Source organism: Lathamus discolor, chromosome 9 (genome assembly GCF_037157495.1).
Source record: "Lathamus discolor isolate bLatDis1 chromosome 9, bLatDis1.hap1, whole genome shotgun sequence".
In the NCBI taxonomy this organism is placed as follows: domain Eukaryota; kingdom Metazoa; phylum Chordata; class Aves; order Psittaciformes; family Psittacidae; genus Lathamus; species Lathamus discolor.
The window spans coordinates 12541818-12613298 of NC_088892.1; the positions used below are offsets into that span (position 1 = coordinate 12541818).

General features: G+C 43.0%; 1 protein-coding gene and 1 long non-coding RNA gene across 4 annotated transcripts; both read left to right on the forward strand.

Moving 5' to 3' along the window:
* The first annotated feature begins 1816 nt into the window (after nucleotides 1–1816).
* On the forward strand, nucleotides 1817–30508 carry LOC136019455 (uncharacterized). The gene is made up of 5 exons (XR_010614890.1): nucleotides 1817–1921; nucleotides 25700–25754; nucleotides 27047–27086; nucleotides 27721–27861; nucleotides 29395–30508. It is a non-coding gene; the product is annotated as an uncharacterized LOC136019455 (long non-coding RNA).
* An 8655-nt stretch (nucleotides 30509–39163) lies between these two features.
* On the forward strand, nucleotides 39164–52067 carry VMA21 (vacuolar ATPase assembly factor VMA21). Of its 3 annotated transcripts, XM_065689531.1 has the most exons (5): nucleotides 39164–39243; nucleotides 41069–41233; nucleotides 41832–42276; nucleotides 44242–44301; nucleotides 45680–52067. In XM_065689531.1, exons 3-5 carry the CDS (start codon nucleotides 41958–41960, stop codon nucleotides 45820–45822), a joined length of 522 nt encoding a protein of 173 aa, XP_065545603.1. In that variant the 5' UTR covers nucleotides 39164–39243; nucleotides 41069–41233; nucleotides 41832–41957; the 3' UTR covers nucleotides 45823–52067. The 3 variants fall into 3 exon arrangements, with proteins under 3 accessions (XP_065545603.1, XP_065545604.1, XP_065545605.1); XM_065689532.1 differs by lacking the exon at nucleotides 44242–44301; XM_065689533.1 differs by lacking the exons at nucleotides 39164–39243; nucleotides 41069–41233 and having other exon boundaries at nucleotides 42051–42276; nucleotides 44192–44301.
* Nucleotides 52068–71481: the final 19414 nt, after the last annotated feature.

The window sequence follows — 71481 nt, forward strand, 5'->3', positions numbered from 1 at the left end:
ATAAAAGATAAGAGGTGCGACAATCCAACACCAGGATAAAATCTCACCCATGGTAACTATTTAGAAACCGGTATTTATCCTAATGTATTTACTTCCAAGCTTGTAATTTATAACATCAATCCAGTCAGTAAAGAGCCGCTGCATATGTATTTAGAATTTTATTGGAAAAAAGTAAATTACTGGCCCTAATGCAGTATTTCCTACCATAAAAGCCCTGAGATAAGAAATGCAGAACAGGTTCGTGCAAGAACTCTGTGATGGGATTGGTGATAAGAACCATAGAATTTGTATTGCAAAGATAGAATTTACAGTATGGGGTGCAGAATTTCCAGAGCAAACAAGGTGGGTCTGAACCATTAACTGAAATATGCTTCTCTGTTTTCTCCCAGGCATGGTCTCCTGATAAGGTTTTCAACTCAAATAGTAGTTTCTAGGAAGTGAGGGCAACTTTAACGTCTTTTAGATTAGTGGATAATGGCTGTGCAGTCACGGCTTGCTTAGATTACTATATAAACAGACTGACCCGTCGAACAGTTTCATAAATCTCTCCAGTTGAAGTGCATAATTTATTTTGTATGTAGAATATCTTATGGGTAACACATTAAATAAATTGTGATGTCTTTCCCTCTACGTTTGCTCCTTCTGTGAGCAAAACTTCTGAATTTCCCTGGAAGCAGGGAAATTCACCTCAACTGTAAGAAGGTTGCTTTGCTTCGAGGTGGGTTTTGATAGGTGTGTAAGATAGAGTATTGATGTGGCATCAAAATACAACCATCTCCTGGGTCAAAAGTGACAGATGTTTTGCTATGGAAGAAAACAACCATGGAAAAAAGTGAAAACCATTTGCAGGAAACAGACTGCAAACTACATTTGTGGTTGAAATAGAAGAGGAATGTTTGGAGGGATTGCTCTTACTCAAACTGGAACTCGGCCAGGACAATGAAGTTAATGAACCTATTAATACAAAAAAGTGACTCAGGGATTCTCATGGTGCTGGGGCACAGAGCCAGTGGTAAGGCAGGTGTCTGGCTGAGGGAGTCCCTGCCACAAAGCAGAGACAGAGGCAATACAGTAGGTAAAGCTGGAGAAACCTACAGAAAAACCAGAGTATACTTCTGAAAATGCTACATGCACAAACGTACTGGTAGTTAGAAGTTGAGTGAGATTTTGCTTTTGCGGGGTTTTTGTGGTTTTTTTTTGTTTGTGGTTGGTTTGTTTTGTTTTAATGAAAACCAAACACTTCCCTTCCTAACACTTCTGAAATAGAACACAATAGTCAGTCAATCTGAATGCTGTTTTCAGAGGTATTTTGTCCTGTCACCACTGCAGCACCGCGGCTCCTTGTGACATCAGCCTGGCATGACTGGGGACAAATAATTTCCTCCAAGCTTCTCCTGCAAGACGAAATGGGTCACAAAAAGCATTTCAGGAGGCCAGGGCATGCACAGCACCACATCACTTGTGCTGGAGGTTAGGTGCATACCATGGTTGTGCTGGTCTTCACACAGCAGGTGAGGCAGCTACCATCACAAGAGCTCCTTAGCAGCATCACCTGAGGAACCCATGCCTTGAGGGGATGGGGACTCTGCCAGTAATTCACAGCTAGAGCTTGAAGCAAGTATTTTCCCTCTTTCCCTCAGCTGTGATTTAGTTGTAAATAAAACAAATTCATTATGCTGTTGAAGGACTGGACTGGTTTGGTTGGCTGGTGGCTTTGGAGGGACCCAAGCTGCAGGGTTTGGAGCCTGGGCACAGCTAGGATGTGGTTGATGAGCTGCCCCTGAGCAGGGCCATGTCACACCCAACTCCACCAGCTTAAATTGCATTGGGTACAGGTTCTTTTTCTCTGCTGGGAAAGAGTGGCTAGAAGAGGCAGAAGGTGCTGTGCTTTGGTTGCCCATATCACCTGATGTGCTGAGAGGTGAGGTTTGCTTTCTTGATATGATGCTTTTTTTGCTGGGAAGTCAAAACACCTTTGGGAAAGCAAATATCTCCTGTAGAGAAACAGAGCTGCTGTGTTCTGGTAGTTTATAGCTTTCCCTGCCCTGCTGGTGGTCATGCACGAATTAAGACAAGTGGGGAATTTTCCACTAGCAAAACTTGTCTCTGCTGCTGCCCTGTGCTGGCAGTGCCCACTTTACAGCCTCCAACCTATAGGTGTTTGGCTCTGCAACACTGAGGACTCATCCAAAGGAGCCCTGGTCAACAGGTCCTTGTCTGCAGGCCAATGCTGTAACAAAGGGTCAGACGGGTGAAGGAAAAAGAGCTGTGCTTTGGCCTGAAGTTTTCTGGACTAGATCTTACTTATTGTTTTTCTCATTATAGAGAAAGAAACATATATATATATATATATATATGTTTCCATATATATATATATGTTTCCACAGAGCCTGGGTTTTCCTAAAGGAATCAATACCAACCATAAGTTACAAAGTATTGACTATATCAAAGTTCTGATTTTTCTCCTGGGTACTTCAAAGCAGATGGAAAATGCAGCAGGTGCTGATGATGTTTTTCTGCCCTTGGGAAAACTTGTCACAGTAACCTGTTTATCTTGCTTATTTTGACATTTTACTGCCTGAAACTGCTCTGTAGCATGTAGGGTGGTTAGAGGTGAAGTCTTACAGATTAATTTATACTGGAACAGCTGAAAATCAATAAGCTACAAGCAACAAAGAAAAATGTCTGGTTTGTGTATGTGGAGGAAGGCTTGTGTTTTTATTTTTACTGAGGCGATACCAGGAAATGCAGGGGTTTGCACTTTGTATGTTAGTGATTGGAGAGTGTAAAATGAGCTTTCCTTTAGCTGCCATGTATACGCTTTTCCTTTACTTTTTCAATAGGTGATGAAACCCGTTTATTTTTGGCATGTTCTTAGGACTGCATAGAAAAGTAATTTGAAAGTTGGTCATATGGATGCCGAAGGATTCCTATGCTCAGCAGTTTTAAAAAGTGAGGTTTGTAGAAGATGAAAGGCAAGGCAAATCCTGCTGGCTGGTCTGAATGAGTCCAACAGGAATAGGTACTGCTCTGTGCTGTTGTTTGCCTGGCTCTCTAAGAGCCCAATAATAGGGATGCTTCTCCCCTGCTGAGCCTATCTAGGACCCTAGACTGGAGAGATTTGGGCAGGCTCTATTCTAAGAAGGAAATAAAAAGTTTGATTGTAACTGTGGGTCCCTGGGCTGACAGATTGTGTTGTTCCAGTTGCCAGACATTTCCCTCTCTGTGTTCTCTGATGCTAAAATTTTGGAAAGCGAAGAACTCCTGCCCTAAGAGGCAGCATCTTGTAAGTGTTTGTAGCTGGTTGCTTGACTTGGAGCTTGCTCATGGGTATTGCTGATTGAGGAACTACTGTTACATACAAGTGAGCTGGGTTGGAGCAGCATAGTCTGGGATGGTAATTGCACAATGTCTAAATCTTCAGGCTTTTGTGGTAACCAGGCTTTTGGATTAGGAATGAATTGCACCTCTCAAATTGCGCTGTCATCTAGGGCTGCAGCATAGAGAACTTGCAGACTGGGATGGACATGGGATGGCCTTCTTGCAGCGATTTCTATAGCTCTTTTCAGTTCCGAATGCTTGTCCCTTGTTTTGGTTATAACTCTGACTTCACTGCACAGTTGCATCTGAAATTCACCTTTTAAGTAAAATGAATCCCCAACAGCTGTCTGAATTCAGAGCTTTCAGCTGAGAGGGGTATGGCTCACTGTTTAACAGAAAGTAATACTGGCCATTAAACCTCTCAGCTGCTAATTAAATGGACTATGTTGTGTGTAAATAAATCCATATTTTCATTTTGCAGCCAGACAGAATTTCATTAAGACACTTTAGTAGCTGTAAAGAGCAGAAGCTAGCATTTTGGGGTATTCTGGGTTTAGTGCTTGTATGTTATCTTATACTGATTACTAAGTACTTTAATGATATGTCTAGTAGAATTTATTTTTGCTTTGGCAGGGGTATTAGGATGATAAATAGCTCAGCAGAGTAAAATTCAGCTGAGCTCAGAGGTGGTGCTTGGATCTTTAAGTCTGCAATCACTGCAGTTATTAGAAGAATATGTAAAAAGAGAAGATAACTTTGTACACAGCTCTATTTGTCAAACATTGCATATCAAATACTGATTTAAACTGCAGTTTCTTTATACAGTCAATTCAGAAAGGCTCCTTTTTACCATAGCTTCTCTGTCTGTAGCTTTTCGATTAGTAGCTGGTATTGACTTTTTCTGTTTTGTGTCAACTTGAAGAGTGGAGGCTGTGTAGTGGCTGAAGCAGGGGACTGACGAGAGGTGACAATTTAGGGTATCTTGCCTTTGTTCTTGCCTCTTTCTCACTTGTTTTGTGACCTTGAAATGAAGCATGCTATATTTTTTTGCCTTTGCTACATAGGTGTAGTTAATTACACTGCAAAGCACTGAGGAATTGACAAGTAACATTTATCTAAGGGAATTTCACAATGCTTTAATTTGCCATGTGATTTCTTTCTTTCTCATTAACCCTGCTGAATAAGGACCTTTGAAATGAAAATCAGAGTTGGACATCATTCTTAGAAGTGTAGAGGCCTGAATAAGCCAGTTGCAACAATGTTTTGCAGACCCCTTTGTTATATATTGGCCTGGGACAAAATCCAGGACTTGGGTACTGGGTAACAGTTCTTACACTGTTGCTGTCTCCTGTTTTGTGGTTTTGGTTGTGGAGGTTTTGGTTGTTTGGTGTCGTAGCTTGTTGTTTTGGTTTTCTTTTGTTACTGATGTGCTTCCCTGTGTATAGGGATGGGGGGGAAACCCCAAACACCATGTGGCAGAAAATCGCTGATAACAGAAAAGCGTGAAGAAACAAAGCTTGCTGAGTTTTGATCTGGTGTTCTAGCTCATGATTTCCCCCTGAACACTGTGTATGAAAAGCAGGAATATGTGCGCTTTGCTATTGATGCTTCGTGTCTAGGTTGGGTAAGGGTTTGCTTGGGAGGATAATAACTTCTCAACAGCAGGTGTGGCAAAAGGAAGATGTTACCTTAGCAAGACACTTGGATGTCAAACACTGTGCCCAGAAACATCCCCAGGTACCCCAATGTGGTCGTGATCTGTTCAGCCTTGAAAAGAGTAGGATCCTTTTGTCTGTAACACAGAAGTGTTGTGAGAATGGTCAAAAGCAGTGGGAAAAAGACAAACAGGACTTGCCTGCCATATTTGATTTGCTTAAATGTGCAATTATCAGTAACACTGACCATAACCAGGCAAGCTAATTCATAATTTCCCTTGTGATATTTGCTGAGTTGTTTTAATGCAGACATAAGACTGACTTTGTTCATTTGGTGTACATACTAATGTGTAGTGTCTATCTGTGGTGTATTGTAGCCATTGTGGTATCTCAAATGAGCCAGTTTTCTTTGCGAAAATTGTTAGCAGTAATGAAACATTATCTGATTTTATGCAATACTATTTGATCATACTGAGTAACTCTCTCTCCAGAGCCTGGGTTATGCATACCTATTTGTGGATTAAACTCCGACTGTAAGTGTAACAGGGAGAAAACAGTAGGTCTGACTGTTTTTGTTTGTTTCCCAGTACAGTGAGCAAGACTAATTTCACAGAGATCTCTGGTTACATTAATGTGACACTAGTATCGGAAGAGAACTGGGCGCAATGCAGTAGGATATGGTTGGGATTTTTTAAATCAATTAGAAATTAAACCTCTTGGGGTTTTTCTAAGATATTAATGTTCAGCTGGGATGGGGGCTAAGGATTTAGCTGGAGTTGGCATGCAGAAGCGGCAGCCCTTTTAAGAAAGCTGCAGTCTCCATGAGGCTGGAGGTCAGTCTTTCCCACTATACTGATTCCTTCCGGTATAAAAATTCAGTTCTGTATTCTACAAAACTATGTTGAGTCTGAATTGAATAGTCTTAAAACTAATGACTGGAGAGAGAAATCCGAGACACTGCATTAATATATATATATAAAAACACAGGTATATTGTTACTGCTGGAGTCTTTCAGTTAGAAGAAATGTAGCAGGCTGTTGCGTGAACAACTGAGTGATGCATTTAGGTGGGAAATGTTTCATCACTTTAGAATAGAATCATCTAGGTTGGGGAAAAATGTTTAAGATAAATGACTCCAACTGTTAACCAAGTCCACCACTAAACATGGCCCTAAGGGCCACATCTACACAGCTTTTAAATACCTCCAGAGATGACTCCACCACTTCCCTGAGCAGCCTGTTCCAGTGCTTGATAACCCTTTCGGGGAAGAATACTGCTGTTGTGCTGGTAAAGAATAATTAACATGATGATATTCCTTTCTGCAAAGGGAAATGCAATCACTTCTTCATTTGACTTACTTTTGATAACAATCAGGTGAGATGAAGGTATGCTATTTTATGCCCTCTATTCTGTTAACAGTGGAGGATATAATTCAAAGGGGAATTAACACAAAGTCTGCAAAGCTGAACAGTGATTGCTCTGAGAGCTCCCTGGTTATGGGATCTATGTCCTTGGTCAGTCCAGAGCTCTGCAGTCACATATACCACGAGCACCATCTCCCTGGCTTGGGACTGATGGCGTGGCCTGGGGGATGACTTCTACCACGGAGTCCTTCACAGCTGTGGGTTAAGCCCAGACTCAGTGGCAAAGTATGAGACTGAAAAGTCCTTGATTGCAGTAAGCATTACTGGGGAACAACTAAAACCAGCATTTTTCTCAGAATAAGTCAAAAGCACAGCACAACACCAGCTACCAAGTAGGAGAAAAATAACTGTTACAGCTGAACTTGGGACAACAGTGCATAGTACTGCTTGGGAAAATCTGTGGAACAGGCTTTGATAGCCAGCCAAACCCTGGTCAGTGGTCATGTTTATTTTTAGGTTTTTTTCTTGTCAGGCAAGAATGGGCTTGGGAGTCTAGTGATAGGAAATGGGGATTAAGGAATCTGGAGGAAGACTGAAAAGTACCAGGGTTACTTCTCCCGTCTTGTCTCCACTTCTGTCCCACTAGCTGCATCTGGCCAGCTCCAGATTGAAGGGGTGCCTGAGCATGAGTGACCTGGTGGCTCACTGTCATAGGACTCTAGCAAAGCTGAGTGTGAGCAAAATTATGACATACCAAGCAGGTATTTGTAGTGGAAAAATTGCATTTATTGATTACTTTTCAGGGTGAATCAATCTTAAAAAGAAGAGCAAAATAAGGCTCTTCTTATTATACTATCACTGAGACTTGAGCAAACTGCCGTTGTAGCAATTACCATACTTTGGAGTTCTTTAGGCTGCCTATTAGGCAAGGTTAAGAGATGAAACCATTTGTTATTTCTTTTACTATCTAAATAATAGAAATTCTATGTCCTGTAACACTCAGTAGAGCTAGGCTCCTCAAAAAGATCAGAAGCCCAATTGTTCCTGCTCTGTATTATATTTCATGATAAAGAAGCAGCATTTCATGAAAGCCTGGTGGGATTTTTAGGTCTCATTAGTTTTGTGTTGATTTAGAGAAAGCCTGGAAACAGGCCTACAGACTGATAGCATGGACTTGATTTATGTGGAGTTGTTCTGCACATTTAGAGCTTTAAAGCAAAATGATGAGCCCATGCTGTGCTTGATCCTTATCACGGTGTGGATTCCTCTTATAAATATGACATGTGACATGGAGCTCTTGAGACATGATGAGAAGTCTTGTGGTTAACATAGCAGGAAGCTGGAGCAGATCCCATCATGGATGATGTTTAACTCAGCACCTCAGTTTTGATGTATTTGTACACAGGTACAAATAATGTAGGTGCCCAGAGTTGAAGCCTCATTGAAATACAGGTCACAGAGCCCAGCAGTGTTATTTAGAGGCATTACCTTCTGAATCTTTGGCGTCTGATCTTGGAGGGTCCTATGATCTCTTCTGACAAATGAGATGGAGGTGGTTGTTTTGTGCAAAAGATGCTCAATGATCCCAATCTTGGCTCTACTGTGCCCAAATTTATAAACCCCTATTTGTATTTGAGTAGACTATTCTAGCTCTGGTGAGGAGACATGTAAATTCCTGGAGTAGCCTGAAGTCCTCTGTTAATGAGCACCATAAACTAAAGGGAAAGAACATTTTAGAGAAGGCAGGAGGCACAAAACCTGGTGATTTCTACAAGTGCAAGGTCTGTTGGGGTAGGCAGAAAGTGTTCTCTGAAGCAGTTGTGGTGTTTTAGCCCTGCAAAGCCACTGATTATGGCTTCCCTCTGGCATGCCCTGGTCTTAGTGGGATGTTGAGGGGAAAGGATGGATGTAGCAGAATAAGAAGAAGCCCCAAGTAACCAAAAGCTTGGTTTGGTTAAAAAGTACCAAAGTACCAAAAAGGTTGGTACTTCAATACAAACCTTGATTCCCAAGAATCTTGTAACTTGCCTGTAAAACAAGTAAATAGCTGTTGTCTTGTTACACTGAGGAATTATCTTGAAAATATTCATACCTTCACCTCCCTCTTTCTTGTCCTTTCCTGCCAAGCCCTCCGTTAACACTCCTTCAACAGCTTATGCATACTGCAAGCAAGCAGAGTTCATCTTGGCAGGAGGAACCTACAAGAGGCCACCCTCATCCTGTCTGTGTCCCCACCACTCATAATGGCAGGTAGCTATGTCACACAAAACATCATAAGCAGAAAACCTCTATCTTAAAGCCAGAAAGGAAGTAGTTCCCTTTCTAGGTCCTAGAAGGTTGTTTTAGGGCCTTTCTTAGTTTCCGATCAAAATGGAAAGTTGCCTGTGTACCTGGCTGCATACCTTGTCCGTATGTTCGGACAAGTTAGGTGCTTTAGAAAAGGAGAAAAAACTGATGTCAGTCAATAGAGATGTCTAAGAAATGTAATACTTAAAAAAATATATATACAAAATATAAATATATATATAAAATTCTATATATATATAAAAAATACAAATATATATATAAACTTATGCTTGTATTTGTACTGTGGAGATATCTGTATGTAATACTGACAGTGTTATTGAGACAAACCAAATATTCTCTAGAGAATCTATACTTTTGTATAAGTTTCCTTTCATTAGCTGCTAATAACACTTTCTTTGCATAATTATGTTGAGTTGCTACATTCTGTTACCTGAAAGAAGGATCGATTCTTGCTGTGTTCTTGCAACAATATCCAGTATTATTAGGCTTGAACTTAGCCGAGCCTTGGGTTCTGTTCCATTGCTGGTATTAAGTGATGTCAGCTTTCACTTTGTGAATCTCTGACTATTTGGATGTGTTTATATATATACAAAAGTACTGAATGCCTGTCTAAAGCATCATGTCACTGGGGTCTGTGGGAAGCACCAGGATCTCTTGTGAAATACCTCAATTAGTTTTGTCTTTCATGTTGACATCCTAAATGCTAGACTTGAGGTATGTACTGGAAGTTTTTCCCCTTTTTTGTCAAAACAAAACAATTTCTACGGAGCAGAAGAAAAGCAAATGCTAATTAAAACTAACAAGTCTAATTGATGTCACCTATTTCATACAGAACTAAAAAAAACAACTAAGAAAAATACATTCTGCCCTGGTTGAAGTTGACTGAAACTTGATCATTGAAATCTATGGCACAGAGTGAAGACCCCTGTTCTGCTTTTTCAGTTTCTGGAGGTAGTCTTTCCATCATTTCAGAGAGCAGATCTGCTGCCTATAGAGAAAAGACAGCAATCCCACTCTCCAAGCATGCTTGCAAAGCTGTTGTGCTGTACTTGGCTTGGAAGTGTGTGGTGGCAGACCATCTTTGACCAGGTTTGATCCCACAGGGTAATCTCTACAGATTGCACACGTAAGTATTGAAAGTCGTAGTCATCAGCTGTGTGTCACCACAGTGCCCTAGGCACGCAGGAGGAGCCACTTGTTTAAGCCTCACAGTCTGTAGTCTGCATTTCCCATGCCAGTGCAGGCAGAGAAGTGAATCCAGCTTCCTTCAGTTGCCGTTTGGCTGGTGGATAAAACAGGCACTACCCACGGAGTACTAGCTGCTGGCACAGCTGACAGAAGTGTTCAAGCTTTCCCGGTGTAGCTGGGGTTTGGATGGATGATAATCACTTCTTTCCCTTTCTGAGAGGCAGAAGGTGGAGCAAGCACCTAAGCATTATAAAAACCTAAAGAATTTTTCAGTTTGGATCTGGTTTTCTTCCATCAGAGCACTGAACTGTTTCCAGTGCATCCTGGTATTATGCTGTTGGTGTTCTGTTGAATGGCCCAATAAGAAGTAAACACTTAGTTGATAAGGTGCTTGCATTATGGTGGGACGTGTAGATGCTAAGAATATTATTTCCTGTGTGGACAGACATCTTGCATTCAGTGCAACCCTAGCATGCATCTACCTTTATAAATATGAGGTTATATTAGATATACTCTGATCATGTCTTAAAGGACCATGGCTTTTTACTTTCTCCAGATCAAGTCTGGTTGTCTGATTGGCATGAACAAACACATTGCTTTCCTTTGGGCTTTTATTTTATTTAATTTTTTATTATGGGTTTAAATAGAAATAAAATCCTTCCTTTAAACAGAAATAAAATCCCTGAACTCTTGCAGCTTATTTTGGTGGCTGAAGCAGGTTGGCTGTCTGTGCCTTGTGAATGAACTTCAGACTAATAGCTGAGCAATTTTGGTAATAGAATTTGTACTTGTTGGCTAAAAATACACTTGTAAACAAGCCATTCAGAGCATGAAACTTGTAAGAGAAGCTCCATGACACACTGTAGGGAAGCAGGCTGGTATAGTCTGTTTTGATGGATGAGACTTTTAAGAGTATTTCGGCAGCAATGTGCCCCACATCTGGCCTTCATTCCTCATTTATAAAACACAGTCTGCTCACACCACAGAAGCCCAGGCACAAAAATCTAGCAGGGCTAGTGCCAGTTCCAGTTCCACACAAGTGAAATCTCACTTTGCTACATTAGACTGAGAAAGCTTCTTTAGCAACCTGTGTTAGCAGCTACTGAGGCCCCAGTACTACAGCAGAAGTCTAAGAAACAGTACTTCTCTCCTGAGCTGTTTGGTTGTGCCTTCCGCACCCCTAACAGCTTGACTTCAGGCTGGTTTTTTTAAAGACCTCTATATCAAGATCAAGGGAGGGTTTTTGTTTTGCCCTTCAAATGCCAGAATTACATCAATGGCTTGGATTTAGTTGAAAACTTAGGAAGGAAATGGGAGAGGTTGGACAGAAAGCAAAGACTTGTTTTTCTCTACCAGTTTTCAAGTTGGAGCTAATAGTCTCCTGATAGAAGGTTTAAAAGATAAGCGTAGGGTCGGACTTTTTTGCATGGGGTGAGAGAACTTCCTAGGGTCTGTGGCTTTTACATTCTGAATACTTTTTGGCCTGACCCCACCATACTTAAGACTACTTGAAGCTCAAAGTGCAGATGGCTGTGACAGCATTGTGCTTGTGGCACAGGAAAGTGTCCTGAAGGAGAAGTTGATTAGAAAAAGAGGAACTGAAGTGCAGAAAGGACGTAAACACAGACAGCAATGTCCTTGTTTTGCAATTTGTGTTACCCAGCTGGCACAGGAGCAGAGAGGACAGGCAGGGAGGATGTGATGTTCGTGGCACAGGGTGGCTTGCAGCATGCACACTTCTTTAAGAAGAAATGACCATTCAAGGCCGAAGGATATGATGTGTGGGAACACCCCATGTGCACAGCACAGGGTGTCTCTCTGTCTCTAAGGGGAGGGTTTTTTTTCCTTTGTTTCTACATAAGATCAAGTCTCTGCAGATTATATTGCAATGCTAGTAGGTGAGTTTATTGTTCAATACTCATGTTCTCTCATAAACATAGGATTAATGTGTCTGATGATCAGGGTGCTAAGGAGTTCTATGCCTCACTGATTGGGAGTTAAACACAAAACTAAAATGCGAAAGAAGGCTGTACAGGTGAGGAAATGCTGATGTGTACTACTAGTAAGGGTGGATATATAAAGATATTTCCTGTTTTTCTTTCCTCTTTACTTTCTGTATTTCCAGGCCAGTCACTCAGAAATGAGGTTTTGAAAGGATGTTTCATTTAAATATTTCCTTTTTCTTCACCAGCCTTTCATTTGCAAGTCCCTGGAATTGGTTCACAGCACTGCAGGTGATAGATGAAGTCTCCAGAATGTATAAATTACACTTATAAAAAAAACTGTATTCCCTAAGGAAATGAGACTAATTCAGATTCTTTGAGTTTTAAGAGTCAACTGAATGCACAAGCCCAGGTGTATTCATTATGTTTTATAGACCCTTTTAATCTTCAGCATGTTCAGCAATTGCTGTTTGATGCAAAAATATTCCCTCTTCTCCCTCATTAGAGCTTACCTTTCTGATTTGCAATTTCCCAGCGATGTAAACCCAGCTCTCACTGGAGTGTGTTATTTGTGGAATAAATAAAAGGGCAGAGAGAGAGATGAGTGGCCTGGGGCAGCCCCTTGCCTTAGTGGGCACACACAGGTGTGAGGTGCCTGGGGAGCTGTGATGGCATCAGAAGGGTGCGGGTGAGTTCAGGGAATGGCAAAAATGAGGAAAGCAACAAAATGACTGCAGTCAGAGGAAATTGGTCAAGACAGCATGAAACTGCCTGGGGCCCTCCTCTGCATGCACGGTGGTTTGGGCTAGGAGTCCTCTCCCCTTATAGATGGTAACTCAGAGGCTGGGGGCGAGCTCATGGAGCACTCCACCAAGCTCTAGAGCCAGCTGTTGGTGAAGCCTTACAGAACTTGTTCTTTGTGTCTTTCCAAAACCCATGTGAGGATGTTCCCATTCTTTAGCAAGCCCCTGTCAATGTTCTGGATGAGACACTTACAAAGGTGTTGAAATAGCATAGGGCTTGCACACCTTTTCCTTGTGTGCCTGTTCACGTACCTTACCCTATGATATGTCTCACAGTTTTCCCCTGCAACATTTTTACTCTTCTATTTCATGCTGGATTTTGTGGACTCACTCCTGATGCCAGTGTTGGTAAAGAGAAGTAACAACAGCCAAATATTTTCTTTTCCTGCAGCACATTGCAGCAAGGAGGCACAGGAGGTTTGACTCCTAATCGCCCTGCAGCTGACCCCACTCTCTTGGGAATATTGCTTTGACACCAAAAAGGGGATGTGTTTGGCACATGGACAATCCTCTAGAAACAATACAGTTCTTTCAAGATCTGTCTCTGGGTCCTCAGCCTCTGTGAGTCCTTTCAAGATGTCAGTGTGGGGAAAAAACTGACTTCATGCAGAAAACCCTCTGGATTCATGCAGAAGCAAAGGGGAAGCAGAGCTGTGGGTAGAAGAGGTCCGTCTGTTAAAGCCTCCAGTGAGAGCAGTGTGCTGCTATGGTCCTTGAGATAACATTTGGGTGAAATCTGCCTTGGCATCGTTCTGCAGAAACTGTGGCATTGAATCAGAGCTGATACAAACCAGAGCAAAGCATGGTTGAGTATGTGTCGACTGCTTTTCAAGCCACAAAGCTGCTCAGCTGAATGTAGCCAAGAGAAATGGCATGCCTCAACATAGCATATAAATAATTGTATAGGAAGCTTAGTTCTCCCAAGCCATATTATTCCATTAATCTGTCATTATATGCAAGTGCTTCATCTTTCAGACTTTAGTCCTGCCAAAAGTCCTCACACATGGAAACACTCTCACTGAAGGCAACCAGATGATTGACATGACTGAAGGGCTGTGGGAGCTCTAGTAACAGCCTGATTTACGGCAGTATTACTTTTGTAATCTCTGCACACTGGGAAACATCCAAATCCAAATTGCCTCAGCTGTTTTTGAGGGACTTTCCTACTGTTCCTACTAGGAATGAATGAAACTACAAATCTTTTCTGAGGCTGCTAATTATCTGTGCCCACTTACTCCTATCAGCGTTATTAGGGAGGTAATTGTCGGGGGCTGAAAAAGTTCCAGTCTCCTGAGTTGCTGCTTTCCAGAGTGTCAGCCCAGGTATGCATCATAACACATAATAATAGAGTCATTCCCATAAGCGATTGCAGCTATTAGTGCACTAACACTGTTAGTGCAGGACAAGGTAGCTGAAAAGGTGATAGGAGAGCACAGCATGCTTCAAACAATATATCCCTGGCTCATTTAGATGTTCAAGGATACTAAAGCTTTTCTAACTGAAATTGTAGCATGCTTGTATGGGACCTAAACAGTCTCTTACAGTTAGGGAAATTATCCTGATATTAGGAATTAGCAGGAAATATTACCTGTGAGGAAAATTGATATTTTTAGGAGAAGAAATATTTCTTCTTTATCAGTGCTGCCTACTTGCCCCATGTCAGCCAGTGTGTCCTGTATTGTTGGTGCCTATGGACTACAGCAGCCATGCATCTCTGGCTCACTAGAGTACCTGCCTTCACGGTGCTGGGCTCCTGCTGTGTTTTGTTCAGTGTTGACCCATCTGGGTCCATCCAGAGATCTGCATACTGTAGTGGGAGCAGCCTTTGTGTGGCATCAATATCGCAGTAAAGCTGCAGAATTAGATTCCAATCTTACTAAATTGGTTAACAAGATTAATGTTACAGGGGTATGCAGAGCCTCCCATGCTGCGTTGAGAAGGGAAGCCTCAGGAGCTGCTATATAGTGATGTTTGGGACCACCAGCTTGATTCCTGCCTTGTCTCCCTAATGTAAGCCTATAGGGAGGGCTGCTGTTCTGCCATATTCTGAATTATAGCACCAGAATATGACTGTGTTACTGCCCACTGCCTGAGATGTAGTAGCTGACCACCTGAGTGCTCTTAGCTGACTGCAAATACTGTCTTTGAGTTTATATAAGCCTTGAGTTACAAGCAGACACTGTAATAAATACAGGGTTATATCAGAGTGAGAAGGGATCAGCACTTTCCCATATGGCTTTCACAGTCATGCCTCATCTGTACTCTTTCTACGTCTTCTTGCATTCAGATGCTGGTGTTGAGGTAGAAGAGTATGAACATGAATGCTGGTTCCAATTGAAAATCCTATTGGAGAAAAAGGGTGTTAGACTTTTTCCCCAAAGTAGCCTTCTCTCTGTTTTCATGGTTGTGTAAGGCTGCTAACTTCCTTATGATGTTCCATTTAAAGTGTTAATTGGAGGTAAGAAGGGGATTTCATGCCCTAAATCTAACCTTATGCCAACCCATATGAAGCAACCACAGGAGCTGGTTGGTGAGTTAGTAAATACAACCCAGAGCTGGTCCCAGGTCATCCTCACTGATGCGGTTTTCAGAGAGGGAAAATGGGAGTTCTAGAGCAGGAAAAGTTGGAATGTGTAGGTTGGGACCACAAGACCTGAGATGACAACATGATGAAATGAATCACAACTGCATATGAAGGTGTGCTGAAAAAGAGAGTAGTAACTACAGGAAGAAATGGGCAGAGTGCTGATTCCCATCCACTTTTATGAAGCAGATGTGTCAGGGCTGATCTTTTCTTGGAGGGACTGCTGGTTCAGCTCTGCTGACCCACTAGGATGTTCCAAATGGGTTTATGGCTAACTTTATGTTGTGTGAGGAAGACTAAGGGCTTTTGAAACTCATCACAACATCTCATTCAGAGTGCAGAAGAAATCTCCCAACACCTGCATGAAAGTAATAACAGCCCTTTCACGCTCCCAAACCAATGGTAAATTTTTCACTCTCAGGGAGCTATAGGAATGTTCCAGGAGGATCTGGAGTTTGATATGATATGTGGACAGCCTGAGACCAGGTTTCCAAAGGAAAGCCCTGAATCTGAAGATGATGCCAGCAGAGCTGAACCTGCAATCTCTCCAAGGACCAGATCAGCCCTGCCACATCTGCTTCACAAAAGCAGATAGGAAGCAGCACTCTGCCTATTTCTTCCTGTAGTCACTACTGCGGAGGGCCTTGGTGATCTGCAGAGTCACAATGAGTGTCTTCAGCCCTTCCTGCAGAACACAGCTCTAGCTTTCTGAAATCACCAAAGTGCAGTGCATGCGCACTGGATGAGAAAAGGAAATGCTGGCAATTTCTTTATATCTCACTAGGAGGTATTCAACAACTGTTTTTGTGATAGCTGAAGTCTTTGCAGGGTGTCCAGCCTTTGCTTTGTGGTTTCCTTCTCTGCCCTGAAGACAGGGCCATCAGCGATCTTATGGTGTTTTCCTGAGTGACCCGTGCTTGGATGGAGGGGACAGGCGGGTGCAGATTATCCTCTGTGTTTAAGGGATCAGTAGTGCTTGCTTTTTCCTGGTCTACAACAACAGTCTGACTGTTGAAATCACGTCTCTGAATTTGTAATACTTCTCACAGCAAATAGAGCATGAAGAGACCTCAGTTGCTCTTTCGTCTTTGTAACCTCTCTAAAATTTTCTGAAAGAGGCACAGACCATAACTTAGAAGCAAACTGCACTCAAGGCTATGTTTGTCTTTCAGTGAAGCCTTTGAAGCTGTTGCAACTTTGTCTATAGCTAGTCTCGGTTCTTCTGGCTAGAGAGGGGAAGGGCTGTGTCTGAGAAGCGTAAGTCAAAGCGGGAAGGGATTACGCTCTTTCCTGAAAGCCATCTTTCCCTTCAGAATCTGGGATATGGGCATCCAGCCTCATGGAAGACTCTTACAGAGATCTGCTGGTCCATGCCATTTCACCTGTATTCATTTTATCCAATCCATAAACCCAAACATCCCCCTCCAGTACCAAAGTATCTGCTTCACAAATTCCCTGGTGTTAAAACATGACCAAACTGAGCAACAAGAACAAAATGTCTAAAACTTGTTTGATGGCATCACTCTGTGCTGCTGCCCTTGCAGGAACACTGTTCTTGTGAGCTTTTCTGCCTGCCTCAATACACAATCACTCCATTTCCAGTTTGACCTTTTTATTAAAATTAGCAGAAATCCCTGAGGCTTCGGTTAGGATTTAGCCCTCATGTGCATATAAACAGTTTAAGAAAAATGAAATGCAAAGGTTAGCAAGAAGCTTGCGGTGGCCATGTCAAGGTTTCTTATTTAATAAACAGATCTGGTCTGGGAATCATCCAAGAGAGAGGTGTTGACATTCTCATTTTCATTGCTGCATTTAAAGTTTCAACTATTTCTTAGATCCATAAAATAAGATTGTGAACACCGTAAAATAGGACCATGAGACAGTACAGTGTTATTAAGCAGGCTTTTTCCCAGCACCTCTCCATGGTGAGGGTTCCTGCAGGACTGTGACTTCCACATGGGAAACAGCTGAGGAAAGATACCCACCATCAGGTAGTAATTCAAGAAAAAGGATGAAAGCTCGAGGTCCTGAAGATGTCTGTCAAAGAAAGCAAAGGAGCTCAAACCAGTTATATAGGAAGAGGTATGAAAGGAATCTTGCTTGTACATTCAACATATAGACCCAGAGTGGACACTCTGCCTCTGACAACTGCTTCACTACTAGAGAGGGGAGAGACATCTGTTTGTTGCAGCCCATTCCAAAATAAAATTAAAATGGGGAGAAATAGAATCTTAATCAATTTATTTCCATAATTCCTATCATGCTTGTGATTTCCTTTGTCTTAGCCAAAGCTATCCTAGCAAAACTGGTATGGGGTGGCTGATAGAAAATATTTCTATATAGCTTTAGTTTCAGCAAAAAAAAAAAAAATTATCAGAAAAATTTTGTATAAGGTGTCCTGGGTTCAGCAGTAGCAGTCATTTTTCTCCTTCTTGGTAGCTGGTGCAGCACTGTGTTTTGACTTTTGGCCTGGGAACAGAGCTGGTAACACAAATGTTTTAGTGTGACCAAGGACTTTCTGAGCCTCATGCTCTGCTAGGGAGGAGGCAAAGCTGGGAGGAAGCAGAGACAGGACACCTGACCCAAACTGACCAAAGAGGTATTCCATACCACAGCACGTCATGCCCAGGATGTAACGTAGAGTTACCCAGAAGGGCTAAGGCACTACGGGGTTGGACTAGGTATCAGTCAGTGTTCGGCCGGGTGGGGTGAGGGAAGTTATCAGTCAGCAGGTGCTGAGGTGTTGTATTCTCTTCCCTTGTTATTTCCTTTATCATTATTATTACTGGTGGTAGCAGTAGTGATTTGTGTTATACCTTAGTTACTAAACTGTTCTTATCTCAACCCGTGGGAGTTGCATTCTTTTTGATTCTCCTCTCCATCCCTCTGGGAGTAAGGGGAGGGCAAGAAGGGGGGGGACGGGGACGGGGGTGAGAGAGCGACTGCGTGATTTATGGCTGACTTTGTTTAAACCACAACAATAAGGACAAAAAAAAAAAAACATGCAGAAGTTTAGTCCTAGCATGTGAAAAGGAAATGCAGTTCTCATGGCCCTTGCCATCACACAGGAAGATGCAGACATGCTCCAAACCCAAGAACATATTGCAGAGCCAAAGTGGAAAGCAAAGACCACACTCATCAATAGTTTCCAGCAGCAGAAAAGTCTTTTTTTTTTTTTCCCCTAAACAGAATGACAGCAATAGAAATCCCATCCTGTCACCTACTCACTATATTTGACATCAATAATTCAGTTTTCCCAAAATGTTTCAATAGCTCAGCACATCTTCTCCTTTACAGAAAACTGCTGTAATTTACCTGGACCAAAACAAGTAGGTTGACAAGAACCAGAGGTAAACGCTACTCTGTTGTACAGCACATTTTTAACAACTCAGATGACATTTTCTGAATTAAAAATAACTAGTAATGTAAATGATCAAAGTGGTTTGTGAAAGGGCAAACATCTGTGCTGACTGAAAAGCTTTGAAGGCACCAGTCCATTAACACTCATTAAATTGGTGATATATAGGCTTGTGCTAGGGAGCAGGCTTGTGGATGCTCTCCAGACAACTGGAGGTATGTTAATTTTCTCCCTGAAGTGCTAATAATCAGTTTAAAAGCCCTTTGGTGTATCATCATCATCTGTTCCCACCTTCTAGAAGCACAGCACCTTGGCTGGAAGATCCTACCTGCACTGGTATCATGTCCAAAGAGAGGGTGAGAGTGCATAAAGGGTGTCTGACCACCTTCTATGTGGTGTAACTTAAGACTCATGGGGTCTCATACGCAATATCTGATTTTTCAAGCACCACTCCAGTTGCCTTCCCAATTGCTTGTCGGAAAGACGAGGAGATTGGTTTGAGAGAGAAGCAGTCAGTGACAAAGGGATAAGTTTAGCAGAAAATTTCAGGCAGACCTTTTGGTCTTTGCCCAATAGGATGAAAACGTTTGGGTTTGGGGTTGTTTTTATTTATTCAAGGAGTGGAAATGTCACATTTGCAACGCATCTCAGCATGGCCCCCTTAATGCTTGGGGGTGGGAAGGCAGAAATCAGCTATGCAAGGAGGACCAAGAGGAAACTGCTGCTGTTGGGCACGCAGGGCTGGCTCACTGCAGCTCATGGATGCTTAGAGTTTTCTAGTATCTTTGTTAGTTGCATGTATAGTGCAGTTCCTATTTCACAGTTTTGTGGCACTGGATTGAAATTTAACTTGAGTTTGTATGCAGATTTTAAAGGGAGAGAAGAAGTGGCTCCTTTGACACAGATAGGAGAAAACTAGGTCTTAGGAATTTTCACAAAAGCTTTTGTGTAGATCCCTAATCTGTGAAATATAAACAGAGCGATCAAGCTGATGAAGATAAAGTCTGCTGAAGGTAGCAGAAAATGAATCTGAACATTGCCCCATGACAATGTTTCTATAAAAAAATAATTTACATATGAAAGTAAGACTTTTTCATCACTTTCTTCAATCATTCTAGCTGATTTTTTCCCATTTTGGGAAGTGCTTGCCCTTGCAATGACCCCTGAACTGGGATATTGTATTTCTATAACCCTGTTTTACTGTGGGGGAAATGGGCTGCAGGGAGCATATAGGACTCATCTGTGAGCATGTTCAGCTACAGAGAAGAGATGTGACCCTTGCAGTTGAAAACCAAAGGCTAGTCCCTTAACCCTGAGCCTGTCTCCTTTGCTTTAAGTTTATATATACATATATATAGAACTTCACTTCATCGTAGTGTATGCCTTAAGTAATGCAGACTCATTCTGCATTAACATGTGCAGGATTCACTACTGCTTACAGCCCAGGTTTAAGTGCACATTTCCACAAAACAAGGTGCATGGAGGCAAACAATTCTTTTCACTTTATAACAGGCTGTTTACTATACATCTCTAATTTAACTTAGCTCTCATGCTAGAGAGAAAGACCATATCCATCCTCTTCTGGAAAGCTGAACTTTGTAGCCTGTGGGGATAAACGATCAAGTTATAGAAGCAGAGTCCTTGTAGTTAAGCTGGGAAATCTACTGGTGAATCAAGCAAGGATGCTTTCTTTTAAAAGTTCAATCTGCTGCTGAAGCCCTGTTGTGTGCTACTGTCCCCAGAACTCAGTCCTGCTCACTCAAATGACAAAGTTAATTACTCTTGATATACAAGAGATATACTCTTGATACACAAGAGTATATCTAGAGCTTTAGCCTGAAAGCTGTAGGTGTGTAATGCATTAAGACATTTTTATTCCATCGCCTCAGGTCTTTCTCCACTCTGCACAAAAGTTCCTACTAGCATTTAAATTTAGGCAAATTAAGGGCCCACATAGAACTATTTCTTCAGTATTTCAGCACTATTTTCTAATTCCCAATTCATGCCTGAAATGGATCAAAAGTGCTAATCCTTGACAAGGCCGCCAAATGTGATGCTAGTTTATTGATGTGCTCTTTTAACAAACTTTGGTTTTTTGCCTATAAATTAAATTTAAACAGATCTTTCAAGGTCCTTCCCAATTTAGTAAGTAAAGAACAGAGATCCTTGTGCTGAAACATCTCATGTCCTTGAGTTTTCTGTACAGTATGGCTGAGGAGGGGGTGACTTGTTTTCCAAAAAGAATGTGTTTTGTGCCTTGACATGTGCCTCTTAAGGCCGTGCTGAAGCCTTCTCCATCTCACACCACCTGAGTTGTCTTGGTTCACCAGGAAGAGCACTCCAACTTCTTCCCTTCCATGACCTTTCTGCTCCTGTCTCAAGCTCTGGCACTGTTTGGTACTGTAGGTGGTTTCAAATGAGCTATCCCAGATGTGGTGTATCCATGTTAAATGTGGGAGAGGCTCTGTTGTTCTGCAGGGAATTGTTCTTGAGAACTTGTACATTTTTTGTTATTTAGAGCATTATTTTAATTTTAGTCCTATAAGTTTATGTTAGGAACATGCTTATCAAAGGAAATGTATTATTTTCAGAATATTGTAATAACGAAGCAGCAGTTTTAATCTCTGTTCTTCACTCAAGCATTTGCATACATTCACTTTCAAAAGCGTCAGGATATTATATTCAGAGCTTTCAACTCAGTAGAAACAACCACGACTTCAAGAATATAGAGACCTGTAAATCTGTAAGGAGCATTTACAATGTTACTAACTGCTACATAAACCTCAGGCTGCCCTCAGGTTAACTGAAAGCATCCTAAACCCTGAAGATATGGGGCCTTTCCAGCCCTCACCCTGAGCAGCTTCTCCTGGCAAGGGGAAAGCAAAGCAATGGGGATGTGAGCCCTCAGCCTCACATTCCCTGCAGACCACCATGGAGGCTGTGCTCAATGTCCCTTATACCTGGATGAGAGGGCTCTCCAGGAATGGCTCTGGCCTTGTGCCGTGCTGCTGCCTATGGTTGTGCCCATGCAGGACTTCCGCTGTGTCAGGGTGATCCTGGACCAAAACCAGTGCAGCTCCCAAAGGCGTATACCAGTTTATGGTACCTCCTGCTGAGGTGGAAGCTCATTTTCAGAGGTTATTTGTGGCATTTAAGTGCTCATTACAATATAGCATGGATGTGCGTCTCTTCTGCTAACACACTGCAGCTATGGTATAACCAGTGTTTCTAAACTGCTTATAAAAATGCTCTATCAGTCACAAACCTACAGACCAGCATGCATTATGGGATAAGAGGGTACTGTGACAGAGGAATGACAGGCTACTTGTATTTTGCAGGATTCATTTTCAGTTCTGGCAAGTATTGGGCACCAAACTGAGGTAGCTCCAGCGCAGCAGCCATGCTGGGACAGACTGCCCAGCTACATATGTGGATTTCCAGTATATACAAAAATGTGCCCCTATATATTAAGGTATTTTCCAACCCTAACTATTCTATGACTCTATGATAAGATTCTATATGGGTAACTTGCTACTTGCAGTATTTAATTCTGTTATGAAAACACGCAGTCACTGGTGCCAGGGCTGCCAGCTCAGCAAAACACCATAGCTCTCCCACAGCGAAAGAGACTCTCGGGGGGGCAGTTTGCAGCCTCAGACTCACCATCTGCCGGCAAAGCTCACTGTGCCAGTGCACAGATGTGCTAGCGCCGTTCTAAGATAAATAAAAATAAAATCCCATTTGTTTTCTAACTACCAAACTAACTCATTTTCAGAATTGGCTCCTGGTTTTCCATAAAACCCAAGCTATATAGGGGCCAATGATGGAAAAAATTCAGCCAAAACCATCTTCAAGGATATTACCAGGCTGAGAAGTCACTGCCCTCAGCTAAAGCACCATGCAGCTGTTATAACAGCCCCACAATTCTGCCAAAGACAGTCAGTTAAAGCACCAGGGCTGAGTGAGAAAAAGCTTTTCTAGTCAAATTGCATTTGAGACTTTGAAGACTTTCCATATTCTGGGAGAGAAAACAGTAAAACACTTCTGTGGACTGAACACAGCCTGGGGCTGACTCATTCAAACTGGACCCCTGAAAAAACTATTGAACATTCTGATTTTGACCTTGAAGTTATTCTACTACACAGAAATATGGCAGGGAAACAATTTTCTTACTTTAAAAGTCAGAATTTGATTATTTCCATTATTTCAAAACAATTCTTTATAATTTAAAAAGCTGTCATTTTTCCCAGCACAGAGTCTTGGCATTTCCTAAATTTCTTTATAATTCAAATGCTAATAATCCCAACAACTCACAAGCTTTATTTTTAGCTTGCAGAGATCCTTCACATTAATGTATCTTCTAATGTTTTACTTCAGATCGTTCATTTTCCTCCCTCAGTGAATAGCAGACTACTTCGAAATCAACACAGCTTGTTAGAAAAAAGACAAAATGCCTATTAAATTATCAAGTGCATTTCTCATCAGACTGCAGCTATCATTCTCTGGAAAGAAAAAATATAGTTTAATTGACTTCCTAGCAAAAGCAATGTTTAGACAGATGGTGCTGAGAATCATCCGACTGTTATTCTTCAAATTCTCATGTTTAAGTGACAGATACGTTTGGGAAGCATGAATAGGCAAGAGTGGGTGCTGTCTATGCTTGAGGCAGGCTGCAGAAGGACACTTGTCCCTCTGGCTACTGCCTGCTGTGAGAAACGATAGGCAGCACATCACACCCTCCCGACCCCATCAAACCCCCTTTAAAAGCAGCTTGCTTTTACTGGGCTGTATGAAAAAATACTTGTAAGGTTGTGAGGTGGTACAGAGCTGGCAGGCTGTAACTGAGCCAGCTGAGCATTGCTGAGCACCCGCATGTCCAGTTCAGAGCGCGGCACCCAGCAGTTTTGGGACCACAATGCATTCCCTCAAGGAGTCTGCATCCCCCTCTGCCACCACACAAAATAGCCTGAAGAATTTCCTAGCCAGGGGTGACTGCTTTACTGCTTGTTCATCTGAAAAGTAAGGATGCTGCAGAGGTAAAATAAGCTTTAAGGCAGGAGAGTTGAAAAAGAAGAGAAATTCAATTTCCCAAATTAAAGAGTCCATTCATAAAGTGAATAACAATACTCTGCTCATTAACAGGCATTTGTGGAAACAAAGTCCATTTGCTTCAATTCTTCTTAATTTCATTCTCATTGTTTGGGGTTTTATATATAAAAATCATGAATAATTTTAGGCTTGTGACCTTTAGAAAAGTGCTGATATTGATGTTCATCTCCAGATTTTTTTTTTCTATGATAAAAAAATATGTTTAAGACTTTCCTTCAAGATTCAGAAGCTTCTCAAAGCAGGAAAGATCCCTGCTTATAAATTATTTAGGCTTAGTATTGCTGAGAAAGTGAGTGGCAGAATCAATGGCAAGCGCAAAGGAGTAAGACCATTTTAGGATCACAGGCCATCCTGCCCTTTTCCTGCCACATTTCACTTGCCAGAAGAGAAAAATATCCTGTAAATGGGATTTTAAGAGCAATTGGAGTCAGACCGTGCTGCTGGAAGACTTACTTGGGAACATGACCGCTTCAGTGAGGATCAGGAGATGCTCCCAGCCAGCAAAGCTACTTAAGATAGGATGGTAATGGGAGGCAGGGTTATTAGGACTAGTTACTCATCTGGTTGCCAAACCACCCAAGGGCTCTAATTATGTGCCAAGACAAAGCTTTAAGAGTAGCCCGAGGAGCAAGACAGAGAGGGCCCTAAAAGTAATCAAAAAATCTTCCTGTTCCTGACACTTCACAGCAGCTTTGGCTACACTAATAATAGTCTGCTCTGATAAAAGCCACAAGCAGCTTTGCAGTACAAAAGCTTAGCTTACCTGGGTTTGCAAGACAAGGGCCCAGGAGCATACTCTTTTTCAGGGTGGATGTGCCCTAAGTGTTAACATCAGGGCAAAAAAAGGTGCTGCAGCCAGGTCTCATGGGAGGATTCTGAACACCACTGGATGCAGGTTGAGGAGCAGCAAGAGCAGAGCGATGCTGCCTTTACTGGAGTGCCCATCGGAGCCACGTAATCTGCCCCATGAGGAGGAGGCAACATAGAAGCTGCTGCTCTTTAAGAAGCCTCCCTCTCTCTGTAATTCTGCCCGGGCTGTAGTGGCTTCAGAGGTCATCAGAGAAGGCTAGATTTGCACAGAAGGCTTGTGATGTCTTTCTCTCTTCCTAGCTTTGCTCTGTCTAGTGGTGACGCTTCCAGTCAATAACAGTTCCATGTCAGTAATGTGGCTCTTGGACAGAGATGTAGAGACCTGACATCAAGGCTGCTTTCCTTATTCCAAGCCCCAGCAGGTAAAAACTTGCCAAACAGAGCTTTCTTTAACCAGGAGCTCAATCCATCTGTGACAGCAGTAACAAAACATAGGAGAAACACCATCTGTTCATCTAGAAAGGTACCAGTGGTACCAATCCTCACCCACAGCAGTTGTAGCCTTTAACAAATACATATTATTCAGGTTTTTTTAAATATTAGGAATCAGCCTAACCACAGGATTGCTGTTCCAGGAGGATTTATTGTTATTTATGTTGCACTGACAGCCTGTCTTTGGTAACGAGCATCATATTGATGATGCTGATCGCAGCTTGTATGACAGCATTGAGTCCTGTAGTAAATCCTTAGTGCTCAGCTTCCCACACCTTGCTCTGCACTCAGGGCAAGTGGAACCATGAGATGTGATGGAGCTACTGCTGCCAGGAGTATCAGCAGTAGCAGCCTGGAGAGGAGAAAGTCCGCTCCAGAAGCTTTCCTCTATGGCTTTACAGGCACAGGCTCTCTCACAGGCACATCACGTATCTTCAGCCCTGCATTGTGCATCCTTCTCCAGCACCAGGTTCTGTGTTTGACCCCAGCTCCCACTGCAATAAAGTTATATTGTTTTCTGTTTTTTTCAGATGTCAGTAAATGCTGTATGCACTGTAGCTATTTTGGAGCAGAAAAAAAGTAAAGGCCCGTTCTAAACTAGCCTGGATCCTCTCTGCATTCAGCCTTACTGGCCAGCCAGCAAGCAGTGCTTGGCCTGTCATGGGGTCTTGTTGCACCCTGGGCTTTCTACTCATTGATTCTGGACTCCTGGAGATGGATGTGGAATTTACAGCCTTGCTAAAATCTTGCCTTTTTTTCCCCCAGATTTTGTCTAGAAACCACACATTACACCTGGGCTTTGGTGACACAAGGACATCAGGTAAGTTGAGGGGGTCACCCCCAATCACTCTGTAGCTTGGGCATTGCTGAAAGGGAATTTGGATCCTAGCATCCAAAGCCAGGAGCCATGAGGCCAGCTGTGCCCTCAGACACTGCTATTTGCCTTGCCTTGCTAACAGGCTCTTGAATTAAATAACGTTTTGTTGCCTAAGGTGAGAATGCTGGTGTGAGCTCTTCAGATAAGAAGAAAATACCTACATATGGGGCTGTGTTTGAGTATGTTTTTAAAGATGCTGCAGATTATCAGGGAAAGGGAGGGCTGTAAATGGAACTATGTAATTGATGGTAGCAGGGATTCCTGAATGGGGCTCCTCTTGTCTGACAGATGCTGAGCAAGGATGGTTATAGGAGCACACGGTGGCTGGCAGGGGAGTATCCACCCAGCCTGTTTGCTAATGACAGACCCATCAGATCAGCCTGTGGGCAGTGCCTCATTGCTGTTTTAGTCAATAAACCCCACTGGGTGAAACTAACTGGGATGTTTATTACAAATAATACTTGACAGGATGAAATTAGTACATGCACACTTATGGTGGTTAATGAGGTCTGAAATATAATCCTATAAATCATCAACAACAGCCATCTGGTGACAGACACATGAGAAGAAGAGCAGGTGATTATAACACATCCTCATCATTGTGGTGGCAAGGGTTTAAAATAGCAGCATACCTTCACACAGGACACCACTGGCGTAGATTAAGAAATGATCAGTTACGTACCCTGCTTGCATAGTTTCCCTTGCAAGCAGACATCATTCTAGGAAGCAAGACTGCAGCTCAGGGCTGCTGAAGCAATAAAGCCTTTCACCATATCCAGGTGCAGTGTGATGGGCCCTTGAATCACCCTGTTGGATAAGAAAGATCTGGATATGTTGTCCCTTCCTCCACGAAAGGAGAAGAAAGTTGTATCTGCTGTGTTATAATGATGTAGATCTGGGTTTAGAGTCAAATAAAAAGTAATGTCTCTGGGTGTTTTCCAGCCCTGACAGGGTAAGTGCCAAGGTTATCATTCTGTAGATGTGCCATACTTTGGTACCAGTGAAAACAAAGGAAAAAGGTGACCAATCTGAAACTGTTGAATAATCACAAGAAATGCTACATTCATCAGCACAATATATCATCCAATAAAACTAGTTGTTCTCCCAATTTAGAAGGCAGTCAAAGCTTTCCTTATGTACATCTATTTTTATCCAAGGTCTGTAGTAAAACACAGCAGGAGTCAATGACTTCATTGCAGCAAGTTATATTTACTGTCCAATACTTTTTCATTTAGGCAGTAAATCTACTTGGAAGACAACCACAGGTAGCAGGAGGTAAGAGTGTGGGGGAGGCTTCACAAAATCTCTGCGCAGCTGGATCACAGCTGCAAAAACATCTCTGCAAACAGTGCTCTTAGTAGCTGGGCTTGCTTCACAGGCACACAGATCTTCTGCATTTTTACCCAATTCACAACATATTCAGTGTTGGCAACAAGTGCCGGAACTCTGCTTATTTATTGATTATATTTATTTATACCCCCAGTCATACCTGGGGTCATACCTGACTGCTCTACACAGTTCCTTCTCACCTGATCCTCCTAGCAAGCATTGCAAACTTTTGATGGAGAGTAATTAAGTATCTGCTGACTTATTTTCTCACATGGTGCTCATTTGATTTTCCCACCTATGTGAGTGCGGTGGTAACACTTCACCTCGCCTCTATCATTCTAATAATTAAGATCATCCTACGACAGTGTAGAATTTGCTGTGGTGACATTTTTCACACTAATAACAGTTGTATTTATATTAGCTGCCTCTTTACCTTGGTTACTGCGCCTGGGATGCTACCACTGCAGCAGGCATTGTGTCTGCCAGCAGTCCCCTATCTGCTGACAAGTGTTGAGAAGTGCTCGGACATCCCTGGTTCTTACAGAAGTCTATGATTCAATTCTTTCTCTGGCCTTTGCAGGACTTTCTACGGTCTCCATCCCCCAGAACTGATTACCACTGTTTTGCAAACCCCACATCTCGAAGTATTTTATCAACTAACACTAAAATGGCTTCAAGAGCACAGCAATTCTCAAAGCAACATTGACTGCATCTGCTAGAGGTAAAAAAAACAATTACACAAAGCACACTAATGCAGAATATTTGAGCAGAATATCTGAGTTTTAGAAGCTTATCAGGGATCTCAATTTTGTGACTTGTTTTCAAATTTCCTCCATAAGCCATGTGTCATGAAAAGAACACAAATAAACACTGCAAAAGGCACTGAAAATATTATTTCAGTCCGCAGTAGAATGAAACCATACAATGGAAGATTAATTTCACCTCAGAGCATGCTGAGTGATGACACAAATACTCATTTTAAAAGATGCAAAAGGCATTGTGCCCAAAAAGATGAGTGTGATGATGAGCTTAATGGGTTGTTTAATGTGATAAAGTGCCAGTTTCTAAATAGAAACTATGCTTTAAATATTTAATCATACTTTGAACAATCTTGCCCTTTTTCCTTAGCTAAAAACAGATGCCAAAAAAAGGCATTTTTCTTCAAGTATCCAAAGCGTTTTTTACAGAAATTAAGCAGGAGGAGGATGATTTAGTTAATTTTGAACCTGTTTGGGTGCCTTCTAGTCAAGGCAGTGAGGTTTCAATGCAGACCCCAGCACCCTGTAAAACCAACTATGAGATTAGTCCGTGCCTTTTGACCTTCTGAAGGGTTATGCACCTACGAGTGTACATGGGAGTGTCTTTCCCATGAATCCACACAGCTCCAATGCCTCGCACCAAGTGTCAGGTTGGCACCATGGCCACAGCCTGGTATTCCCTCACCAGCTCTTACCCAAAGAAAGGGTGTCAGCCTTAGTGTGAGGCTAGCAACAGGACACACCACAAGTGCTGCATCCCACCATCTGTGCACCAGCCCCACCAAGCAGGGACCTCACCTTCTGTGTCGCTGCCCTCTCCCATCTGCTTTAGACTCAGCGTTTCTCTCCCTTCTCATCTCCAGCCTCTGGGCATCCCTTGCTTTTCCTGGGGTCCAGGAGCTTTGCAGTTTGCACTGCCATGAACAGCAGCCACACAGAGAGGTGGCTTCCCTTCTGCCCACATGCACACAGAATAACCTATATATTGCCATCAGAAGACATTGCAAACACTTAAAAGAATTAGAAGTGAGATGACAAACAATCCTGTTTGAAGCTTGGCCAAGGCCATCAGCTGCTATTTTGCCACATTTAAAAGGACAAGGTAAAACTCAGAGGTGGCAGGAAGGTCAGAAGGCACCATCATAGGGTCCTGGTACAACGGGGTCACTCCTACCCAGAGGGCTCCCCTGAGGCAGAGGGATCCCCACCCTGGTTCTGAAGGACCCTGTGCCCAGGCACTGTGGGAGCAGAGATCTGACAGCACAGCGAAGTTTCTGATGGCTTTAGCTTGGATCCCACAAGAGATCAGCCACATTGACCTGCCCACACTGACAGTGCCACTCTGCTGTTTCTGGCAAGTGCTGTCAAGGACCAGGGTGCTTTGCTGTAGCCCAGGTCAAAAAAAAACAAGGGGCTTTTTTCCTTTCTAAATATCTGCTGTGTCCTGTCCACCTGGAAAAGCCACTGTCCTTTTTTTTTTTTTTTCTCCTGCCAAGGCCACAGCACTGCATTTTGAAAGAAGGAAACACCTTTGTGGCTGGATGCTCGATACCCCAGTGGCAGATTGTTCCCTGACTGCAGCAAGCCAGCATCTCTGTTGGAGCAGGAATTGGGAGCAACCCTCCGTCAGGCATGGGGCTGGGCTTGTTTTGGCTTTTTGAAGAGTTGGGTCATTGGCAGCCAGGAATAAATTAACATTCAAGTGAGTCTGTTTGGATAACAGAAAATGCAAAAGCTCCTCATGGCAAGTGATCCCCTTTAAAGCAGCATTACAAGCTTGGCAGGCACCCAACTGGCACGGGAGCTCTGAGCAGCAAACACACACCACTTAGCTGGTGATGTGTAAAGGGCACTTCTTAACAATTTCCGCCTTGAAAACTGTCTTGTGAAATCTTCCAACTTGGGTTGTGTTCATACATCACCCAAATCAGCTGTATATCATTCACTGTAGCTATTAGTCCCAGGCTTTAAATAAATCTAGCATCTGTGTCACCCACCAGCAGTAACGGTGTGACACCTTTTTTTAGCTTTGCTTTTTCCCCTTCTGTTTGGCACAGATGCTGGGTTGATCAAAAAGTCACGGATACTTCCTAGAATGACTGGGTTTACACCCATCTTGTTTTAGCCAGAAGCTCCCTGTGTTTGGAGATAAAAATCACAATGTGTTCCCATCTATAGATTAGATTTCCATAAAATCTTCCTTTTCCAGTCCCATTTTCAGCAATGCCCTCACTGATCAGACTCCACAGTCAACTGTGAACATGCTGCTCTTTTATCACAGAGTATTTGAGCTAAGTGATAGGTATCTCAGTCCAGTCTGACTTTTCCTGAAGGGACGTGATGGGACCGTGTCTCTCCTCCATCAATCTTCATGGGCACAAAGGGAAGAATCCAGACAGCAATTCCTTCCCAAAGCAGCTACGTCAGAACCCATATCTGCTTTATCAGGTGCCATGGCACTAGCCATACTTCCTTATGGAGAGAGTAAACAAAACACCCTTGAGTCCTGTGCAGATTTGACTTGCCCCTTGCTAAAGGTTACCACTTTTAATAGGCAGGCTTAGTCCTCCTGACAGTTCCACAGAGAGGGATACACATATACACAGAATGGCAAATGAGGGCTTTTTTCTGCAGCAAGATGCAATGGGAAAGCATCAAGCACAACATGGCTCCTTCTCTGCCTCCCTATGGCAACCCCAGCCTCAGCTGTACCTCCAATACCCTTCAAAACAGAGAGGCTACAGCCTGCCCCGAAGGGCAACATATTTGTTTTGTTGCTGCTGTTGCAAGAACAAAGGCAGCGGGAGATGGGTTGCATGGGACACACAACACCACAGCATCAGGACACAACAGCCATGAGCTGCAGCAGGGACAGTGCAACAGGGTGCAGCAACCTGCCTTGAGGAGCATCCCTGGCTGGAAAAGAGACATGCAGCTCCATGCTGATGTTGTGCAGCCCATCTCCTTTGTTACCAGCTGCAAGCAGGTTATGTTTTGCTTTGCCCTGTCGCTGCTTTTTAGGCTTCTTGGGAATTACACAGATCAGACAGAATAGAAAACCAAGCAACCACCCTCCAGCAATAACTTACTTTCACTGCAAAGAAGTGGTGAAAGGGATTTGGACAAATCCAAAATTCATTGCTGTCCAAGGGGTGTGGAAATCCACAAGTGCTCTCTGCCATTTACAGAGGATTGAGAAAAGATCTAATGTGCATGGGCAGAGATGTCACTCACCTGCACAGGCATGAGTACATCTAGCCTTCAACAACTCTGTGGTTCCTCCTGTGAGGTTTCCTTCACTTAGCTCTGTTCGTCCTTCACTTCCCTGCAGGTATTTGACAGAGATGGAGCAGACTGCATCTTGTGCACACGTGAGGCAGGGACACCAGCCACTGGCCCTGGGACTTCTGTGTAGGAAGGGTAAGAAAACGGCATCTCCAAACAGTGGGTTTCAGGCCAGTGGCTGACACATATCAGCAGTAAATTTAATCTCCAGATATATTGTCTTGAATGTTCCTGCACATCCATAAATGATGTTCCACATTGGCATTGTAGAAACACTAAATACTCACTGTTTCTACATTTTCTTTAATTAAAATGTATTTAAAGCCTGAGTACATATCAAGATTGAGTTCTAGTGATTTGTTGCTCACAGTGGTGAGCACTCATTACCTTTCAGCTCTTGTACATTCTTCCTGGCTGTAACATGAGAATTATTTTATCTTCCTGGGTTTGAATCTGATGGCTGAAATGTGGTGGGGTTTTTGGGTTGGTTTTTTTTTTAATAAAAAATTACTCTTTTTCCAAGTAAACCTCGACTTCAAAGCTGCTTTTCTCTGCCTTTCAGATCTTCCCTTTAGGATGGAGTACCCTCCCATCGACTCTGTGATAGACTGCTCATTAGAAAGATATCCTCATAGTAATGGATGGACACAGACCTGTTTCTGCTCCTGCACTCTCTGCCCAGGCTGCTCCAAAGGCTGATGGATCTGGGAGAAGCTTAGGTCCAATTTAATTTCTGCAGTGTGAACCAAAGTCTGCTGGGAAGGTAACGTTTGCTCCCCTCTGTCAGTCACAGAACAGACAAAAGTTGGCTGATGATGTGGTTAAGCAGGTGTAGGAGAGCTGTTCCCTGCAGAAACCTTGGGGATGAAAAGGGGCTGCAGGAGTAAGAATAACGAAGTAACTGATGGCATTGTCACCTCCATAGGCAAGCCCTGAGGAGCAGCGTCAGATGCTAATGGTCACCTGGGTTACCTGGCTCTCTCAAGCAAGTCTTAAAAGCCCTGGAGAGTTTGAGTTTCTGGGATCTGGCTATGGCTGCTTCTTTCAGCAAGTTCCCTGTCACCTGGGCAATGCCAGCATGCTGCTGTGGAGGTGAGCTATTTTAGAAATCCGGTCTAGGGGCCCTGCTGGAGATACAGCTCGTTGAATTCAAGCTGAGTATGTGATTGTTGCTGCCAGTATAGCTGTGCTCTGCATTGGAACTATGCTGAAGTCATACAACAGAGAAATACACATGGGCTCCAGCGTCTCCTCTTGGGTACAAGACCATGAAAAAAGCAGCCATGTGTGTACTTTCTGTTACATCATACGGGTTTTGTGAACAAACACCTGCAGAACTGGAGGTGCTGACTGTGCATGGCTCAGGCTGTAAGGGACATGCAGATTGGCCATGCCAGCAGGCTTCCACTGGCTGCTTTGGCCCTCTGATCCCTTCCTCCCTGCTGCTTCAGGATCCACTATGGTGGGTGGTGAAACCACTGGTATGTTTCCATGGGTGCCTCTTTGTAATGCTGCTTTTCGGAATAACATGATTTCAGGGTTCATCTCTTCCAAGCTCTAATGCTTGATGGTAGCAGTGAAGAGGTTGTGCTAGAACTTGCTCACACCGGGGCAGACAAGGTCTGGGATCTCGTTTTTCTCTGTTCTTTCAGAGAAACATTGACATGGCATGACAGGGTGCTACTGGGAGAAATGTGAGCTTCTTCAAACTGCTGTCTGAGCTCTGCAGCAGTTCATACCCCTTTCAGAGGCTATTTTAAGCCAGGAGGAGCACTGAACTTCAACTTACACTGCTTCTGCCATCTCAACTAGTTCACTGAGAAATAGTACTCACACTCCTGCTGTGGAGTGGTAACTCTTCCACGGTCACAATGATGACTGAATCTCAACATCTCAAAGTACAAAAAGCGGATCTGTCTTCAGGGGAAAGAAGTTGCTATCTGTGGTCCAGACAGGGTTCAGCTCCTCGGAGAAAGAGGAATGAAAGTTAGAGACCTTTATGCTAGTGCTCACGGCCAGCCTGGGGCTCCCTGGAGCACATGGCCAGGCCTCTTGGCTCCACCAGCCTTCTGTTACTCTGCAAGAGCTATGGCTGAGCTGTAGTTGGAGGGGTCAGAGCACTGCACATCAGCCAGGGCAGGCACTGGCCCAGGTATAGGGCATTTTACAGACTCCCAAGGGGACAATGCCAGAGAGGAAACTGCACAGAGCAGCTGGCTGAGGCTCCTGCAACACTGCCTCCATCTCCCTGCAGTCAGGTTGCTCACAGTTGTGCCATCCCCACCACTGCAGTGACTTTTTCTGTACACACCAGAATGAGCAGTGTGCCCTTTCAGCAGATCCACACCCAGGCCATTGGGTCTCCATATCCACTCTTCAGTGTCCTCCATTTCAGTACTTACACCGTAACGTAAGCTGCTCGTCATCATGCTGTCTCATACCCTGTGTGAGAATGAGTGTGTTGCTTGCATTCACACCCCTCCCCTTGCAGAGTGGCACTTCAAAGAAGTCCATGTAGTGACACAAGTGATTTTTATGAAGTTGTAGGACTATTTTATGCTCTGAAGGAACACTTACTTTGCATAAAGGCTTTGGCATTTTTATAGAAATGGCTATAACTGTGTTACTTCATATGAGGAAGAATTTATTAAGCTTTGATCTGGATCTATCATGTTACACAAATGACTAATAACAACCCCTCTTCATTACCAGCTCAGTGCTTGGGCCAGGACTATTAAATCCCCCTTCCCTTCAGTCTGCATCTATCAGACTGCCATGTTAGGCTGCAACATAAACAGGATTCATAAAACCAGCCCAGGCTCATACTGGGATACAAGGCTGTAAAATTAAATCTGAGTTGCAGAGCACAATGTTTCTTTGGCTATTACAAGCTGAGCAAGCCAAGGTATTTTGGGGCACTGGTGTGTTGAATGAGGCACGGCAACATTACTTGTGATTATGAAAAATTTCATAACCACAGTGAGGGGGAAAAAGTACAAGTTTTTATCTCACTGCATCAGGTTACACATTGAACAGAAACATCCTGGGTTTTTGTATTTTCAGGAACAGTTTTCAGTGCAAGCCAGCGGGCTGCGCAGTCTTCCCCTCAAACACTGCTACTTCTTGTTCTATTCTTGCCCTGGAGGTGGCTGCAGAAGGTTTTGGTGAGCATGACACTCTGCAGGGCTGCTTGGGACACACCTGGGAGGATCTTACTGCATCCCAAGTGATGTTTAGACCTTCACACTTGTAAGACCAATCTTGGTTTTCTGAAAATCTTTCATTGGGTTGGAGTTTTGTTTGGGGGTTATGTGATATGCTACAAGTTTAAAAGCAGTAAGGACCTTTCCTTACATCAAGTCAAGAGACCAGCAAAGTGCCTAAGAGAGAAGTCATCCCAGATTTATCCGTTGATGGATATTTTGGGCAGCCCAAAAGAAGGCAGGTGTGAATTTGAATTGGTTTATAAAATAGTATGCAATTTAGCTAATATTTTTTCCCCTTTAAGCCAGAAATAAACTTTTTTTCATTGGGGCCCAGCTACATTTCCTCCTCTACAGAAATAATTTCAGGGAAGTGCTTCTAGAAAGAGCCTTAAAACACTGTTTTAATGAAACACAGTTAAATAACTCCCCAGACCAGACCACCTTTCCTGCACAGGGCTGCCGGGATGGCTATACTTTCACTGCCCCCATCACCCGGTTCAGGGGTGCAGAGCGGCGCTGCCAAGGCGCCTCAGCCCTGCCACTGGGGTGTGAGCGCCGGGAGCCGCGCTCGTTCCCGGCCCGGCAGCACCATCTACAGGCGGCCGCCGCGGGGCTCCCCATCTCCCGAGCACAGCTCTGCCGTCCCTGCTACCGGAGAGGGTCCAGCAGAGGCCACAAGGATGATCAGGGGTCTGGAGCACCTCTCTTGTGAGCAGAAACTGCGGAAATAAACCCTAAAAATGCGTAGTATCTGCATGGCTAACGTAGAAGGACCGGGGAAGACAAACTGCAAGCCAAGTCCCTCTGTTCCAGGCTTGCTGGAGAAACTGTTGAATGATAATATGATCAAGCACCAATTGCCTTCAAGTCGAAAACCAGCTCCAGGGCAGGTATAGGTGGTGGGGTGTCTGTTAGCCCTATCTTACGTGTATACAGGACCAGATCGGCAGCAGTGAGAGTCCACGCATGTAAAGTTAAGACTTAGAGTTCAGTGTTCGTTAGTTAATGTTCCCAGGGGAAAGAGCTTAATTTTGCCATAGCAGTGAAAGGAACACCTTAATTCTTAATTGAGTTTACTGATAACCACAGTTACATCATACTTACCCATTTTTCAATATCTCAGATTAATTTAGAATGGGACCTTTTAAGCTGAAGAATTGCCCAGAAAAAAAGAGACCTTTGTTTGCCTGCATGCAACAGTCCCTGTATCTTGACATGAGATTTTGTTAAAGGCCAAATTCCTACTAACCTCAGCAGAAACGGTAACAGGCCAAGGAAAGACCAGCACGAGAAACATCTCCCTGCAAGAAAGAGGCAGGGAGACTCACGGAAATGTGAATATTATTTATATAGAAAATGATTGCCATATCATTGGTGGGAGTCAGTGAAACAGGAGCTTCTGTCATCTAGCCCGGGGCTCCAATGGAGGTAATGCTTACATTTCCACGTCCTGTACGCTGTGTCATTCACTGCAGCCTTGAAGTACAACTATCACATAAAAACGCTTTTTGTGTTTCACATTTTCAAGCATGTTTAATTACTAACTTGGAGGAAGGAATCATCATGTTGGAGGGAAAGGCTGAGAAACACTGGCCTCTGCAATGTGCAGGGTGCTTTTCCCCCCCTTCATGTCTCCCTGTGGCTGCATGCTACCCAGCTGGGGTTTGCGCTGCAGGGTCCTCATTGCTGCTCCAAGGGTCATTATCTCTCTGTGTGACTACTGAGGGGTCTCCAGTAGCAGGCTTGGAGTGTTTTGTCCTTTCTTTGCTAGCTTATGTAGAAAATCAGAAAAAAATTGTATCTAATTCTTAACTCATCTGAGAGCTTCACCTGTTTTCCCACTGGGAAGATTTAAAGCCTGTAACTTAGGTTCCTGGTGAGGTCTCATAGGAGTTGTGGGCAAGGGTTCCACATCACTGGTTCTGGTGTGCATCTTTTTGATATCTCCAGATACAAAGATCTCCAAAGCTCCAGATTTTTATATTCCGCAGCCCTCTTGTAGTTAAAAACCAAACAGATATATATTTGTTTTAAATTATAGAAATGAACCATCCTTGCAGATATTCGACTGCACAGTTGTAGTGTCTGCTGCTGGGTGACGCATGCTGTGTTCACTTTTTTCCAGGGACAAAGCAAGTGTTTGTACTTTGGATGAAGCAAAGTACTTTACTGGAGAGCCCTAGGCTGGGAACAAGGACACAGTTTCTTCATTCTGCAGTATCTCCTGGTGACTTGCTCCTCCTTGTGCCTAGCAGGAAAGCTGGGTGAAGAGAGAACTCTTGACTTGCACATCTCCATCCTTCTTGGTGGAGAAACTAAGAACTGTGCTACACGGCAGGTAAAATACAGAGATTTATTGTCTCCTTTGAGCAGTGCTCATTCAACTAAAAGCCTAGCCGAGGCTTTGGGCTGGATTCAAATATCTTTTGGATGAGTACTGGATCAGAAAAAAACCCAAAACCTCCTGTTGGTGTGTCTGACCTTGGAGACTTCTATTAGCTAATTAAGGCACAAAGGACAGAATTGAAACCACAACCATTTTAAAGGTCTTGTCTCTGTTGTCAGTCTCTCAAAGCACTTGGACAAAGATTTCCCTGATTCTGTTCACAAAAAGATGGCGAGAGGTCTGCCAGGACCAGAAACCTTTGATTTCTAATTAATTTTGAAGGAGTTTGGGACTCTGAAGCCTAGCCAAAATGAGGACTGTATTTCATAAATTGGATTATTTTTAGAACAGAGAATTTGCATTCTCTGTTCTAAATAGGCCTTCAAAGTCCTTTCACCCATGTATGGTCCTTTCAAGGATTTAACATTAGTAGTAGGTGATGGCATTGTATTATTGCAGGTTTGCCAAGAACAGCAGCCTTTAAGAGAGAGTTGTCACTGTTGATATAGCCTACTCCCCAGGAAGAAGCAGTGGCATGAGCACTGCTGTTTTGGAGCCCACCCCCAGAGTCCTTTAGTTTAAAGCCTATCATCTTACCAAATTGGACCGCCTGCTGCCAAAGATTTTTTGCCCTTTTTAGACAGTTGTATTCCATCCCTTCCTAACATTCTATAATCATTAAAGCACAACCTATTGTTATAAAACCAAAACCTTCTCGATGGCACCAACTGTGACTATCACACACCGGTTTAATTGCATGTAACATATAAGACTGATCACATTTGCTTCTACAGAAATAGGAGAATTCGTATTCCTTCACGTGTCTTGAGTGTCACCTGCAACTGGTAAATATTGGTTGACTTGTATCAGCTGTGCAAATTAAGCCTTTTTCACTCACTCTTAATGTAATTATTTCACAATGCCTGTGGAAGGCAACCACTTCCACCACTAGTCTACATTTTCTTTGCAAAATTACAGCAATAATAGTGGGAGGTGGAAATTAGACTTTGAGACTTCTAAGCTTCTAAGCCACATCTAAGCTGATAGAGGTGACTTAGCTGTTTGCTCCAACTTATCTTAGGATCTGCAATCACAACAACAGCATCATAAGAGGGAATATAGCCCTATAATGCTCGTGTAAATGGTTTCTTTGCTAACCCAAGCATTAATGTTCTATGGTTCTATTTCCACAGAAGCCGCTGGTCAACCGTGCAACATGCCTCACACTTTGTATTAAGAAGTTGGGCTTTTAGTCCACAAGTTAGCCAATCTATTCATTTGACCTTTTGTGAAAGGTGTATCTCTCTTTCTAGGGTGTGGAGGTTCACAAAAGAGAGAAACAGAGAGTATTGAGAGTAGTATAGAGAGTACTGCTGGAGCCAGCACCAAGAAACTGGAAGAGGAAGGATTTGGCAGGAAGAGCTAACATATTTAACATATTTAATTCAATCAAGTGACATCAACTGGCTTCTAGGTTTAGGTCTGTGAAGGCAAAAAAAAAAAAAAAAAAAAAAAAAAAAAAAAAAAAAAGGTTTTGACAGTATTCCTGCACAGAAATCCTTATTATTTAGCAAAAGAGATTGAGGGCCCCTAGAATTGCCTTTTTTTGCTGAAGCTCTATTTGATGGCATAATAACAGACGTTATCGCTCCCTACGAATGACAGCTCTCTTCTAAGGGAATTGTCTATGAATTCAGTCACAAACATTACACATCTTTCTCCCAGCCATGGCAAATCATGACTGTCTCACAGCTGCTCTTCCTTCTACACCATCTCCTCTGGGGCTAAGCTCTAACCACGTAAAAACATTTACTAATTCTAAGCAAGTTGTTAACAGCTTCAAAGCTGATGCTGCACAGCGCTAATTGTTTGTTGCTGGGAAATCTCATTCCAAAAGCCAGACCCCTGGGGTCACTTGGCACCTCTGCAAGATCAAGCATTACAACCTGCCTCAGTAACCGCAGTCACTTCCCCACTCCGGCTCCTTTTCTGATCATCTGGTTTCCCTCTTCTTTATTGATACATTGCCATGGGAACAAACCTTGGAAAAAAATATTCAGAAGCACCTGGTTTTGTTTTCAAATGTTATCTTTTCAATTTTCACCTTTCCAGCTCTGCGTTATGTAGGGGAGGGGGGATTCTTTTCCTCCATCTACCACTAGATGGTATTGCTTCAGCGGGCACCTTTCCTGACTGCGCTTCACCCTGGCTAAAATGCAGACCCCCAGAAAAGCAGGGGCCTCGGCTCATGCGTTGCAGAGCACTCCGTCCGCACAGACTGTTCTCAGTCTGAATGTCGAAATGTGCTCACTACGCCAAATGAGCCCAAATCAACAGAGTTCAGCAGTTACACAACAGATTGTGTTTTCAGGTTGCTTTGAATCTTTCACAAGCAGGCTGCACTGCAAGTCACAGAGACCAGATAAAGGGGCTGCAGCGTGAAAAGAAAATGCTCCAAGCACTTGGAGGTGGGTAGCCAGAGTCATCAGGCTAACAGGCTTTCTTGCTGCATTTGCTGGACGACCAGGGTTCCTTTCACTGGCAGACAGTCATAAGATCCTGGAACGGGTTGGGTTGGAATGGTCCTTAAAGATCATCTTGTTGCAAGCCTCTGCCACAGGCAGGGACACCTTCCACTAGACCAGGCTGCACCAAGCACTGTCCAGCCTGGCCTTGAACGCCCCCAGGGATGGGGCAGCCAAAGCTTTTCCGGGCAGCCTGTGCCAGCACCTCAGCACCCTCACAGGGAAGAATTTCTTGCATGGAGCTCACTGCTGAGAGCCAGAAGGGTGTCTCAGGAGAGGAATTGCTCTGTACAGGCTTTTGTCTTTATATTCTTCAAGCATCCCCTGGCAATTGTTGCTGAGGACAACAGCTTAGGGTAGCAGATCTTTGGTCTCAGCTAAATTGGCAGCTTCTTGTGCTTGCAGCATAGTTTCTGCTTAAGGCAGGTCTGTGGTCTGCCTGAAATTTCAGAATACTTGATATATAAAACCTGAAGCAAACAGACAAGACTGTGTATGCTCCAGATTTCTTAAAATAACTGACACAAAAATGCAAATAAAAAGCTTTTTTTCCCTCACAATTGCAAAATTTTTCTAATAGTTTTGTATTTCCCATCTGTGCTCATGAAAGAAAAGCAGTTAAACATGCAGGAAATCATACAGCAATATTTTTATTAGCCTGGCAGATGAAGATATGAAGTAATTTTACATTAAAAATTAATGACTTGGGCTGTTAAGCCTTGAATCTTTTGCTACTTTCTCATGCTCAATATGCAGCTTTATGGTAAGTTTATTTGATGTGAGACTTATTCAATTTTTATGTTTCATTGGTTTGTTGTTAGACTGCTTTTCCTACTGTGGAAACAAACAGAAAAATCAAACCAGAAGTGGAAAGAACATCATGTATATAGTGATTAAATGTTCACCTCACCTACATTAATATTTTTCAGTCAGCTGATTTATATCTTAACTATGTACCGATTGTTTTGCCAAGTTACTTTTGTTCACTCTGTAATCCATAAGTAACCAGAACCTGCTCACACATTCAGGTTGGATTTAATGACTGCATAGCTGCAGTTTAATTAGATGTTTTTAAGAACTGGCTTGAAGTTTTAAGCTCATGTTAACATTGCAAATCCTCCTTCCATCCCCATCCAACTGGGCAAGGGCTGCAAGGTACCTCCTGGTCTACACCAGCCCCCTCATGCCCCTCCCGTGCAAATTGTCTCTCTTGCTGGCTCAGGAATCAGTGGAATTAAAGGAGAGGAGAGTTGTATTGTTTTAAAAGGGTGTAAAATTAGCTGGCTTATAGTGAAAGTGTGGCTGTGAGTGCCAGACCTTCCTCTGTAAGCACCAAACAGCCCAAACTGTGCTGCATCTTAAACAGGAAGGAGCCACTGGCTAAGCTAAGTTTATTGCTGGGGGAAAAAGAACAAAACAAACCAAAACCAACCCCCTCCCCCCCAAAAAAAAACCTGCTTCTAAAGAAATTAATTTTCTTTCTCATCTATACTGGAGAAAATATAATAAGAAGACCTCACTATTCACAATCAGTGGGGAGAAAATCACTGCTGCAGACTGTTGCTTCTTCCCTCCCACCTTTACACACTGTATCTGCTGGTGCAGTGTCATGTCCATCGCCTCTAGCCCAGACCAGGGAAATTCACCCTGAGCCTGAGTAAGCTCTGAGAGGCAAGCTCACAGCGGGAATTACCAGAACAAAGCACTTATTTCCTGACCTTACTGCTTTCAAGGAAAATAACCCTCTCTTATATTTCTTCTCTTTCAGGCTCATAGGCAGCAGGATGCCCATGAGAGATACCATCGTGCTGTGCCATGTGCTATTTGGCACTGCACAAGGAGCAGGACAGAGCCTGGGCTGCAGGAAGGCGTGAGGAAAGAGCAATGCGTGGAGTTAGTGACTTACGCGACTGAGATTTCGCAGGGCTGAGTGGTAAGATAGCAACATGGTTTTACCATAAAAGGGGCAAATATGTTATTGCCGTGATAGACGAGATTCAATTAAACAGCAACATTCAATTAAATTGCTTCCAGGGCTATTGTCTGAAAGCTTGCAATGCTTTGTGCTCCTGCTAGAGCTGTTGAGCACAAATGAGACTGGTTGCACAACACTGGTCTCCTGTTGAAAAGCTGTGTCCAAGTCCACTCCTTGGTGAATATTTAAGCAGAGTAGAGTAGCTTCAACAGGAACATGAACAGCTTAAGCAGAGTAGCATTGTGGAGTTGCTTAGTGCTCAGTTAGGCTACAGGACAGTGCAATATGCCCAATCCTTGGTTATGCTGGGGACTGTTTCACTCAGATTTTGACCAGAAACTTCATCTTTGACCCGAGAAGGAATTTTGATTAAAGTTAGTGCCAGGAAAGTAGGAAACCTCCGAGAGAACAAACCTCCTTGCTAACAGGACAGCACAGGAAAACTTTACGGTTTCCCTTTAGAAAATGTCTTAGCCCTTGCCTGGCTTTTTTTTTTTTTTTTTTTTTTTTTTTTTTTGGTCTGGTTGTGGTTTTGGTTTTTTTTTCTCATTTATAGCGTTTTGTACTGGTGAGTTCGTCAGAACACGTCAAGAACACGGTTTTCTGCGGCTCCAAGACCGCTGCCATCTGCTGCTAAGCCCAGACCTTCACCCAAGCGGCGGCGTGCGCACCGACAGCATCCATGTCCCCCAAGGAAAGCACTCCTAAGCAGCACGGCCTGCGCTGCTGCCCAAGCCCGCGCTCGGTAGCTCTCTGCGCGCAGGCAGCGCTGCCCGAGGGCAGCAGACGGCGCGGCTGCAGCCCGTACCGGCAGGGCAGCGGCTGGGCGCCCAGTTGCTATGGAGACAGCGGCGCTGCCTATTTGCGCATGCGTGGGCCGCTCCGGCGGGCTTCCGGCAGACGAGAATCGTCGTTGGAGCGGGGCGCGGAGCAGGGCCGATGGATCGTTACGTGCCGCCGGTGGCGGGCGTGGGCGCGGTTCCCGTGCCCGATTTCAGGCAGTGAGTCCTTGTGAGGGGAAGGAAAGGGCAGGGCTTGACCCGGTGGCGGGAGGGACAGGACCCCTGTGGGGTGGCAGGGCCTGGTGGCAGGCCGCGACCGGGCCGGGAGAAGGGGGTTCTGCTAGGCCGCGGCCGGCGGGGGTTGCTCCGGGCGCCCCGGGACCTCCCGGGGTGGCGGCAGCTGAGGGCGCAGCCTGCGGACGGCGCTCGGGAAACAGTGACTGCCCATCTCGCGCCGCTGGCGAGACGAGGGGAGCGGCGGGTGGGGGAGGCCCCGGGTTTGCCCTGGCCGTGCCGCTTAACCCCGGGCAGCCTCAAAACCCCCTTGCAGAGGCTGCTCTGCAGTTAGAAACTCAGCGTGGGGGCCGGGGTTAGACACGAGCGTTCGCTTTTGCTGCGTAGGGAAGTAATGGAAGTATATCAGTGCAAGAAAAGCGTATGTCGGCACTGGAGTTTTTAACTTTGCTAATAAGCTGGATTTCATCTTTCTGTTCTATGGGTAGGGGGTTAAGTAGAGAATAGTTTCTAATTCCTGCAGGGGAAGTTTGATTGGGGTTACGCTCTCCATCCCGACAGACCTTGAGACAAACTCTAGTAAAGGAAAGTTTCCAAATATTTTCGGGGGGGTCGGAGGGGGTTTGTTTTAAAGCTACTTAACATGCAGTCTAAAAGTATGGCAGTACGTGACCAGGAAAAAGTGCTGTTGGCTTTAGTGTAAAAGTTGTGTGTGGCTGCACATCATCTGTCTTTTGATAGCTGCTAAAGGGCAAGTCGTTGTGGCTTTTTGTTTTGGGTATTTTTTTTTTTCCCTTTTCCTCTTATTTTTCCGAAGAAATGTTATGAATAAAATGCGATTTCAAGCCATATACTGTGGCACAGATGTGTTTGGATAAAACATTTTGAAAATACTTGTACAAGAATTGCTGTGGATGTGCCTGGAAGTTTTAAGGATTATGTATCCCTGACTGGAGTTGAGGTTTGTGCTTGTTTGTGTGTCAAAGCTTTAAGGACACATGCCCTTGAATCCAGTAGTTTTTGACAGAAGGGTATTGCTTGATTTGCATGTTTACTTCAGCATGAAATAATGTAGTCAGCCAAGCAGAGTGAGTGAAAGCTGTTGAAAGCACACACAAAAACAAGCTCTATGTAGTGTGTTGTAAATACAAAACCTGTTCTGGCAGATCGCTTTCAGGGAGAATTTACCAAGCACATAATCCTTCGTTGTGATTCTTTCTCAAGGTCTTTTACAGCTGTGAGGGTCTCAAGGTCTGTTTAGGTCTGTGAAGGAAAAACGTTACTGATGTTTTGGTGTATTGGCTCTGTGCTCTGATTATTGCTACAGTTATCCCAACTTTCTTAGTGGAAAATAAGAAATTATTTTAAATAGAGGAACAGTAACTAGTAAAAAGGAACTTTGTTTCCAACAGTAAGCTGTTAAAGTCATTCTGTGTACTTCCCTCTGCACCCCAGCATGCAGGATTTGTCATTTTCCGAGACTTGTAGTTCTTTTTGAAAACAAGATGGAACTTGGCAAGTTTTAAGGCAGTATACTGTCATATGACAAGCGTATCTAATATTAGATGTTTAATAAGAATGTAATAATACACTGATAAGTATACTAATGTAAACCCCTGTGTTACTAATGCTTACAAAGCAATAACGGGGAAAAATCTAAAGACTGGTTTTAATCTTGTCTTGCTTTGACTGGCATAATCATTACATTGTTTTGAATGCTGTGATTTTAATGTCGCAGTCAATAAATGCATATTCTACTCCAAGTCTTTATCACTTCCAGATGGTATAAGTACTCGATTCTGGAAGAGTAATTAGCTTCTGGTTGGGATGAGTTCTTGTCCTGTGTCAGGTGTATATATTATGACTTTCTTCTGTGTGTAACTTTTCTTATTTATTTCAGAAATGAGGGTTCATTAACATCAACTTTACGAACACTTCTGTTCTTCACAGCTCTAATGATTACATTACCTGTTGGGCTATATTTTTCATCAAAGGCTTATATATTTGAAGGTAATTCTGTTTCTGCCAATTAGCATTACTGTTAAAAGAAAGAGGAAAAGAAAAGTCCTCTAATAGCATCTTTGTTTCCCTTCCTGTTTTGAATATTTGTTTCCTTATGTAGATTAATGGCCTTGTAATGTCTAATTAGAACAAAAAACTATACAAACAGTCTGTGCAGCCTTCCCTGCATTGTGGTCTTGGTTTGTATTGTACACAGGCGCATCCATTCCTCTTACCTAAAGGGTATGTAACACGACCCTGCAGCAGGCTTTTATCCAAATTACCAGGGCTATGTTTCCTGCAAGTGCTGCAAACTAGTTGCATAGTCAAGATACAGTTGTTTACTGGGTTTACTTTTTAGCTTTTTAACACATACCTGTATTGTAAGCGTAAAGCAGTTGTGGTATACCCAGTTTCAGATACTGAATGTAGTTGCTTGTAGAGTTTCCTTTTAATAATAAGAAAAAAGATATTTTAGCTGTTTAGATCAGTCCTATCAAACTGCTACCAACCAGCCACATCCTAGCCTTGGTTCTGCAAGGCTTTGATAACTTCCTAATACTGTAGGAGAAAAGTGTCTTCCTTCAAAAGTGTTCTTTTAGAGAGCAGTTTGTGAACACATAACTGAGCTGTTACAAGGTGATTCTTCTTTGGTGTGTGCTGCTTTATGTGGTTCTGAAGGCTGAAGCTGAAAGCTTTTTAAGTAACTTTCAAGATCCCTTTTCACTCTTTCCCCCTGCTCCCTGAGGTATAGCAAGCTGAGCCTTAACTTTGCTGTGTCAGTTAATGGCAAGATCTGTCAGCACTGATAGGCTGGGTTTGTGTTTGGAGAGTGATGGTTTGTGTGCTGTGATGAATGAAGAGAAATTGTATTTGGTTTTTTTTATTTGGTCTTCTGATACTGGAAGGCTTCTTTCATGTGATACGCATTCATGTGTCTTAACTGGTGAGGAATTATTGGTCTATGGTCTAAATATAAAAGGTAGAAGTCCTTTAAATTTAATTGTTGCTTTACCATTCTGTCCTGTTACAGTAGCAAATAAATTACATCCACACTCATTTTCCTGCCCCACAAGAGTGTTATACTTCCGAAAAAAAGGATGTTGAGTTTTATTTGGTACTGAAAGACAGTACCAGAAAAAGTGAATGTTACAGAACTCTTAAGCTGTTGACTTCAAAACCAGGGTATTTAATATTGAATAATTGCAGTCTCCTCTATTCCCAAAATAGTTGCAAGGTCTATAATTAACATGGTAAATTCTTTCCTGTGATTCCTCCAGAGCTCAGTCATTTTGATAAATGTAACTTTAGTCTTCAGGAAAAAATATGATTTGCTGTTTCAGTGTTCCTAATAACTAATGCTCTTTGCTTTCTTTTATTTTCTCAGGTACCTTAGGAATGTCGGACAGGGACAGCTATTTTTATGCTGCCATAGTTGCTGTCGTTGCTGTTCATGTGGTACTTGCTCTCTTTGTATACGTAGCATGGAATGAGGGCTCTCGACAGTGGCGGGAAGGCAAACAGGACTAGGATGAAGATCATTGTCATCTGATGCCTACAGACTGTAAATCAGATTTTTGTGAGCTGAAGAAAAAACATGCTTCACAATGTATAATACAGATGTACAAAGAGGAGGCTAATGCCTCCACTCTGGTTAGAGTAAGACTTATCATCATCATCAATATGAAACAGTATTTTCTCTAATGCTGATGGAAGTTGTTCTTTAGCCAGCCTCTGCTACGTGGAGCCGAGGTCTTCACCTGGAATTAAAGTTAAATCATTATTTATTAAAAAAAAGCAAAACAAAAAATTAATCTGTAGCCATCTTTGTCATTCCTAGTACTTTTCTGGCTTGCTTTGAAAATAATATTGTCATGAAGCAAGCATTTCTGAGCTTAGAAATAATTGCAGGAATAGAATGGGTTGGAAACTCAGGTGATGTCTTTCTAACGTGAAATACAAAGGTTTTTCTGGTTTTGTTTTTGTGTTTGTTTTTTTTATTATTATTTTCAGATGTAATTTTTTATTAAAGTGTAAAATTCAGTCTTTAATTTCCTTTTAGGAGGACTGTTGTATTACTTCATTGCTTATCTTTCCAGTCTTCTACAGTTAATATTGATAATGCAAAGGAAATGGCATAGCGTGTTTTTTTGTATCTGCATTTATATGTGTTCTTGATAATTGCTAAAGATCATAGTTGGATATCCTGGGGTGAAGTGGTATCAGTAACGGCTGTAAGCCACTCTCATGGATAGTAGAGGAATGAGCAAGAGAAAACAAGCTGTAGCCACCTGTAGACATTGTCCTTTAAGAAGCAGAACACAAGAGTGATCATATGGAAAATTTGCTTGTGTTCATAAATATGAACTCGTGCACTGTGACATGATACAATATGTTGATTGTTTTCTTTTTTCCTTAGTTGTGTGTAGAAACTCTCTGTAGCCAAACCATAATAAGATTTTTGTGTTGCAGGATAACCTGAATTTCATTCCACTGCTGTGCTGTTGTTGGCAAGCTTTTAGTGTGTAGATAAAACATTTCTCCAAAAGTTCCAGCAATGCATAGAACTTTCCTAGCACTGACAAGAGTTGTTAGGCTGCTGTGCTTTAGATGATTCTGTTAGCTGGAGTTTTCCAGTTTGTTTTAGTTGAGCCATTTTTGGAGGTCTTCTGCTCAGTATCAGCTGGGAATGGTTTTGGTGCTACATTTGTCCATGGTAAAATTTTTCCTCAAGCCTTTGTGTCATTTATGGATTATGTTCCCAGGTCTCCTTCCTCCCATCTCTACAGAGTCCCAGCTCTGCACAAGTATCTACACCATGTCACACTCATGCAAATAGGTTTTTACATTATGTTGCTGAAATGTGAACTTTTCTCACCCAGGAGCCTATTGTCAGGTTGCTGCCAACAACCTGAAGAAGGGTCTTGTAGCATTTGAAATCCAAATTTAGGTTGTAAGCTGGCTTGTAGTGGAGAATAAGTAGGAACATAGCTATTGTGCTTTACTAGCTGGGTCTTGTGCTATATGTGTTTTATGTTTCACATACCAGAATCCCTAGATTAGTTACAAAAATGTGAAAAGTTTGTGCTATAAGAATAAGCACTGTAATGTCTCAGCTGTTGGGGTAATGAGCTGAACCTTTATCCATCCATTGGAGGATCTTCTCTAAAGACAATGCTTTGATCCAAAATGTTCTCCTTGAAAAAAAAAAAAGGCAATGCGCTAGCCACTGCATAGAAGCAGGCATGGAATGGGTTAATGTTGCTTGTGCCTGAGAGCTGAAACCACCACTTGGGTAAATGGTGCAGTGGAAACAGTTGAATGGTGGAATTACATCATGACTAGAGAGCTTGAAGAACAGAAGCTGCAAACATGCAGTGTGGAGTGCACATGGAGTAAATGATGCCCTACTGAGACTCCTGTTGTGCCTTATCAGTGCTAAGGTTTAGTATTGTTGATTTAGATGTTTCAGGAGCTATGTTGGGGTCTCTTCAGGTTGCATGTTTCCTACCATGTATCAGATGTTCCTGTTAATGCAAAGCTAATTCTCATGGCATTTTTTAAATAGTTTAATGGCCATTGTAATACTGTGCTATATTGGGATTGCATGGCAAGGTTTTGTTAGTGGGGGGGCTACAGGAGTGTCTTCTTTGAGTAGATGCCCAAAGCTTCCCTCAGTCTCGTAGAGACCCTCTGCTGGCCAAGGCTGAGCCCGTCAGAAGCACCATCCCTGTAACTGTCCATCTTCATAAAAATTTGGTGTATTTTCCAAAGCTATAACTGAAACAGTGGTGGGATGGACTGTGTTTTCTGTGCATCAGTGATGCTGGTAGCACCTCTGGGTTAACATATTTAAGAAGGGGAAAAAACTGCTGTGCAAGAGCAGCTGGAGAGAGGAGTGAGAATATGTGAGAGGAACAGCTCTGCAGACCCCAAGGTCAGTGAAGGAGGATGGGAGGAGGTGTGCCAGACACTGGAGCAGGTACTCTCCTAATGCTCATGATATAGATTATGGTGGGGCATGCTCTCCCCTTGCAGCCCATAGAGGTCAATGGTGGAGCAGATACTGATCTGCAGCCCGGGGAGGACTGCATATCAGAGCAGGGGAGTGCCTGGAGGAGGCTGTGACCCTGTGGGAAGCCCACACTGGAGCAGTCTGTTCCTGAAGAACTGCAGCCCATGGGAAGGACTCACATCGGAGAAGTTCATGGAGGAATGGGAGAGACCCCATGCTGGAATGGGAAAGTGAGGTGGAAGGAGCGGCAGAGACAATATGTGATGAACTGACCACAGCCCCCATTCCTCCTGCACTGCTGGAGTGGAGGAGGTGGAGAAAACTGGGAATGAAGTTGAGCCTGGAAAGAAGGGAAGGGCAGGGGGAAGGTGTTTTAAGATACAGTTTTTATTTCTGATTACTCTGATTTGATTGGCAATAAATTAAATTTCCCCAAGGCGAGTCTGTTTTGCCCTTGATGGTAACTGGTGAGTGATCTCTCCCTGTCCTTATCTTGACCCATGAGCCTTGTCTTGTATTTTCCATCCCTTTTCTGGCTGAGGAGGGGAGTTGATGGAGCAGCTTGGTGGGTGCCTGCTGTCCAGCCAACATCAACCTGCTACATTACAGATATGGAAATTGATAAAAGTTGTGGAGAGATTAATATTCTGTTGCTCTGGTTTTTATTTTCTATAAAATGCTGATGTAAAATTTTTACAGTGTAGTACTTTAAATTTGAACTGTAAATTTGTTCATTTTATTACTAAAAATGGATTTCAGACAATTGTTAAGATAAAATTGGGAATACTTGGTCTGCATAAACCATTCAGTACTTGAAAATTGCCTCTCGCTTAGTGTTCTGTCCTGTGTTTGCATAGGTTGACAGTTGGGCAGGTTATCTAAAGCAAGAATTGTACCTAGGAGTGAGCAAATACCTTGAGACAGAGATTGTAGCAGAAATTTTCTGCAATGTTTTCCAGGGCTACAGGCAGTTAAGGCATTGGAGACATTGAGAAATGGAAAATGGGTGGCTACCCGAAATTAGTTTAGTTTTCTTCTGTACTTATAACCAGGGGCTTTTTTAAAATGCCTGCAGAGCATAGTGGTGGGTGCCCAGCCTGTGAGTGTGCAGGCGATCACCTTTGGTTTGTGCTTAGAAATGCCTGACATAATTAATCTGTTAACTGCTAGCACTGAGTAGGAAATCTGCAGAGAAAATGGTGATGTTGGTGATCACATTGTTAATTTTGTCAGACACTAGCATTGATTAATGTACATGAACTTTACAGTATATTCAAAACAGAATACTACCTACCTAGTTTGTTGTGTAAGAGAGGGCAGTAATAACTATCACTTAACATTGACAAACAAACAAAAACCCAGAGAAAAACCAGACAAACCCACATTCACCCCTCAAAACTGCAACCTGCATCTTTCTCACAGTGCAGGTTGTTGGATGCTATCAAACTTACAAGAAGCTAAAGGATGTAATTTTGCCACGCTGCTAATGCAGCATGACAAACTAGAGGGCAGGTTTTTCTGCCTGATTTCTGTGATCGGAGAGGGGAAGTTGTGCTGGCTCATAAACAGTAAAATGCTTGATGTTACTGCTGAGAATAGTTCAGATGAGTACGAGAGGAGAATGGAGAGGACCCTTAAAAAGTAGCAAACTAAGCCACACGTATTACAAAATACTGTAATATGGGTATGACTGGAATTTGCATAGGCTGCAGCTCACGGGAGGGGGAAGAGGTCCTGTAAAGCAAAGGAGTGAACTGGGAGGTGGGGTGGAGATGAGGTAGGGTGAGGACCAGAATGTGGTGGCACAGCTTTGCATGTGATGACTGAGGTACCATGTGCTTTTGTGCAGAAGTGTTTATTCCACTGTTCTCCAGGGAATTATGCAGAGCCACTGATCTGAAATATTAAATGTAAATCATACAAAATGGCAAGCCAATTCCATTTTTAACTTCCAGCTGAAGCTGTTCATGGGTTGACAGCTTTGGAGTGTGTGATCTGGGCCACACGTACTCAGCTTTGTCTTGTACAGACTAGCATTGTTACTGGCTCTGAGTCATCTCTTAGGGCAGGGTCAGGTGCTTGGTGTGTAAATATTTCTTTAAAAATAGCAAAGAGCAACTGTCATTCTAATGTTTCGTTAGTTCTAATCAACTGTCAGGAGGAACAAGCTTCTTGTTTCAGGCTCACAGGGAAAAGTGCTTGCAGTTTCCCTGCACGGGGAGGCTCTTATGTGCTTGAATGGGGCTTGCAAGAAGGAAACGCTGTGTACTTTGGGCCACCTGCAGTCATTCTCTTACATTTGTGGTGAGGAATGACCAGAGAGAAGAACTTGGAAAATCACGTAATTGACTTGGTGACTGTCCAGCTGAATGCCTGGGACTGAGTTTTCTTGGAGCTGGTTTGCTGTCATGTTTCACAACCCTCTCTGTCCCACTCACCTTGGTAGCATATTCTTGCCAAGATTATTTGCTGTGGATGTGCAGTGTTTCCAGGAGGGATCATGTGCTTACTTGTAACTGCTTTTACACTAGTGCAGACTACTCATGGGCCTGGAAAAAAGCTGTTGATTCTTATAATTGGCACATGGCAAACTGTGGTTTAATATTTCTAGTGTAAATGGCCCAGGGCTTAGGCACAGGGGGGTGTTATTAATTAAAACTGTTTTTAATTGAAGGATGATTCATGACTGAGAGTTAACAGCAGTCAAAAATCAAAACCTGCTGTTGAGTGTGGGCCTGTGTGGCACCACTGAGGAGCCAGTTAATACCTTTGCAGTTCTTCATCCTCAACATGCAGTTTCTCTTGACTCATAACAGCTCTGCTGATGTTGGAGATCATGTAGAAGTACCAAAGTTTAGCTCCACAGCTGGAATGCTTCGTAAAGCTCTTTCAGGGGAATGAGTCATTGTGTAGATGGTTTTGTGTCTGACAGAGAAGACAGAAGAACGCACTTTGGTCTCAAACCTTTCCACCGTTTGAACCCTTTTGTAGAACCATTCTATAGAAGTAGCAAATGTTGGATGAGTCTTAATTTGAAGCATTATGATAGAGCTGTTTTCTTTAGAAGCTTGTGTTGCAGCCTGTGGGGTTGGTCCCTGTTCTGAAGGTCTTGTCACATTTGCTGAACCAAGAGGATCTTTCTCCATCTAGCCTGGGTCTCCTTTGAGAACTTTGTGCAACTCTTCCCAACTTGCCAAGTGGGAGTGGCTCTGTTCCCTACCATGAGAACATTTATCCTCACACTTCCTTCCCTGTGTGCACATGCTCCCTCCATGCCTCTCCGATGCCACCCCTGCCTGACTCCTGTGAACATCTGTAATGGTTGGACTTGATGATCTTAAAGGTCTCTTCCAATCTAAATGATTCTATGGTTCTGTGTTGTTAACACAGCATTTTTTCTCCCAATGTAATGTATACTTTCACCAAAAAATCAAAACCAAAGTTGATTCTGATGATTTGAGTGTTTGAATTGGTTTGATGGTTTGTGTGTTAGGTGCAGCTGTGTTTAAATGTGGAGTGGCTGTAGCTCATAATCTGCAGGTTTAGCCCAACATCCCTGAGACTTTCTGTGTGGATATCAAATTCTGTGTTCCATGTGTTTAATAGAGGGTCCTCTGTTTGTCTTAACGCTTAGTGGCTTCCGCAGGGTTATTGGAAATAATCCTGAATAGAAGCTGTTTCACAGCTCCTAGTTTTACTAAGTGGAAACTGGATCTTTGTTTTGTTTTTATAAGTGAAATAAAATTGCAATTGCACCTGTCTTCATGGTAATGACTGTCTGATCTGTTATGTTAAGCCAGTTCCTTTATCTTGAGCTAGCATTTATTTCTAACCCATTATAATTTTGCAAGCAGTAGCAAGGTCCTCGTTCTTTTTAGCACTTCTCTCTCTTTACCTCTCCTCGCTATTTGTCAAGTGCTTTTGATGGGAGGAAATGTTTTCTGTAGCGTGGCATCTGTTGTGATTGCTAGTTAAGATTACATTGAGCTTTGTAGGGAGACATGAGGTTTTTATGCCCCTTGGTGGGGATTCTGCTTTCCTTCCTGTGAATTTTCAGAATTGTTAGCGCTGTTAGCTCTGCTATTAAGGTATGAAAACAGTAATGCCAAGGGAAAAAAAGTTTTAATTCTATAAGCAATTCTTAATCAGACTGCTATTTGTCCTGGGCTATGGGAGGAGTAATAAACAACACTTAAACAATAACATGCTGCTGTTGTCGTATGCTTCTTACGTTCAAAACAGTCCAACTCTGTGCTCAAACGTAGTTTTATTTTAGCATATTACAAAACTGAAGAACATTTAAATACTTTGAGTAGTGTTGTAAGTGTGATCCAGGCTGCTTTCACTCTTCCAGCTCTTAATGAAAACTACATTGAGCCTTTTGGTAAGGAATTCTCAGTACCTGGAGCGTATGATGCAGCTCCTCAAGAAGCTTGTCCATGCCAAAAAGCCATGTTTGCATTATATCAAGCTTATGTGAGGGATTAGTTTTAAAGCAGAGCTGAGTGCCTTGTGAACTTTCTACCTCAGGTCAGCTGTGCTCTAAATGTATGATCCCAATTGCAATTTGATAGGATAAACAACTTTTGTGTGCTTTTTATGGACTTTGTTCAAATAGTGAATAGGTAATTCTTCACAGCAGGTAATTCTGCACAGCACCAGAACTAATTTGCTACAATTTTATGCTGTTAAAATATGGAGCGATGCAATAACATGGCTCATTACATGAGAACAAGTTCAGTTTATCACATCTGTATGTGGGTATAGTATGTAACCTGTTCCACCCGTGAAGCAGAAACAGTGATTTATTTTGTGATGTCTCCTTGAATTTTGTCAAGACTGTTTTCTTTCAGTTCAAACTCAGGGGTTTGCTCAGCCCTGAAGATTACAGATTGATTGACCAGTAAGATGAATTGCTGTGTCGTGGGAGCCAGTGGGCTCCATTCTCCTGTGATGAGCAGGTGAGGCTTTGCATTGTGAGAGAAGTTCCCTTGCCTATGATCCTGTGTTTTGCAGAATTAATAAGGTCTGGTCCTAAATCTGATGATAATATGAAATGCATAAGATGAGATATTAGAGGTATTTGTGCCAGGAGTCTGTAATATGGATGGATAAGAAGAGTTATCTGTCAGTAACAGGACATCAACTGACTTCTCTTTCTCATGTCCATTCTGAACACTGGAAATCAGTACAAAGCCATCATTTACTCTAACAGTTCCTGAAAAACACAGTCTGTTCTTAACATTTCCCCAGGAAAAAATTCTACTTAAACTAGGCTTTTGAGACTCAATACAAATTTAAGCTGCTTATTCTTTACCCAAAAATAGAGCTTTTAGATAAAATGCTGGTGTTGATGAATTTTCCTCCCCAGAATATCCTGCATATTCCTTTTGTGCAAAAAAAGATTGTCCAGGGTTTATCTGTAGCAGTCATTTTTTCTCCTTAGTAGCTGGTGCAGTGCTGTGTTTTCAACTTTAGCCTGAGAACAACACTGATAACACACCAGTGTTTTGAGTTTTTGCTAAGTAATGTTTACTCCAATTGACTTTTCAGTCTCGTGCTCTGCCAGTGAGGAGGGGCACAAGAAGCCGGGAGGAAGCAGAGACAGGACACCTGACCCAAACTAGCCTAAGGGGTATTCCATACCACAGCACATCATGCCCAATACATGCTCACACTGTACTGCATGTTCTCCTCCTTTAACAGTTCTGAGTATTCCATGAAACCCCTGTTTCGGTAGATCTTTGCCATTGCTCAGCTGGCTTTAGACTCCTCTGGGCTTCTTTGAGGCATACCTGTTCTCTGTTTGATCCTTTCTTTCCTCTTTCTTCTAAAATCTTAAAAATAATAAAAAAGGGCTACTTGGAATTTGCACATCTCTGGAGGATGATGCTGCACTTGAACTGGGCAATTCCATTATCCTTTTGATAGTGTTAGCACTATGCTTTCGTCACGCTTCACACTTCAAGAGCACATCCCTTCATTTACCCATGAGACTGGATGAATATGGCAGTGAGTAAATGATAAAGGAATTAAACTAATATACAGACCTTAATTTTTCATTTATGCCTTGGGGTGTGTGCATGTCTTAGGCTTAGCTCTAAACAGTGTATTGTTTGGGGAAGTATGTTCAAGCGTGACTAATCTGCATTTGTCTCTCTCTCCCAAAGCATTGTGCCAGTTGAAATGTTTTATTTTTCTGTGTTTAAAGAATATTCTTTCATAATCCAAAAGCTATTTTTCATTTTTTCTTGAACAATCGGTTGGAGTGTTGTTATTAGTCTTTTTATTATTTAAGCATTTCTATCTACAATACACAATAGAGGCAAATGAATTGATTAATTTTTTTTTGGAGACAAGCTTGCTTTTTATCCTACAGAAATGATGATTCATGAGATTCATCCAACTCTAATCTGTATTCCTCCCCCAGCTAATAAGTTAAATGTGAGTTTTGTATTTGTATTAAAAGGCAGCCTGTGCTTACCTCACCAGGGAGCTTGTTTGAACATTGAGTTCACAAGAGGAAAATTCCTTTCCACAGTAAAACTGCATCTCTGGGCATTAAGGAGCTTAGCAAAATTTGCTCACTAAGTGAAGAAAACAGCATAAGATTTAATTTATTGTTCACGTTTGCAGTGATCCTAGTCTGGTATGCTTATAACTTCATGGTGATGCCGAAGTTTTGTGGCTCTGATACATGAAAAGACAGCAGAAGGCAGAGACCCGTAATATTTTGTCTTCAGGCCTGTTAATCCTGCAGGTGAAGAGTATCAGGATGTATGAGATGCTACACTGATCTAGGATAAAGGCATTCTCTATTTGCATTCTGACTGATTAAATTGTCCTGTAAATGGTTGTGCAGGTGTAACTGAGAATGTAGTGTGGGGAATGGATGTAGGTGCTTCAAGTCAGTGTTGCTGCTGAAGCCCTGTGCTGTGATAAGGCACCCTTAGCTGGAGCTGACTCCCATGTTAACACAGCAAAGTTTGTTTAAAGCCAGAATGAGGTATGGCCTTGCAGCGTGAGGCACCATGCACTGCGGCTGAAAGGAAAGGAGAGCTTGATCAATACAGCTCGCTGCATGAGAGGTAGCCAATTTCTTGGCTGTGGTTTTGCATTGGGCTTTTTTAACTAGGCAAAGGTCTTCTGACCATCCTTACCTTGCAGATATTAGGATGAGTAAGAAAAGACTGTTGAGCCTGATTTTCCAGAAACAGTAGAAACCCCATGTGTAGCTACCTCTTCCCTTCACCATCTTATGGGGTGGGAGAGACCAGCTGCAATTACAGAGGCTGCAGAAGAGAAATGTCTGTACTCTCCGTCAGTCGGAGCTACAAGCTTCTTTCAGTATGACTCCAGCTCAAGCCAAACTATGAATTCCTGTTAAAAGGGTTTTGGAGGTTTTGCAGTACTTCTATTTTCCCGGAATTCTCCTCAGCAAGTGTGCTGCTGAGAATGGAGTTCTTGAACTAGTTCTAGAACCTGCAGAAGTGCAAGTGATTGACTGGGTCCTGTATAGGGTTAAGCTTTATACTTCATGTTAAATGGATGTTAAATGGAACATGCATCTGCAAGAATAAAGGATTAAAGCAGCCTACACCATCAACTTCACATTTTTCAGTGCAGGAAAAACACTTTGGGCAGACACGGCATGTGGGAGGAAGAGGAAATTCCACCATGGCAGAAATGAAAAGTTGAGCTTTGTGTTGAAATTCAAAGAGTGAAAACTCTGGAGGATAATTAATGGTCCTGCCTTGCAAACTCAGGACTTTTTCAGCTGATATCAGAAGCATAGGTGAGACAGTTCTGCTGTGTTGGGCAGCTCTATGAATAGGCATGGAATGTCTTTATAGCTTGACAAGTAATACTTAGTTTCTCCCATCCCTTCTCAAGAAAACTGTAAGTAGAAAAATACTGTGATTGATGACCACAGGCCAGTAGGCCAAGAGAGCTTTTTAACTTGCTCTGACAGAGAGAGTGGCTTTCAGCTGGCTTCAGCGAGCATGGTTTCAGTGGCACTTAAGCACTGGAACTGACCTAAGTACAGTTGGGTGGGATTTTTCAGGTAGATTCCTCTTAGCTGATATTAACAGCTTTCTTTAATTTGAATTGAATGATCTATTGGTTTGATGTAATCCTGTGCATAGGCTGAATGTAATGTATTGTTCCAAATTTAAGAGTGGAAGATAAATTAATTCCCAATGCAAAGGGCAATCTTTGTGACTTCCAAGCCCTCCCTTATGCTAAAAGTAATTTAAAAGTATACTATACTATAATAAAGATAGTGTCTGCATGCCAAAAAAAAAAATATCTAATTTCACAGAAAAGTGACTTACACAGTGTGAATTTTGCAGTTTGGTGGTGTTTCATATAGCATGGTATTAGTTTCCTTGTTCTTTTGTAGATATCTGCTCATTAAGCAAGAATTTCTTTACAAAGTGTAGTGGCTGTTTAAGTGCTTTAGGGGATGAGCATATTTATTACAAGCTGATAATCCTTGTAACTTGTTACATTAAAATATAAATGGATTAGATTATAGTCCAATGAGGAGCGTGAAAGTCATTATTAAACTGTGGAAATAAGTGTGCTAGGACCCTAAGTAGTATAATAATCCTTTAAGGGGAAATTGCACCTTCATTCATTTGTAATGGTATTGTGATTGGCTTTGTTTTAGTCCAACTTTTAGTCAATGCCTTCATGAAAATCTTATGACTTCCCTTCCAAAATGACATCAAAGAGGAAAGGAGAAAAACAGTCTTGACAAAACCAGGTCACTACATCAGCAAGAGGAGAGTGGGCTGAGCAGCTCTGCTTCCTAAATCAAAGCCTTGCTGCAGGAGCATTGCTGTGTTCCTGTTAGTGTGTCAGAAGTGCCATTCTTAGCAATGAGGGACCAAAAAGTGTCACAACAGCAGATAATGGGCTGAAGGCCTTGGCCAAAGCCTGTTACCTCTCTTCTCAGAGCATTGCTGTCCTGAGATGAGGATGTGGAGGTGCTCAAGGTGTCCCTTTGTGGGGAAGATCCTGGTCCCACCTATGCTTTGTAGCCAGCCCCTACACAAATGAGGAATAGTGAGTCCTTTGTGCTTAAATCAAGCAAAAATCCCAGCAAGGGAACTGAGATGTTCTGGAGCCCCATGGTTGCAGAAAAGCAAGGGTCCTTTCATAGTCTTTGTTAGGAACTTCCGGGCCTGGGAGGAACTAAGGATCTTCTAAAGCACACGCGTCTCTGATGTCTGTGAACTGTGAGAAGTATGTGCAGGCCTGAAGCCCATCTCGGGCAGCCTACAGAGTGGGAAACAGTAGTGGTGGGGTGGGAGCTGGAGAGCATTCATGGACAGTTCCTGGTCCCACGCTGCAGTATCCTCCAGCTAAGGGCCAGTTTAGTGTGTTGTTGCCAAAATGTAACAAGATAATTATGTAGCTGGCAGGGCCAGGTAATTTATATATAGTATAAGCTACAGTGACATACTGCTTGCTTTACATGTTTTTGTGCAAAGTGGGAGTGCTGAGTTGTGCTGGTTTTACTAGTTTGCTGCTGTCTGGTGAACTGGGTGAAAAAAACTAAAGAAGAAGGAACTGTGTTTCCTATTTTGTGGGGTTTTAAATAAATAATCAGCAGTGGCAGCCATGGCAAAGTGCCAGGGGTTCCCCTGGGACAGTCACTGAGCAGTGATTTGCAGAGGGTCGAGAATGTGGATGCAGGAGGCTCATACAGGTGTCTGTTCAAGAACAGCATCTGCTCCTGCCAAGAGGCCTCGCTGTTTGTGTTGCTTATTTACTTAATGGAGAACTTTACCTGTATCTTTGACCACATGAGTGCAAGGCCAGAGTTTTAATGTTACCATGTGAGTGGCAGTAGCAGCGCACAGTCTCTTGCAGGTTTCACTGAAGCCATCCAACACACGCAGGAGATGCTAAACGGGAGCCACACAGCCCAAGCTTTGTTCTTTCTACAGGACACCTCAGGCAAGATTTACTGAAAGCAAAGACCTAGTCTCGGGTTTGAAATTTCACACTGTGCAATCTGTCTCCCAACACAGCCACTAGTGAGCACTGAAAGCTGGAGTCTGCTCCTACACTTGTGATGTGGCTCTTCATTCTGTGTCCCCCCTGGCTGCACCTCATCGGCAGAGACACCCTGGTTTGTGGTAGCTCAGCAAGGGGCTCAGGTTAGTCCCCTCTCCCCACAGCATCCTCTCAAGGCTCTGCAGGGGCATGGAGAGGAGGAGCCATGTAGGCACATACATGGGGTCTGTGTCCTAGGGCAGGTTGTGCCTGTACAGAACCAGTGTCAAACATGAGCTGGTGTCTGCTCTGACCAACAGGTCATCTGGAGAGGTAAACTCAGGGAAGGAGAGAGAAACTTTGATAATATTGGGAAGACCTGCCTTGGTTTCAAACGAGTTAATAACTCAGTTCAAAGGCTTTTCTGGGTAGGATTTTGAGCACAGCAAGATAATGATTCTGTCTCTGGGATTTTAAATGGCAATCATACTTCTTGGAGTAAACAGAAGGTAACGTGGGAGGTCTTTAATCCTGCCTTCTAGATTTACAATATGTAGGATTGTATATATATATATATATATGTATTTAAGCTTTTTGTCTCATCTTGAGCATTGGCATAGGCAAGCAAGTAACTAAAGGTATGCACGCAGTATTTTAATGTGTTTTTTTCCTAAAATCATCTGAGCCCCTGCTTGACCATAGCCCCACCCTCCCATCTGCATTTCGTAAGGGTATTATCACTGTAATTAATAGGGGTTGTATAACAGTACCTAATTAAACTCTGATCATATAGTGTAAATTTAACTTGATTATCGTTAGCCTCAGTGAACTCTGCAGGAGATTAATCCTGGTGATTCACTCAGCACAGATAGCAACAGTGCCAATTCTGCAGAGGACCAAAACACTCGTGTGCAGGAATGCTCTGTGATCCAAAACCCTGTGAAGTAGTGCTGGGCACTGACGATAATACCGGTGTCAGTGACTGCAACTGAAGACTCCCCATTGCCAAATTGGTTAAAAGGCACTGGGATGCCAGCAGGCTCCTACAGAGCAGACCTTAAAATCACTGAATAAGGAGTCTGTGAGAGGATTACGGCTTACATAAGAGTTTTATGTCCATCCTGAAGCTAGACCCCCTATCATTTGTGGGCAGTGTGCTATGTCTGCCAATGGTTCATAGGCACCATCACCTGTCTTATAAAAGCTGGAAAGGCTTTGTCTGTGGGAACAGAGCAAAGGCAATAATGTCACTTATGTATCTTGATTTCTGCAGGTTAAAATGCTGTGTTCTTTGCTTCTGCCCAGTGTGCTAGAGAATGTTTCCACTTTTCCTTGCTAAAATACCAACTCAGCCTTTGGTAAAATAATGGTTTTGGCTTTTTTGGTTTTTTTTTTTGTCTTTTGTTTTTTTTTGTTTTTTTTTTTTGTTTGGTTTTTTGTTTTTTGGTGTTTTTTTTTATTTGTATCTAGTCCAGAAGTACAGGGCGTGGGGTTTGTCCTGTTGTTGAGCACATCTGTTTTGCTTGCTGCTAATAATAGTTTAATCAATGGGGCTGATTCCTGCATATTCTCTGTCTAATGGTAGCCCAGAAGACCCAGATGACAGCAGAAAAAGGTCTTTTGTACATGTATTTTTTTTTATTAATTTTTTTTTTTTGGCTTAATTAAAAGCAGAGAGAAAGTTTTACTCTTGTTTGCATGAATGGTCACATCAAACAGTACAGGAAAATCTAGGCCAAGCTGCTTTCAGCAGGCTAAGGAACATGATACCATTGCACTGCATCCTTTAATAGTAGCAATGCCTCTTAAAAAATGTCAGGCACCTTTTGAACTTTCTTTGATTCCATTAGCTTTGCTTTTCCCCAGCACCCTGAAGCCCACCTTGCCCCTCCCTGGTGGGCCGTGGTGCAGCTGTTACCAGACATGTCCATGTGGGATGGGGAGGAGGAGAGGGATGCGCGCCGGGAAGCGCGGCTGGTGCATCCCCGCTGCCTGCAGAAACGGTGCCACTTATATAACGCCCTCGCTGGGTAACAAGGTAAAACTCCATCAACTCTTCTGCAGGAGGTTCCGAGGGTCTGGGGCTGCTGCCTGCCTAAAGGGTAAGTCAGGAATGTGATTCTCTCGGGGTGGTGTGTGTGGTGGGGTGCACATGGATGTAGTAGTGTGTACAGTGCTGAAAAGGGGCTCCAAACTACAGGCTGAGAGGTGGGTACAGGTGGTGGTACCTCAAACAAGCACTGCCACTCTGCACGGACAGAACGTTGCCTGGAACAGATCTGTTTAGGATATTGCTGCTTTGAGAAACAGCTGTGTTACTTGTTTGTACTGTTTTCCTGGTTTCCTCTAATGTGTCTGGAGCACCGTTAAGAATAGTGGTAATAACACTTTTTCAGAAGGCTGTGTTTAGGCAGTGGAATGCTTTATATTTGACAACTGCAAGATGTTGACACCATTCAGAATGCAAGTTGCTGGGGCTTTGCTGTTGTTTTCTGCACTTGCAGAGTTGTGCCTCTTTACAGCTCAGCTGGTATGTTTGCTTGTCCCAGTGACAGTGTTGGTGTCGAGTACGTGTTGGATGGCTGTGTCCATGGGTGTCAGATACCCATGTCTGTTTTGATTTAAGACTGGAGCTATTTGTCTGGGCATGCTTGCCACTGCCACAGAAGAGTTACTTGTGTGCTTAGCACTCTTGTGCAGCTGCTCTCAAATATGCATCTCAAAGCAGGAAGTAATTTTGGTTTGCAGCAAGATGAACAACAAAGAGAATGACTGATATTTTTGGGGTTATGTTACAGGGGTTATGCTTGCTCTGTATGTGCTTAAAGTATGTGGGGAGTTCCTGGTGAAACCGGTGGTTCCCTTACAGAAATGGAAGGGCTGTGGGGAGGGCTTGTACATCCACAGCCCAGTCAGCTGTAAGCTCAGAAGGTTCAAACACCAAGAAACAGAGCCCAAATGAAACCTAGATAAACAAGGGAATCTAAATTATTCACAAAGAGAAATGTTTGTTCCTGAGCAGTCAGGTGCCTAAATCGGAGCAGCCTCAGGCTGTGGGACTGGCATTGCGAGGGTGAGTGTTGTCCTAAAATGAACTGTGTAAGAGGAAAATCACTTGGTATTATATACAAGCTTCTATTCCCCTAGCACTGCAAGTCTCTTGTGCTCAGCTTTTAGTCTCATCTTTTTCTTTGTTATCATCTAAAAGGTACTTGATGCCGCAATTCCTGTCGCTTTGGCTTTTGTATTTGTTCCTTGCAATATTCAGCTGGAATAGCAGACTACTGGGGCCCACATCCTATTTCATCTCTGTTCTCCTTCTCTCATTATGCTTGGGTCTGGTGGTCACATAGATCTGGCTGGTCCCCGTTTGGTTATGTGGCCCCTGTGTGAGGAGATGTGTGTGAACAGAGGAGACTTAACCTGAGGACAGTGCCTCACTCCAGACTCAGTGAGCTGCATGAGGACTGGTAGCTCAACAGTCTTTACACTGAGTGTCTGGGGTTGTGGGCACTTGAATGTGCGGTGGCCGCTGCTTTTGCATCTTGCATTGCCAGTGCTCTTCTGGTTTGTTGCAGGAGTTTTGCAGAGAGCATCTCCCTGATGTTTTCCACCCCTACCCCAGGCACCCTGCGGGTGCACAGCAGGGCTAACTGAAGCTAGCGGTCACAATGTCCAGGACCTGGACCTTGGGAAGGAAAATGAGCTATTGAAATCTCACTTGATGGCAAGCGTAGTGTATAACCATCTTTACACCAGTGGAGGTGGCTTCTCTGTGCTGCAAAAACACCTCATTGCATCAGGAAGAATCATCAGTTGCCCCTAGAAGGGGTGCAACTAATAAAAAGCATTATCCATGAAGACAGCAGGCAGGTTGAGGCAGGAGCTGTTTCTTACTACAAGCTATGTAATGCAGTAAAGATCACTCCAGGACTGGCCTACAAGCATGACCCTGTCTGGGGTCTGCACTCACTCTAGGTTTTGCCCTGGGAAAGACAGTGGGTGGGTGGTAATTACAAGGTATGATTCATGCTTTTGTTACTTTGCATGTGCTCCTGAGATCAGAGCTGTGGGTTTCTGTGGTGCTCCAAGAATCAAGAGAGAAGAGCAAGGAGAAGCATGCATGTGGCACAAGGGGCCTGTTATACTCTGGCCTGGGGCTCCATTCTGGATCCCACCGGGCTCATTCCCTGGGCCACAAATGGATCACAGATTTGAAAATACAATTAGTGTTTAGGTATAGAGATCTCTCTTGCTGACCAGTTCCCAGGGGATGCCAGCCAAAGGCAAACAGAAGATGCTTTGACCTGCAGGTTGCCTGGTGCTGAACTGCAAGAGGTTTAATGGAGCAGGTCTGTATCCCAGTAACAGCTGCCTGTGGACAGGGCTGGACAAAGTAGAAGTGGTTCAGATGACCAGAGCCACAGAGTGCTGCCTAGTGAGAGTTTAGCTCATGGCGCTGAACTGTGAGTTAGCTTGGATTGTTGCCTTTTTTCACTCATGTAGGAGCCAAGCCTGATTTCAGTGGGGATTTGCGCTTGGATTAGTTAATCCAAACCAGAACCATACCAAAACATGGTCTGGTTCTTGTCCAGGATAGCAGGTCAGCTGAAATCTGGTATCTGTTACACCTGTTCCCCAGCAGGCACCCATTCCCAGGACCCAAAGCACATTGCCATACTACACACTCCTGTCTCTCCTCTCCCTCCCTCTCCTGTGCTGCATCATCCCTTGTTCATGCCAGATGTAGGAATCGGTGATGCTGTGCTCTAGCAAGGGAAAAGGAGATTCTTGAGATAGTCTGTCTCTGTTTCACCCACTTCAGTTTTAGATGTGAGATGGTTTCATCTGGTTGGAAGCAAACGATCCGGTTTGGTCCTGGACTTAAAACTGAACTGGAACAGTTTCAGTCACACGAGGTCTGAAAAGCCCAGCTTTAGTCTACCAGGCTGCCTACTTCTGAGGTAGGTTCAATCGAATAGAAGCAAGCACAGGACTAGCCAGGAAAGAAAGACTGCTAAATGTATATCATTAGTCATAAAAATCATTATAATAATTGTAAGTGATGGGCAGCCTTGCTGGGAACTTAAACATTGATGCAAGGAGTTAACCACATCTCTAAGACTGTGCTCCTTGAGGTAATTTCTGTCTTGCTGGGCAGGAGGATGGGCAGAAACTTACGATTGCCCTTTCAGGTAGGACAGACATGTTAGTTCGGCATGGATCAGCAATGCCGCAGTTCCCCCAGAACTGCAAAAACTGCAGTGGAGTTGTGAGACCTTGTAGTTCTTTTACCAGCGTGCGGACGATAAAGGTGGACTCATCTTTTGGTGGTCATGAGAAAGCAACAGGAGTGTGAGGTTTTTTCAATATCACCACCTGTTAGAAGTTCTTGAATTCAGCACCTCTGGTGTGGAGGACAGTTCCTGGACTTGCGTTATTACATGTTTCTAGAATAAATCAAAATACCACCTAGCATCCAGGTTAGCTCATTGTTAAAAAGCACGTGGTGACACTCAAATAAGCCTAAAACCTTGCAATGTTAACCCAATTCTAAGGTTATAAATAACCATAAAGGCTTAGGTGAAGGCATCAGTTATAAAAGTAGGGGGAAGGGATGGGTACTGACTGTGCTAAGAGGTTTTCAGATAATAGGAGGTTTCCTTTCTAAAACCTTGACAACTTAATAGTGTGTTCTTCGTGCCACCTTCTTAAATCTCCTTGCCTGTTCGTTGGATCTGAGTACTATAAATGTTTACACACGTTTATTCTGCAAGGGTAGGCGAAGAAAAGTCCTTGAGAAGTTTTTGGGCCAAGCAGTGTAGAATCATGTCACGTAATGGAGAGAATGATTCAGAGAATCTGAGCTGGGTGGGCTGGTGAGTGGGTTCATGTTGCCATCTATCTGCCCTGGTGTGACTTTGGCCTTTAAATGGTCAATACATTTTACTTTCCTCCTGTCACTGTAAAATGGTGGGATATTTTTTCTCCACAGGTATATGTTAAAATAAAAACATTTAATTTTTTCTGCTTGAAATTACTATAGAATTACCTGGCCTTGCAATTAATGTGAAGACCTTTGGGAAATTGGGAAACCATTCTCCTGGGCTGCATTACATGAGGTGTGCCATGACCATGCAGGTCCACAGTTCTGTGTAGTAGGGGAGGGAATGGTTCAGCACAGAGTCCTGCCCACCTGGCTGTAAAGGGGAAATTATAGGTTTGACCAGGTTATTTTTGAATGTCATCAGTGAAACTGATTCTGTTCTTTAGGTTAACCTTTTTAAAATAAGTGAGCCTTTAGTACAAATGTATTGTTTGCCAAAATCTGATGGAGTCGGCTAACTTTTGCAGGAATTAAAAGATATCTAATTACTACCAAACTTGTTTCAACATTACAATGCAAACGTGTGCATAGGAAGCAGAGGTTGTCTTCTGTGTACATCCTCCTACCTGGAAAAGCAGTCTGGCACTTAACTGCTGACACAGAGCACCTTGGGAAGGTGCTGAGCCATGCTGGCCAGGGAAAGGATGATGTTGATGCTGTTTGATACCTTGGGGAGCTGAGCCTAAGGCAAACCAATAAATTGCAATGTTTTCATTGACTCCAACAACCTTTTGATTAGATTGCTATCCCTTCCATAGACTTGAGGACCCGAGTAATAAAGGTAACAAAAGATGAGTAATAAAGGTAAGCACAGATGCTTAGCCATCCCTTTCCCTCTAACATGCTAGTCGATTGAACTTGTTTGTTGTTCTGACCTCATCTTGGCTAAAATGTGAATTTGAGTCTCCACAGATGAGTGGATTGGGCAGCCTCCTGCCCAAAGTACTGCTTCAGCTGAGTGGAAAATAGTGTTCCAGGCTGTATGTTTATTAATAAGCTGATTTTGTAAGGAGATGGAGCACCGTGTCTGAGCTCCTGTGGCAGGGCAAGCTAATGATATTGGACAGCAAGCAACTGTCACTTTTGCTAAATCTGTCATATTGCAAGTAAGCCGCTTACAGCCTGCAGTTGAGGTGGGCAGAATGACAGTCTAATCCACCTTAGGGCTCTACCCAATGTCAAATTTGGAGTCTGCTTTTCTGAAGAACACAGTTGTCCCTTGGAAACCATTGTCTCAAGGCACATAGAAAGCTAAGGAGCAGAGCAATCACCAGCTTTGCAGAACAAACTCAATCCATGTGTCTGCTCTAGGGCTTGTAGACCCTCATCCCTGAGCAATGATAAAACAGGACTTCTGAGCCGCATAACAGACATAGAGTTTGTCAGAAAATGTATCCTTGTACATTGCTTAGCAAAGCAGCGTGGATTCACAGGCAACCCCAGGAGCTGGAACAGAGCCTAATGTAGGAAAGGGAGATGCTGTGAGACCTGATCAGCAGCAAGGGAATCTCAGCAAAGCTTTCACAGGTGGGAGCTGCGGCAAATGCCACATAAGGAGGCTCTTGGCTATCTCTTTCTATTTCCAGTATAGCAAGATGCCAATCCCTAACCTTGGGATCCCACTAGGACCTCACCTGCATCAGTGCAAGTGCAGCCCATGTGTTTTGCGATGGCTGTATGATGGGTTTAGGGAGGGAGGAAGGTGTGGGCACCTGCTTCTGCTGATACCTTCCTGCACAGCCTCCTACTGCCTCATTCAGATTGAGGTCGTTCTTCCCTGATGCTGCATTGGGCACAACTGTCCCTTCATGCTTCCATGGTAGGAAAAAGGTGGGTTTCTCCAGGTTTCTCCCTCTCTTTTTACAAGTGAGACTTCACCCATACGTTGAAAGACACAGCATGTCATTCAAAAATGGTTCACCATTTTGGCCCTCATTTGGCCAAAGTGCATAGCAGATCCCTGTAGAGTAGATTAATAATGCGATATGATGGAGATGCTGCTTAACTAAGTCTGTTGCTGAATCTGCTCCTTGATCTTTGGCAACCTTTGTGCTACAGAAGTTTTTATAGCTGCAAACATCAGATTGTAGCTACAGCTTCTTCAGATGACGCTGCAGCGTATGGGGCAGAGTGCTGAGCTTTATGGGACAATAAAACTCAGTGCTGAACACTGTGTACAGTTTCCTTCTCACATGTTTTCATATCTGCTGTAAACAACTGTTCCTGTGGGGTTTAATAGTTTCATTCCTCTTACATTGTCCTGTTGTCTATGCAGTGCTCCACATGTTAAGGGTGCTTGCTGATACTGTTGTCTTTCCTGTGGGTGCATGGGAAGCTGTACATGAGGTTGGAGTGCTGTGTTAAGCTGGGGCAGTAGATAGTGTGTTGAGTTTGAAAGCTTCAATTACAACATCCATTTTGAAATTATGGGACTATACAAAAGGAGCTTCAGGAGGCCTTTTCTTTTGTTGCTCCCTACAAGGAGATCCACAACAGTCAAAAGTAGAGATGTGCCTACATGACTTCTGAAGTTAAAGCTTAGAAAACAAGACAGGAAAGTGGGTTTACATGCTGTCAGGAAAAGGAGATGGGAGAGAGATTAAATGACTTATTAAATTCGCTTCATGGCAGAGCATTAGGCTCAGCGCAGAATTCCTGGCTGTCAGCCCACCTCCGCCACCAACAATTACGGGCTTCTGAGATACATACCTGAGTTCTCCCCGTTTCCTGCGGACACCAGGGAGCACGTGAGACCCCTTGGTGGCCATCATAGATGATGGGTTATGCAGCCAAGGATGCTAATTCAAAAAAGGCTGGTTTAAGACCAGAGAAGACACTTAAGTCTTCTGCTTCCTACTGTCTCTGCTGCAGCAGCACAGTAATGGCAAAGCAGTTAAAAGCTGATCTTTTAAAAACTTTTCTTCCAGCATTAGCTTTCAGCCATGCAAACATGATTTTCCATGCAAGGGAGGCTGGGAGTGGCGGAAGTTCTTTTGCAAGGGCAAGATTTGTTTGAGCTGGTCATGAAACTGCACCCTGAGGGCTGCTGAATCAGGCTGCTCATAAAAGTCAAGAGCATTTTAATGTGTGAGATGTTTATGTCCTTCATGTTATAATGTTTATGTTATAATGAGGATAAAGCAATAGCATCAGGGAAACGGGGTCACAGAGAGGACCCCTGAGAAAGTGCATGCTCAGCTCCTCTGGTGTTTACCCTGGGATGTGTTTTGGTTACCAACTGCTAAACATAGCAGAGCTGAAGGTGGTTATCGCTCTTATGAATTTCAAACAGTTTGTCATTGGTAGCTTACCATCATGACACTTTTTATCTTCAGGAGGAAGTATTTCTTGAAATTACCTTTTGGTTCTCGAAAAGTGAAGATGTTTCTGGTTGGAATGGTACCGATGAGTACATGTATGTTTTTTTAAGGCAGAAAATGCTTACTGGTTGGCTTATACATTTGGTTTGTGTGTTCTCTGCAGTCTTCAGCAATTAGGTTGGGATGGCTTTAGCAGTTATTTAGGAGCTGATGGACAGACTAGAGTTCTGAATATTCTTTAATGACTCTCTAGTATGAGGCTTCTGAAGATGAGCATGCTGCCATTGGACAGATCCAGTGAGACCTTTATGCCTTAAAAGCACTCCCTAAATTAGCCCACCTACTAGATGGGAATCCACTTACTGAAGCTTGAAGTCCTTGCTGAGGAACCCATGGACAGTGCTGGAAAGCACCCCAAAGAAGTGATTCCTCAAAGCATATTAGGCCTTGCACGTTCAGACTGGTACTTGCTTACCACGATGGTTAAGCTCCCATTGTCCAACTGATTTAGAGGCTACAACTTGTGTTTGAAGCAGATGTAGGACATCAAAGATGAAGTCTGCAAAATCCTTTCATGGTCTATTTTCGTAGAAGATTGCCACCTGTTTGCTGCCGTGGTCTTAAAATCCATGTTCTCAGAAGGTCAATGACAAGCAGTACTGTCAGTTAAAAGTACTTGATGGGAAAGGTATGAGAATAAGTCCTCCAAGCAATGTAAGACAGATGTAAGGAAGGTTTTCTCTTCCTTAATGCTATGGTTTGTTGTTTGGTTGTAGTTTTTTTTTTTTTTTTGTTAAATGTTATGTACAAATTGTGACCAGCTCTAGAAAGTAACTTTAAAAACGTACAGTACAGTTCTGGTGTCCTCAGCATAAAAAGGACATGGAACTGTTGAAACAAGTCCAGAGGAGGGGCACGAGGATGATCAGGGGACTGGAGCACCTCCTGTATGAAGACAGGCTGAGGAAGTTGGGGCTGTTCAGCCTGGAGAAGAGAAGGTTGTGTGGAGAGCTCATAGCAGCCTTCCAGTACCTGAAGGGGGCCTATAGGGATGCTGGGGAGGGACTTTTCATTAGGGACTGTAGTGATAGGACAAGAGGTAATGGGTTAAAACTTAAACAGGGGAAGTTTAGATTGGATATAAGGAAGAAGTTCTTTACTGTGAGGGTGGTGAGGCACTGGAATGGGTTGCCGAGGGAAGTTGTGAATGCTCCATCCCTGGTGGTGTTCAAGTCCAGGTTGGACAGAGCCTTGTGTGGCATGGTTTAGTGTGAGGTGTCCCTGCCCATGGCAGGGGTTGGAACTAGATGATCATAAGGTCCTTTCCAACCCTAACTATTCTAAGATTCTATGATTTTATTTTTCTTTTTAATCACATATAGTAGAATTCACTAAAAGCTGCCATTCTTTTCTTGTCTGTGCCGGTGGATAAGCCATGCAGTGCAGAATTCATTTTTTCCTCTATGAAGCTGAGGAAAACAGAAGGTTTTGAGTTGTTGATTTCTTAGATGCTTGCTGTGTAGGTATTAGAAAATTTTTGCTAAATACTGCTGTTTTACTGAAGCCTTTAAAGGATCCTCATCCAGAAGTTTTACTTTGCAGGTGAGGTTCAATTTCCTTGTAATCTGGGACTTTGCTGCTATTCAGAAGAAATTAATAATAATAATAATAATAATAAAGAAAACATAGACACGTCAAAAAACATCATTGAATTAAATTACAGAGGCTGGAAAACTGGCATCCCTACAAATCCATCCCTAAAAATAGCTCATCTCACAGGAAGGTGGCATTTCGTAAAGCCAGTGGCACACAACAAAAAAGAGGCAATAGTGACTGTCTTGGGCGGGAGTGAGTCTTGGTTTATGTAGGTCCATTTGTTTTGGACATTGAACATCTCTTGGAAGCTGGGCCCACTCTGGGCTTTTCAGTTTGTATTTCCTGAGTCACTTTTCAGAAGTGTAACACTATTTGTCTGATGTGAATCTGGCTGTGGGTTTTGCTTCCCAGTGCCAAGCACAGTGTGTTCTGGAAATCCAGCTGGTCACTGATTGCTTGGCCTGCACTGGACCAAGGGTTTGTTGGAAGAATTTAGTTTCAAATGTTATTTGAGACTAAATTCCTTAGATATATCCACTGCTTAGGTCTTTATCGTTGTTAGAAGAGAGCATAGCCTGAAGGGGACACTGATAGCATGTGAGCTACTGCTGGCTCTTGGAAGCGTGTATGTTTACACAAGCCAAGATTTGTTTCTGGAAGCAGGAAAGCAGGCACTGCTCCTGCCAGCATGCGGGGGACAGTTCTGCAGCCTGGCTTCGTCTCACTTACTTAACCCCAAGTTTCAATTGAGCTCTATCAGAAGTTATTTCTGCAGCGGTACTGATGCAGAACACCCTCCCATAAATGCATGCTAAAGCTGTTAATTTTGTTTAGGGTGCTTTTGTTCGGCTGTTCTGGCGGGAGGTCTGGGGAAGTTATCATCTTTTTGAGCTGGATGCTGTGCTTAACATTGTTTTCCTTGTGAACATGCTAAACCAAGGAAGTTGAGCCATGTTAGAAATAATATGGGTACCATTTAGAATCTTGCCCCTTGCTGAATGGAAGCTATTGAAACACAAAAGCTTTGAAAAGCTAGACTGGATTTCCAGCTTGCACAGCAGCTCTTTGTGGAATAAGGATGAGCCTAAGCATGAGCTCAAGTTTCACTATAGCGTTTGCTGAACATGGGCCTAAATGAGTAACATCAAGTAATAGTTGGGGCAAGCACTGGCTTCAGCGATGTAGGAAATTCAGGGCTATATTTTTCAAACACGTAAACATTGCAACGCCAAAATGAAAAAATCACTTTGCATTTACCAATGCTGAAATCTGGTGGGTTGCAATGGATTTGTCTTGAAAATGGCTCAGTAACAATATACTGGCTGACAGTGCTGTTGAACCAGAAGACATGAGATATATATATATAGGTATAAATACTGTAGAAATGCTTCTGATTACTTCTCTGTTCAAACTTGTCAACTTTGTTATTCCAAGGCATCAGATTGCTATAAATGGTCTTTTAACACCCTGGTACGATGACTGTTTTTCCAGATTGTCATAAGGAGATAGAGTAGATGTACAGTTTTTCCCAGGTAATGCAAGAAAAGGCATAATAGTTGTTAATTGTTCCCCGTATCCCTATACATGTTAACTGCTCTGCTACTAAGATAGTTTATTACTGGCTTGTTTGTCTGTAGTCATCACCTGCACTTCAATATAGAAATTGCACAGGGTGATGATTTTTCTCTGGACCTCTTTATAACTCTTCTTTCATCTGCCTCCTGATTTTTCTCTGCCTATTGAAATCTCATGCGTTCTAGGGGGTTGGTAGCCCAGATGTTTTCATGACAATGGTGTCTTTATCATCAGGATTTCATAATTAGGCAATTATTTATTTATTTTTTTTTACAATACAGTCATTCCAAGATGTTTTGTGTAATAAGCAGTATTATTACAGGTATTATAATCTGCTAGAAATGCATTGTGGAAGTACGGAGTAGAAGAGATCTTAATTTTATAATTTCAGAGATCTAAATTGATATTGTAGGGAAAAAAAATTACTTTTTATGTCTATTATAACATTTACTTTTGTGGTGTTCTCATACCGGCTACAGTGAAACACTTCCAAATGTTTTTAATCTTAGGTTAAGTTAAAACTGCTGGTAAAAAAGATGGTGGAAAAATGTTTGTGATGGTGCAAGAAAATGTAGCTAGAATTTTCAAGATACTGCAATTGCAGCTCCTGCCCTGCAACAAGGAAGTCAAAGTGTCAACAGACATAAAATCTCAGTTTGAGCCAGTTGAAAGGTGGAATAACTTCAAGATATTTTGTCCTGATTATTTCAACCCCTTCTTTTTGCATGTGGTTGGAATGTTCAACCAAAAGTGATTTTATTTCCACCTCTATCTATCTGGGGGGTGTG

Excerpts from the sequence above, each read along its gene's own strand:
- VMA21 (XM_065689531.1), top strand. The coding sequence starts at position 41,958 with ATGTCCCCCAAGGAAAGCACTCCTAAGCAGCACGGCCTGCGCTGCTGC. Across the intron at positions 42,277-44,241 it reads CCCGTGCCCGATTTCAGGCA|CTCTAATGATTACATTACCT; the intron begins GTGAGTCCTTGT and ends TGTTCTTCACAG. Across the intron at positions 44,302-45,679 it reads AAAGGCTTATATATTTGAAG|GTACCTTAGGAATGTCGGAC; the intron begins GTAATTCTGTTT and ends TTATTTTCTCAG.